At 43.0% G+C, this 71,420-nt stretch overlaps 1 protein-coding gene across 3 annotated transcripts; it reads left to right on the forward strand.

Moving 5' to 3' along the window:
• The first annotated feature begins 28,168 nt into the window (after positions 1–28,168).
• BTBD3 (BTB domain containing 3) lies at positions 28,169–46,563 on the forward strand. Of its 3 annotated transcripts, none has more exons than XM_056488002.1 (5): positions 28,169–28,221; positions 38,676–38,940; positions 39,484–39,574; positions 40,074–40,192; positions 44,048–46,563. In XM_056488002.1, the coding sequence occupies exons 2-5, from the start codon at positions 38,798–38,800 to the stop codon at positions 45,078–45,080; spliced, it is 1,386 nt and encodes a 461-aa protein (XP_056343977.1). In that variant the 5' UTR covers positions 28,169–28,221; positions 38,676–38,797; the 3' UTR covers positions 45,081–46,563. The 3 variants fall into 3 exon arrangements, with proteins under 3 accessions (XP_056343977.1, XP_056343978.1, XP_056343976.1); XM_056488003.1 differs by lacking the exon at positions 28,169–28,221 and adding an exon at positions 28,365–28,541; XM_056488001.1 differs by lacking the exon at positions 28,169–28,221 and having other exon boundaries at positions 34,438–38,940.
• Positions 46,564–71,420: the final 24,857 nt, after the last annotated feature.

Raw genomic sequence — 71,420 nt, forward strand, 5'->3', positions numbered from 1 at the left:
TGGAACCATCATTTCATTGGTTCCATGAAATAATTGTGCAGTGCCCTGGGGCACCCTCTCCTGTGAAAAAGGAGTTGATAAAGCAGCTCTGTGATCTCACTGGGCCAGCAGTGAAAGCCAGGAGGCTGTGGGGCAGGGAGAGGGTGTGGATGGGCTGAAATATTCCTGTGTCTGCATCAATTCACCTAAAAAATAGGAGGGGCTCATACAGGTGAGCTGCCCTGAGTGTTGGTGAAGTCCAGTTCAGGCTGGAAGCCTTCTTGAATGGCTACTAAAAACACCCCAAGCCCCTCAGTTTGGTTGTTTAAATGCAGAGAATTTTCTGGGCAACATGAAATAACAGGTTTATTGTGGTTTTGGATGAATTGAGTGACTAAAGTGCAAAGCAGGTGGTGTAACAAGGTGGAGGATCTCATGCTTATCTACACCTGCTGTGCATTTGGCCCACTGCAGGAATGATGAAAAGGATGAAAGATGCTTTTTCCTGCTTTTCCTGCCCCTGTGGCTTTGGAATGCTTTAGGAGATGTGCAGAGAGCAGCTGCAAAGCAAAGCATGCTTTCACCTGCCAGCCACAGCAGCAAAGTTGTGAACTTGATGTTTTATGAATGTCAAATTACCCCAAGCTGGGACAATCTGCAGGAGATACACAACAGTGTAGAGCAAAAAGAAAAAAACACAAAGCTTGGGGGTGAAAAAAAAAAAACAGTAATAACTTTTGGAGCCAGTCTGAGTCCTTCTCCAGTTTGTTCCTTAAATCTTGGCTTTCCTGGGACTGCCTTTGCCTCTGGTGACAGTGCAATGGGATGTGTGTGGTGGGAAGGCTGCACTTCTGAAGGCTCAGCTGATGAAAAATAAAAGATGAATCTTAACCAGGGGCAAGGAGAAGTCAATGGGAATGATGTGGTTTGTGTGCTGCCCTTCCTGCTGGCTGGAACTCCCACCCAGGGCTCTCCTGTGGTCACTTTACAGCTCTTTACTGTGCTGAGCAGGCTGGTTAAAGCCCTTTCTCTTCAAGGGAGAGCTTGGCAAAGGATTGCCATCACAAAATGGGTGGTTCATCTCTGCTGAGCATGCCTGCTGATGAGAGAAAAGTAATGATGTGAGGGATCAGCAGTCCTGGCAATGTGCCTCCTGCTTCTCCCATGTGATACCCTGTCCCATGCTTGCCCTCTCAGGGGGATGAAAAATGCATCTGATGTTTTCATAAGGAGAGTATAGTTTTTATTTGGGCTTGAAATAGATATTTCTGGATCACATCCTCTTTGACTTCTCAGAAAACTACAAGTATCACTGGCACATCTTCATTTCCTCAGGGTCCCCAGTGGGGATCACAGAGCTCAACTAATTTTAAAGCCTAGTGCTTCCCAAAATGACACTTTTGGACAGCCTTGGGATGGCACAAAGCTGTCAGTGCCATCTCCAGCTCCCAGAAATGAGCAGGGCATATAAATGACCTTTCTTTGCTGGGTCAGGGAGATGAGCTAGCATCTGCTTGGAAAGTTGGAAATGAGATTTCCAGCCTGTTGATATCCCAGCTTGGCCAGCTGCTTTCCAGAAATCACTTGCTGGGATATCTCATTTGTGTGCTTCTGTTCATAACAGTGATTTCTGTTATGAACCTCTCCCAATGTTTCTTTGTGCTGTTTCTCAGACTCTTTTCCTTCATCTTGCTGTTTGTAGCTGAATTTTTAGCTCAGGGTTCAGATTTAGTACCTAATGGGGCAGGTTTGCTTTAGTCTGGTCAAGCATCCAAGTAAATCTTCCTTCCTTCACCCTACCCTAAAATAACAGTCAGGATTCACCAGACCTAAAAAATCATCTTTCAGCTTCCAGACACTCAGCTGAGCTCAGCTTTTGGCAGCATCCTGCTCTGGGGATGCAGATCTGTCCCACTCCCTGAGCCCTGTGCCTCTCAGCCTGGCTGTTTGCTCTGGCAAACATTAAGCTAATAATTAAAAAAAAAAAAAAAAAAAAAAAAATCCTTGCTTCTTTCCAAGCCAAGAAGGTGGCACCTAGATGGAAATTTAATGAGAGGATGTGAGGAGCAAAGCTGACAAAGCAGTGACCTCTCCTGTGAGGTGAGCCAGCCCCAGCCCACCCCGAGGCTCTGGGATTAATGAACACCTTGGTTCCAGCCCAGAGCAAATGGGCATTAGCTCCATCACAGCACAATTGCACAGCACTGAACCCGGGCTCAGGAGAAGCCTTGAGCTGAGCCAGCACAAAGAATCATTGAATTATCTGCAGCTTCTACCACGAGCAGGTCCTGGGGTCAGGGCTGAGTGTGGGGCTGGCCACACCATGTGATTTAGCAAATAAATGATTGAAGAGGCACTAGGGGTTTCTGCACTGGGTTTGGTTGAAAATGAAAAGTAATCTGCATAAATTATCCTGGCTGCATCCAAAGCTGTGAAGGATGGGAGAGATGGAGCTGCTCAGCCTGGAGAAGGATCCAGGGAGAGCTTAGAGCACCTTCCAGCACCTACAGGGGCTATAAGAGCTGGAGAGGGATTTTACAGGGGCATGCAGTGATTGGGCAAGGAGGAATGGCTTTGAACTGACAGAGGAAAGTTTTAAATTAGGTTTTAGGAAGAAATTCTTCACTGTGAGGGTGGTGAGGCTCTGGGACATGTTGCCCAAAGAAGTCTGACCTTGGTCTCTGGTGTTCTTGCCTTCTTCTGGCCATTCAATGGTAGCTGGGATTAACATCCTAAAATAATGAAAGCATTTGAATCTATGAACTTGATGCACATTGAATATTGGCCTTTCAAGCCTACTAACTTTGTTTTAAAAATATTAACATGTAGAGCCTGTTTGTCTGGCACTGACATCTATTCCTGAGACATCCATGCAAGAAAGGAGGTGACCCCTTGTCAAAGACCTGCCTTTTTAGGGTCAGATGTTCTTAGGAGTTTAAAATTAGACTTTATTTACTGCAGACTGCCCAGGCCTTGCTGGGAGATGGCAAGAGATCAGACAAGAGTATCAGAGTGATCCCCTTTGGCCTATTTGTCTTTATGTACAAGCAGTGGTTATCTCCTCTGTAAGCCCCTCCTGGCTTCAGGCAGTGTTTAAAACGAAATAAATCTTCCAAACATCAACATTAATGAGATTAATAATGTATTTAAGCAATAAAATTGCTGGACATGGGGTCAAGTGAGGCAGTGTGGCAGGTCCTGGTGGATGGGGAGGGAAGGAGGGAGGGAGGGAGGCAGTGAGGATGCTCTGACACTCCTGCCCTGGCAATGCCTGGCCACAACAACTGCTCCAGTATTTCTGAAAGGCACTGGAGTGTGTCCTGTACACAGCTCCTGTTCTCAATGCCTAATTAAGCACAAGGTTGTGTGGGGATGATCTACAGGTCTGTGTCTGGGCTGTACCACGTGCCTGTTTCTCTTTTAGTTCCATAAATTAAGTCACTTTAGTTTAATACCTGCTAGGGGAAGTAATTTAGGTGCAGCAGGTCTCTCTGGCAGGAGCCAGGGGATGGTTTTGGGTCTTGCAAAGATTAATCTGCCCTCTTTAAGTGCTAATCCTTTCATCTAAGCTGACATGAGGATCCTGAGCACCTTTCTATTACACCCCATTACCCAGATCCATAAATCTGGTCAGGAAAAGTCGCCTTCCAGCAGTAGGAAGTGATTCATTCTTGGTGTGAGCAGAGTCCATGCAGAGGTTTTAGCAGGGCAGCAGGAATTAAAGGGCACACCTTGAGCTGGTGGGACATTTGGTTATCAGGATGTTTAATGTCACAGGGTAAATAATCTCTCACCACTCCATTCAGTGGGAGGCTTTCAGGGCATGCAGCTCTTGTTAATGAGCAGCTCCCAGTCCTGACTGTCACAGGGTGCTAATTCAAGGTCTGCCAGTGCTTTTTGCAGAACACAACTATTTTCCAGTTAGGTCTGCCCAGGGAAAGGGATGCTGAAGTGCACAATGAACCCTAAGGTAATTGCTCTGGGGTGCTTATTTACCCAACTTGAAGATAAACCTGCTGCTGGGAGGAGGGGATAAATCTTTTTCCAGGTTTAACCAGAAAGGAAGAGGAATGCACAGTGCTAAAGGACAGAAATGATTCCATTATTGACACTGAGTCTAGAAGACCTTGATTTTTGGAAATAGATTGAACTGCTCCTCTAATGACTTAATTTTAGACACTATCAGCATTCACAGTGAGGGTTTTTTTTTTCTGTGGAGGGATTAAATAATTATGCAAAAACAAATTAAACCCAGCAAATATTTGCAGTGCTGTAATTCCTTGGGCAGTGCCAAGACAGAAAGCAGTGCAGCACTGGAAGAAAGCTGATAAATGCCATTTATTTATTTAAACACTGCTCTCCACCTTTCAACAAGTCCAGCTCTTGCTGATGTGTGATTTCAAGGCTGTGAAGGTGACCTCCCCTGGCAGCAGTGCCAGGTGGATGCTCCTGAGCCCTGGGCTCTGCAGGTTTGCATTAGAAACTGCTTACTCCTGAGCCTGGTCCCTGGCTGAGAGGTTTTATTTGGATGTTTGTCAGTTAATTTCTGTGCTCCACGAGTTTTAATTACAGATGATAAAGTAAATATTTTATGATGTTCTAATGTGAAAGCTAAAATCACTCCTTTAGTGCAGAGGCAGCAGCAATTTGCCAGCCCAGTTGCTGAGGTCCATCCTGGGGCTTGTGACAATGTCCTGTGAGGGGTTTTGTTTGCTGCTGGCCCTGCTGGCACAGAGACCCTGTCCTTTGCTGGGACATTTCAAAAAAAAGAGAGGAAGAAGGGCTCAGAGTCCACCTTGGATGAAGGTGCTCCTTCATGGATGCCAAAAGAAAGGGAATTTTCTGGTTTCATCTGCAAAGCCCCAGATTACCAAGGATACAGAACCTACATTTGTCTCCATGAAAAATGTGCTGAGGGTGGTAAGAGGTTGCACTCCTGATTTTTTCCAGCACAGGATGCAGAAATGTCCTTTTGTGCTCTCCATAAACAGCAATAATTGGAGGCTGCAGGAGCATTTGGAAGCAACACAGCTATGTTTGCTCCAGTCTTATTTATTTCCCTGAGGGATCTGCTTTTGGCTTGGATGGAGATTGGTGTTAGGGCTACATGAATGCTCAAGCAGCTTCAGCTCTTACAGCCTTTGGAAAGGATCTGGTTTTGGAAAGGACCTGCCTGTCTGCAGCTATGAGCTCTCCATCCTTCCAGAGCAAACAAAATCCTGCTGCTCAGGGACAGACCTAGTGCCTTGTTTGTTCACCAGTGATGAAACAACTCTGCATGAATTCCCAAATCCCTCTGTAAATAGCTCTTACTGAGGTCCTGCCCTTCAGGCTGTGGCTGTGAAGGGTGTGAGGAAAGCAAGCAGCTCTGAAGGAGATGAGCTGCCCTCCCAGCTGCTGAAGTGTTGGATAAAGCAGCCACACCTCCAAGGTCCCTTCCAACCCAAACCATTCCCTGATTCTTTGACCTGGAAGCAAAGGTGCAGCCTGGCTGGAAAGAGCAAAAGACACCTGAAGCTACTGGGACCTGTTTGTGAAATCACAGTGTGGTGTTTGACAGCAGGCACAGGGATTTGATCAGAGTGCAAGATAGCAACTCCAAGGGAAGGCAGCTGGGATATGGATGTGGATAATCACATCTTATTTCATTGGATCAGCAAGGATCTAAAATACAACACCCACAGCCGTGTCTTACTGATCCCTGCAGTGCAGGGGAGCTGAGCCTCCACTGTGGACCCAACAGGACTTAAAGGGTGGCCTGGATTTTATTCTAAGGATGTGCAGCTCTGCACTGAGCAGGAGGCTGTCAGGACCCATTTCTTGGTGTGTGTTTGCTTGGATCAGACCAGAGGTGCCAGCATTGCGTGCCAGGCAGCAGGTTTCCATCCTGTGCTTAAAGTATATGTGTCAAAACTGGGGGAAAAAAATTATATCTATCTATATCTATATCTATATCTATATCTATATCTATATCTATATCTATATCTATATCTATATCCACACATATCTATCTATACATATCTATATCTATATCTATATCTATATCTATATCTATATCTATATCTATATCTATATCTATATCTATATCTATATCTATATCTATATCTATATCTATATCCATATCTATATCTATATCTACCTAATCTATATCTATATATCTATATATCTATATATCTATATATCTATATATCTATATATCTATATATCCATATATCTATATATCTATCTATATCTATATCTATATCTATATCTATATCTATATCTATATCTATTCTATATCTATATCTATATCTATATCTATATCTATATCTATATCTATATCTATATATCTATATACACACATATCTATCTATACATATCTATATGTATATCTATATGTATATCTATATGTATATCTATATGTATATCTATATCTATATCTACCTAATCTATATCTATATATCTATATATCTATATATCTATATATCTATATATCTATATATCTATATCTATATCTATATCTATATCTATATCTATATCTATATCTATATATACCTATATATCTATCTATATACATCTATATATCTATATCTATATCTATATCTATATCTATATTTATTAATTTTTTTAATTTTTTTTTTATAGCCAGGACAAAGCACTGCTGACCAATTTCTCAGCCTTAGCGATGCTCATCTGGAGTGAACAGACAGTCTAGAATCAATAAAAAGCCTTATTTAGAAAGCTGAGGCCAGATTAGGAAGAGCAAATGCTCTGCAAAAGGCAGGAAGGGGTAGACAGAGCAATTATGAAAGGCAGAAAATTACACTCAACCTTTAGAGACACAAATGGGGTGCTATGTCAGCATTTGAATCACCCCTCCTATTTTCAGCACTGTGTTTGGATTAAAGCCTCCCTCAATAGCATGTCCTGGGCAAATAAAGCTGGGTCAGGGGCATATTTTCCTGCTCAGTGAGTGAGATAAATACAGAAAGATGTTTTTCACCTTTTGAGGAGAGCTTTTCCAAAGGAGGAGGAGTGACAGCTCTGAGCCTGCTCTCAGGTGCTGTCTGCTGTGCACATTTCTCCCTCTGCCTTTTCTCTTTCCCTTTTTATTTTCCCTCCCCAAAGGATTTTTGAGCTTTTCTGTGCCTCCTTTGCTCAGGCTGTGCTGCAGCCCCCAGCTCTGGTGACAGGTTGGATAACTCATGGCAGCTCCCAGGAGGCAAAGGTCATGGGAGGCTCGTGGGCTTCTCAAACCAGCAGTGAAACACTCCTTCCCTCACCCCACAAACCACCCTCAGCTTTCCACCTTGATTGGGAAAAAAAAATAAACAAGGTAAAAAATTTCTGCTGCAGTTGTGCTGTGCATTACAGTCAGGAGATAATTTTTTGAGATAGACAAAAATGGAAGTGGATTTTGTTTAAATTAACACCCCCAAGTGACTTAAACAGTCATTCAAATCAGGATCAGTTTAATATTTTTATTTGAACAGCCATGAAAACTTTTGAGAAATGGGAGTTTAGGAAATGAAGAGCAATTTGTCTTGAATACCTCAAAGTCAAAGTTTCAAAATTAGTTCCATCCAGTTCTTGATAAGCAGCTGCTGAATGCAGTAAAACCACTGGGACCCAAGACTCCAAATAATTGGTTTTTATTTTCTGTTAGTTTCTACTTTTTTCTATTTTCTTTTCTTGTACAACTCCAGATTAGAACCTTAAGAGTTGTGGTTGTCCAAAGTACATTTTGGGTGCTGTCAGTATTTCAAAGTTTTCTTTCGTACAGATAAACTCAGAATTTAAAAATCTAAAATGATTGTCTTTTGACCATGTTTTTCTGGAGCCCTAATTCATTAGCTGTGCAAGAATTCAGTATACAGATGTTCTTCCTGTGCAAGTTTTGGCTGGCTTTTCCCCCATAACAGAGTCCACAGACTTTGTAGCTGCAACTACACATGGTGGTGGCTTTTTGCTGGGGACATGGAGAACAGCAGGAACATGAGCAAAAAACAGTATTCTGGTATTGAGAGCTTTTCAGACCAAGTTTCCCCTCCAGGGTAGGTTGTGTGGGCACCTGAACAGGTCTGAGACTTACAGGTGGAGCCAGGAACCTCTATTTAGGTAGAAAAGGTTAGGCTGGAGTTGGTAGTTTTGGGAAACCTGTTAAAATTCTTAGAACAGCATCTTCAGCTAATTAATTGTAATTACAATGGAACCAGACCCCAGTCTGCTTTTGAAACCAGCAGGAGCTCCCAGGAGTGGCTTTGTGGCTTTTTCCTCCTCCTAGCTTGCAATAAACCACATGTCATTGAAACATCAGCTATGCATCTTCCCAGACTTGGAGAAGAGTTTGGATTTGTCTCAGCTGAAGGAGTGTAGTGTGAGGCTTTCTCTGCTTCAGGATCCTCCCTCTGTCCTGTAACCTCCAGTGAGTCACTCTAGAGAAGGTGAATTGGGCTGATGGACAGAGCAAAGCCTGAGGATGAGACAGGGGCAGCAGGTACAAGTCCATTTTGCTGTCAATGCCTTCCTGTCTGGGAGTTTAATGATGAAAGAAATGAAATATTCAGGAAAACTGGTGTGAGCTGTGAGCACCATCCCACTTTCCTGCTCACACCCTAATGGGAATTGGGAACTGCCTGTGAGAGGCATCATGTGTTTGCTCATGAGCTGCTTTAGTAACAGTACTTTTATTTTCAGATAATGTGTCCTAAATATTCAGTACACACATTCCTGCCACCAAAGACAACAGCAACAAAAAAAAATCTGAACAGCTGTTCCTTTGTTGTTCAGCAAAAAAAAAAAAAAAAAAGAAACCAAACTACAAAGGAGCACTCCAAGGTCATGTTATTCCTTTTCAGAGGGGGAAATGAAGAGGTTTGAAACATTTTAGTGAGCTTGAGAATTTACTGTGGTGAGTTTTGGGATAACTTTGGTGCCTTGAGATGAGAGTCTTGCTGAAGGACATGTAGCTGCAATATTGCTGCCTGAACTTCTGCACAGGAATCCAGGAGATACAACCTGGCCCACCCAAACTGCAGAATGTCTTATAGAGGATCCCAGAGGAAATCCCAGGAAAGGAGGGAACATCATCTATCCCCTCTCTGGATACAAGAATAAGGCTTGTCTTAATATCACTCCTTTAAAAATCATTCCCAGCCTGTTTTTCATACAAAGCAACTGTGCCTCTTTACCTGATCTGTGCTAAGAGGAAAATTCAGCCTCTTGATTATGGTGTGTGCTCATTGAGATATGCTATTCCTCAGACAGATGAGAGGTCCAGAAATGCTTCCCAGGTGTTTTAAAAACCTATCAGCCTTCCAGCTCCAGTTTTGAGAGCTGCTCCAAGCAGTAGATTACCAAGGTGACATGTGCAGCTGTGGATTGAGCCAGCTCATCAGATGTTTCCTTGCAGCAGAGTGGGGAAGATGAAATCTGCTGTTTAACAGGTGACATGCAATCCTTTGCTATCAGTCTGTCAGTCTGCCCATCTTTGGGGAGATGCCCAAGAGGTGCAATGCCCTGGCATATCTCAGTTTGCTTGACCTGTTTCTGGAAGGGAAGGATCCATGTCTGCTGCTGCTTCTGGAGCAAACAAATCTTGCTCTCCCCAGCTGATAATTTCCCTGCCATTCCTGATTATGTGTCCTGTGGCTTTGTTTTTTCATAAAATTAGGGTATCAGGCTGCTTCTCAATCATTTTTGTGCTGTGTGCTTGCTGCCAACACTTGTGGCTCATCAGGAAGCCAGCCCTCCTAATACTCATTAGTGACAGGGAGAAAACCACTGCTGGCTTCTGTAGTCACCACAGCCAGAAAAAAAATGCACTAATTATTTGGTTTGGAGGAATCTGAAATTCCCTTTGGGTAGATGAAAAGTTCAGTAGTTTAAAAAAACCTCAGTGTTTAAAAGAGAAATACTATCAAGTCCTTTAGTCCTGCTGGGGTTTGGATGCTGACCATCCCAGGAGCATTAAGGGCAAGAGATGAGCTGTGGTTCAATGCAGAAGAACCATGAGACAATTTGTCTTCCTTGGGGATTCTGGGCAGAAGAAGAGGGGTCAGAAGAGGAGTATAAATGGGTTTGTAAGAATTTTGGGGTGAAGATTACCTATATATGTATGCTCTCCTGTTTGAGCTTCACTCTCTGTGCTGCCCAAATTGTGACACTTTCACAGAAGTGTGCAGAGATGGGGTCTCATTTCTGAGTCCATTTGGGCAGAGAAGCTCTTGCTGGAGTGGGCTTAATTGTTAAAAAGATCCCCAGGGTTTACATTTGGAACAGTGCCTCGGGAACTGATGGGATCTGCAGAGCTTCACAGGAAAATCTGCCCAGCACCCATCTGCATTTGTCTGCCTTCAGCAAAAGCTATCAAGTTAATGCTAATTTAAATTCTCACTTAGGCATCTGTAGGTATAATTGCATAAAGCACTGTGCATTAAATTACATCCACACATGGATTTGGGTTAGGAGTCTTCAGCAAGACTACATATGTTAGCCTCTTTCCAAAATGCATTGGCCACTGGAGACCCAATGCTGTGTGCACCCCCTTTTTCCTTGGAAGCATAATGATCTAACCTCACCCTGGGTTAATCATACCCTGGCACCAGTTCAATTCCCACAGCTCTCCCATGGCACTGGGAAGCAGCACCCTTGATATTTTATGGACATTTTTAGTGATGCCTCCCAAGCCTGTAGATTGCACAAGTTGGTCAGGGTGGGTAAATAAAAACCACAGATTCAACAGAAGCTTAAATCTCAACCCTTAAAGTGTGCCTTTGAAGAGAAACAATTCCAAACAGCTGGAGCTGCCAGGGAGGACCTGGTGTGAATGTTTCCTCTGGTGGCACCAACAGCATTCCTGTCCCCCCACCAAGGGGTGAGACCTGTCCTGTGGTTGAGTCTCAGGGGGATTTGTGTCTGCTGGGCCAGGTTGCTGCTGTCGTTGGAAACTTCACAACTTTGCCCTTGAAAAATTGCTGATACCTAGTTTTGGGTGTCACATAACTCCAGTGGCCTTCTGCTCAGCCTGTGTGTGCTGCTCTCAGAGCTGAGCTGTCTTAACACTGCATTAATGTTTTCTCCTCTTTGTGCATGGGTAGAATTGAAATCCCTCTTGGGGAGGAAGCTTATTCCAAGTAAATTCCTAAACAATCTGCTGAAAAAAAAAAAAAAAACCCTGAAATGTTCTTTCAGCTGATTTACTGCTTCCTGCCAAATGCATATGTATGCCAGGTCTTGAGCCTGGTACTGGAGCTGAGCCTTGAAGAAGGAATTGTCTATACAAGGCTTCTCCTTCAGTTTGGGGATCCAGTGCTGATTTCAACTGGTGAAAGCAGTGATCAGAAACACACCATGTTTCTGCATGGCTTGTTTTGTGTTTTCTTTCATACCCCAAATCTCTGGAGGTTCTTTTTAAAATTTTTATGTCGATTTTTTCTTGGTTTAAAAAAAAAAAACTTGAAGGACACACACACACAAAAAAAAAAAAAAAAAAAAAAAAAAAGAAGCAGGTGTCCATGGCTCAGCCCTAAATGGTACAGGAAGAGCAACAGGAAGGCTGGTTTGTGGTGCTGGAGAAAGTCTCTGCAAGGTTTAAAGGAGTATCCCATTTCCACAGATGGCTTTTCTATTTTTTTAATGGGTTAAGCTTTTTTTAATGGGAGAATCTGGAAAGAGCTCAAGTCCCTCATCCCAGGTTGGATGCCTTGTTCTTAAAAATGTGTTCTTTCAACTCTTGGAGAGCATAGTCCTAGATCCATCCTCACATTCTCCAGTCTTGGTGGTTCTGTTGTTTTTTAAATTTGCCTCCCTTCCTCCTCCCTTTTCCCTGCCCTCACTCCCCTGATGGCTGCAGGGATGGGATGATGTGCTGTGTGACAAATAAACTTTTTAGCAGCTATCAGCTGCCTCACTGCTAACCCCAAAGACTACATTGTCTCTGTCAGTCTTGCCAAAATAAATCAGGGCATGCTCATTTAAGCTGGCTGTTGGTGATTTGTGGCTTTTTTTTTAATAAAAGCCAAATGCTTTCACTTTATAAATAAATATTCTATGAAGAGGGGTTCAGAGGAAAGATGATTAGTTGCTATCAACTGTTGGTGAATTCATCTGTGGATGGTCCATATACTGCATTTTTAATGTCACTGATACCTGATACAGACCATTCCCAAGATGTTTGATAATTATTTATCAGACATCTGCATCAGCATCACCTGCATGACAGCCCCAAAAGCAGGAAGGAGAGAAAGGGGTTAAGCTGCAGGCAGGAAAGGGAAGGCAGCAAACAATTGGCACCTGGGCTCCATTGAAGACTAAAAGTGGAAAAAAAAATGGCTTAATTGAAAAATCTGCCCATTGTGTGTGACTGCAGCCTCCAAGGGGAAACAAACAAACCCATTCAAAGGAAAAAAAAAAAAAAAAAGCAAAGAATTAAAAAATCCTGTGCTGTTGTGCAGACTTGGGGGGTTTAACTCTTCCCAGCCTGGGGCAGAAATATTTTTATAACCAAACCATCTCCCTTGTTAAGGCATTTAGTTGGATTGAGTAATTTCTCAAGTCCTCCTGTCATCTTGCAGCACAAGCTGGAGCTGTTGGAGACTCCCATGGTAATGTTGGATTTATTGAAAACCTTTGTTGTGGTGGGATGAGTGGAGAGATGATCTCTGATTTCTATTCTTTTTCACAGGTACCATAAAAATATGGATCTCAGTTTTTCCTCTCATTTCAGTGTTGTTTGAGAGATCTCTGTAAGTTTCCTAGATGTGCTTTCAATATATTTCTCCTTTCATTTTAGTAATAACTTTCTCTGGAATTCACTGGCTGCCATAGGTTTCCACTGCACAGTGAGACAACTGAGGCTTTTTTGCTTTTCAAACCCAGGTTTCTTTTTTTTCAGCTCAGCAGTGAGTTGCTGAGAACCCCTGAAAACAGTCTGGGGACCCTCATATATTACTCCTGGACCTGATCCATAATGAGGAGAGCTCACAGCACCAAGCTTGGGGCTCTCTGGTGTGTGGCACACATCCTTTTATTGGATTATCAGTGAGGAATGACCCCTTATTTACACAGGGTTCACCAGAATTGCTGCTTTGATAAATATTGGGTAAGCTGGCCCAGTCCCAGCTTCTCTGGACAAGCAGCTTTGGAGCTTTTGAGCCTATTAGTGCTGGGTGGATGCAAGGTGGCATTTAATGAATTATCATATCCATTTGTATTCTGCAGAGCAGACAGGGGCTTCAACCCTGTTGTCTGCCATCAGAAATGCCACAGGCACTAAAAAGTGCCTCAAACCCATACCTGCACCCCAAAAATACCTTCACAATTCTGTGTTGGTGCTGCTGCTAAATCCTGTTGTTAGCATGAGACCTCTGCTGGTTTGAGCACTCCCCAGAAACTCAGAAGCTCTGGATCTCAGGTCTGATTTATGTTTTGGGCTTTTTAAAAATAATTAAAATTTTTTTAAAAAATTAAATTAAATTTAAAAATTAATTTAAAAATCTGCTGCACCTAATGCATATTTTCCTTTTCTTTCTGGAGTAGCAAACCCTTAATTGTGCCATAAAGAATGGCAAAGCTCAAACAGCAGAGTCTTCTCCTACCCCCAGTGTTCTGCAGCTTGGGGTGGTGAATGGAAGCTGCCCAGGAGGTTTCTGCTGGAGTTTCTCCTGCCCTGGGTGAAGCCCTGATGGCTGGGCTGGGTTGCTGGAGCTTTGTGTCCTCTAAGCAGGCTGCTGAAGATGTCCTGCTTGTTCTCCTGGAGGTGTCCACACTGTTGAGGTGCAGGTGTGGGAGCAGGGAACGAGCACAGAGGAGGTCTGGGGAGAGAAGAAATACTTTCCCACAGTCCTACTCTGAGGAGACTTTTTCTCATCTGCCCTTAGCAGAAGCAGAGGCACCAGAAGTTTGACTGGCTGCACTTCAGAGATGAGTCCCTGCAGGTGATCAGAGTGCCCTTTGCAGCCAGCCCCAGGCCCTGCTCTCACATCAGCATCTTTCATATTGCTAGCAAAAATAACAGTGCCAGAGTGTCAGGAGTTCAGCTGTCTGGCTAAAAGCAGCCTGCAGAGCCCTGGTGTGTTCCTGCCTTTTTACTCTGAGACTTTTGAACCATCAAAGCACAGCCAGCAGAGGTGGCAGGGCAAGGGTGTCATGGAGCTGGTGTCTCCAGAATTGGGGATTTACTGCCTGCTTGTGCCAGGGTGGGCTCAGAATCAGCTCTGTGACTACCTATCTCCATTGTGAAGCTGCTCCATGTCTGAAGAATCCTGAGTGTGGGAGTGCAGGAGGGGCAGGGGCTGCAGTGCTGGGGAGGGGAGGAGGGTTTTGGTGCTCCACTCTGGCTACACCTTCAGTCCTTTTCCAGCCAAGGTTTTACCTGGATCTCCCAGAAAGGCACTCTGCTGGGAGGATGATGGTATTAGAAAAGGCTTTTAGCTAATTATATTTCAGCTTAAAGACTCCATGAGAAAAAGAACTTTATGAATTCTCATCAGCCACAGCTCGCCCCTGGTGCCACACACTGCTCCAGCAGGGAGCAGCCAGCTCCTGAAGGAGTGGAGCAGGAATGAGCTCAGTGTGGAGGCAGCACAGCAGCTGGTTAATATTTCAGAGGACACCAGCCATGAGTCCCATCAGCTCCTCTGATGTTCGCCAATCCTGCTCCTCTCCACACCAAAATAAATGGGGAAATGTATCAGTTTGCTACCACACTTATTTGTATTAAAATAAGGGGCTCTGAGGCAAGGTTGGGCACAGTGTGCACCCTGAGCATGTGCTGTTAACTCCACCTATTTGGTTACAGCTCTAGAAAGCAACATGAAGAGAATTAGGGTTGACCTTATGGGTAAAGCACACCACAGCGATGCTCCAGCCCCAAGAAAACACACTCAGGAGCTTGAATTCAAACCCAAATTAAAGTTACATTTTAAAGAGAAGCCCAAAGCTGTTAAGATGTAGAAATGCAAAAGTAAGCAAGCCACCTTAATTCTTCCCTGAATTAATGTTACAAATGGAAGTGTTAATTTGGGATTTTCTCTTTCATTAGTCAGTCTCTAACCAAATTGACTTACTCATGGCTACTTGTCTAATTAGTGATGAAGGAAGAATTAGGGCTGTTGGTTTCAATCAGGAAATTAGAGTGGTTTCCACCCTCAGATATCTGAGAACCAGCTCTTTCCAGATTGTGAGGCTGGCTCTCTCTTACTCATTCCTCTCCCCAACATTATATCACCCCTGATGCTCTCTTTCTCTCTTATGATACTTTCTGGCATGCTAGTACTTATTAAAGAAAAAAAAAAAAAAAAAAGAAAAGTTCATACACACAGGGTTCTGAGACATAAAATTGTTATGGATACCAGTGCAATGGTTGTCCCTTCCTTTTTTCTGCTTTTGGCACTTTTATAGCCTGCTGAGGTTTACAGAGCTGTTTTGTCTTTAGCTTGTACAATGGACAGGCAGAAGACTGATGCTGCCTGCATTGCTTCCCAGGGCTTTTCAATTTGCTCTGCTGTCCTCTTGGTGTGAAATGAAGGTCTGTTTGCTCTGCAAGGCCACTGTCACAGCAGTGTGACCAGCCTAGCCCTGCCCAGGCACTCTGCCAGAGGGCCAGGCCATGCTGCCTGCAGTGGAATCAGAGCTGAGGGCAAAGATATTCATTTGGTGGGGCTGAACAAGCAGACAGGTCTGCAGTTTCCCATCTGCTGGAGTGAGACAATCAAGCTTCAAAAGGTTTTGCTTCCCATATTCCCATTTTTATATAATTTAGGCTGCTGTGTGAGTAGAAAAGCTTCTTGATAGCCAGAGAGCTGATGCCATTGCTTTTGGAGCAGTCAGAGTCAAATACAAGGTGGATGCTCAAAATCTGCTTGGCACAAGAAAACAGGAGTTTCTTTCTGCCTGGCAGCTCATCCCCATCCCTGGAAGTGCTCAAGGCCAGGTTGGATTGGGATCTGGGCAACCTGGTCCAGCAGAAGGTGCCCCTGCCCACGGCAGCAGGATTGGAACCAGAAGATCTTTCAGGCTCCTTCCAAATCAAGCCAGTTCATGGTTCTGTGCTCCCTGCACTGCAGCCTGTGGGCAGAAATGGAGCTCTCTTCCCTCAAGCCCAAGAGGTTCATAGCCTGTTTCACCTTTCTGTTAGCCCTCATGAGGTTCCCAGGTGCTTGTGCACTTGTGCAAATTGAAGCTGCTCCTGAATTTAGTGATGCCAACCCACGTGTTGGCATCCTTGGGCAGGCAGCTCCTGGCCCTTCCCCCAGCTCAGCTCTTTGTGGGTCCCTTCCCCAAGAGATTCTGAGATCTCTTCTTGCCTCTTTGTTTAATGCAGCTCAAGCTAGGGCCATTTAAAGCCATTTCCTTTATGCTGGAAGAGAGAGTGAGCAACTGCTGTCTTCACCTGCTCTGTGCTGCTCAGGGCTGTGCTCTCCCATTGTGGCTGACAAGGTTTGAGGAGCAGCTCAGAAAAATGCAGGAAAATGGGCAGCTTTGCCTTTGACCTTTCATTGTTCTCCTCAAGGAGCTACAGCTGTGGGAATGAACAAGTTGGGCTGCAGTATTTCGACAGCTGCTGTTGACAGGGCTAATAAATGGGATTTTTAACTGCTTCCTGGGAAAAGCCAAAATGTGTTCCATACAGGAGGTGATGCACAAACTGTGGTTTCCTTGAAAAACCCATGACCATAAGATGGAAGTTAAACTCAACAATGTGATTGTGAGGCAGAAGAGTTTTATTAGTGGTTTAAGTGCAAAGCTTCAATACAGAATTAAGTGGAGCACTATTAGACTAGCTCCCTGCAACTGGTTACTGAAACAAAGATACCCAACAGCAAAAGCAGAAATATATAATTTTTTAGGTATTCAATAAGTTCTGAGCAAGAATATAGTGTTTTAATTCTGAAATAAGGAGACTTGTGTCAGTTCATCCTTCTTAAGGTACAAGCTGCTGGACCTATAGGTTTCATGAAACTCTCAATAGGTTTTGGTGGTTTTTAAGACTTACAAGTTGCAGGATTTGTGGGAAAAAAATTGGAAATGCAACCCAAATGTGTGCTTGGAAGTCTGGAGCATGTCAGAACAAATAAAAGGCAACTCAATTGGTTATTCCCATTTAAGTCACAGCACTTTTGGAGGCTTGTTTTGGCACAATCAATTAGCTCCTCTGTGCTTTTCCACCTTCCACTGAAGCAGTGGGAGCTTTACAAGTACTGTTTTATAATCCTCAAACAACCCACTAACGCTTTCCTTTCCCCATCAATTTGTTGCCAGGCACAAAGGGGTTTAATAACAAAATGATTGATGACTCTGTTTAAGCAGCACATTAGCCTAATGGAAGTGTAGCAGAGCTGTTAGCTTGTGCACAGACCTGCCCCTCAAAGAGGTGCCTGGTCCAGTGTCCAAACCAGTTTGCTGATCTCCAGGCAGGTTCCAACCAATCTGGAACAGGGCAAGCAAGCACTTGCTCCATGCCCATGGTCATTCCCAGCATCTTGGGCACTCCTGGAGGGTGGGTGGCAATGGGATGTCCACTTTAAAGGGGATAAACTGCACCCAGGGCAGCCTGGGTTGCTCCTCCCTTCCATAAGGAGCTGCTCCATCTCACAGCCCATGCACCTTTGAAGTCTTCCTGAACACTGCCATTACCCGAATTATATTGTGATTTTTTTATTTTTTTTTTCCTCAGAACTGGTGAATTTTTATCTTGTCCACTGGTTTTCTTCTAAACCACTTTTCTTCAGTGGAAGCATTTAGGAATCTGGCCAGCACAGTTGTCCAGCAGGTGCAGTGCATGCTGTGTGTGACCCCAGTGTTTTCAGACTGGGATAAACTGGTTTTCTGCAGCTGTGTTCTGCTTAAGCCCTGCTTAGCATCCACTTTACATCTAGGAATCAAATCCTGGGTTATTTGTTTACTCCCAAAGGCTCAAGCTGTAAAACTCATGAAGGGTGAGCAACACATGAAAACAGTGCTGAGATCTAACACCAGCACTACAGCAGCCACAGTGTTTGGCTCTTTTTTTTTTGAAGAGCATGGCTGAGTGCTGTGGCTGTGCTTTGCTTGGCACCATGGACATGTGGCTGTCACAACCACCAGCAGGCAGCAACCTTCAGCATGTATCTTCACCCTCCATGAGGTTTTGCATTTATTTCCTCCTGTCCCAGACCCACAGCTATCACCCAGGGAGCAGCAGCACCTTGGTGCCACCTCTCACCCTTCCCAGAACAGGAGCTGGTTTGATGATCCTTGTGGGTCCCTTCCAGCTCTGGATATTCCTGGATCCTGTGGTAGCTTGCACAGCAGCAAGTTCTTTAAGAAAGGACTTGGCCAACAGGACCATGCCCTTGCTGTGGATATGTAAGGGGCTGCCTCAGGGATATCAGGGTTTGCATGGCATGCTCAGGCTCATATCCAAAGCAGCTGGGATGGCAAAGCTGCTGCTGAGCCCTGTGTCTGCTCTTTAATGGGAGATGTTTCATCAAAGGCTCCAGCTCTAGTGGAGTTAATCTTCCCCTGAACCAGAACTCACCTGACCTTCATCTGAAACCTCTGGTGCTTCTCCATTATCAAACACTTAGAGGAAATCACTTTCCTCAGCCAGTGCATTTATAAAGATTATGCAGTCTACAACACTATTTTAGAAAAGGTTTTCAATGGACATTTATTTGTCTTCATTCCTTCTAATGAGTATTTGGCCAAGGAAAGCTCCAGCTCCCTTTCAAATGCTCCTTGTCCTTGGGTGACCAGCCAGGAAATACTTCCCCAGTTATGTGTCTTCACCCTGAATGCCTCACTGCAGGATGAAAGGGTCCTAGTGCTGATCCCCATGGATCCTGACAGGTCCATCCAGCCTGGGTACCTGATGACAAATGAAGTCTGACTGATATTCCCTTTATACCCAGCAGCACTAACCCTGCTGGAGTTGCTCTGTCACACTGAAGACTGTGGGAAGGACAGTCTGCAAGTCCTTTATACCTAAAACACAGCTGTTTATAGCCTGAATACTGTGCAGGAAGGATGGGAAGTGAATCATTAAAGATTATTTGATTATGTGAATAAAACTCAGTTTCAGGTTTATCCTAACAATGAAAATATTCTTTCCTGGAGATGCACATGTTGTCTATGCCACACTGGCAGCTGCACACAGAAGGGCTTTGCCCTTTTCAGATCTGGCTGAGTTAGGAGAAGAACCTTATCAGTCATCTGGTGGGAGACCTCTAAGCCAAATTTGGCAGGAGGGAGTCACTCTTTACATCATGAATTTTTCTAGCTGATTTCATACCAAACCCGTATATCTGGCTTTAATTAAATAGAATTTTTTACAAAATCACCAGAAACATAAGTTTGGGCATACTGATGCTCTCTGTTATTTTCTGCCTGGATCTCAGTCATCTTTAAGCTTTAAAAATTTTAAGATTCTTCTGACAGAAACAAGGAAAGACAGGTAACTAATTTTCTATGTGTTCCAGGTGGGAAGCACTACATTATGCATATATAGTGGGAAAATAGCTTGAAAGGCAGGCCCTGTCATGCCAGGAAAAACATTTGTGAGGAATTATGTCCATCGTGGTTTCAGCTAGGGCAGAGTTGATTTCTTCTCAGGTAGGTCCAAGATACAAATCAATGGCATTTCTACATATGAGGAAATATTTCTGTTGAATGTAAGTTTGGGGTTTTTTCCCACATTTCTGTGGGACCATGCTCTTTGTTATGCAGGCTGCCAGAGGGTGAGTAGCCCAGTTCCTTGCTTAGAAAAGCTGTTGTGGTGGTAACATTCTTCCACCTGCCTGCATGGGGAAAAAAAATCCATTTTTTGTTACTAGGAGAATTGAAAATCAATGTCAGCTTTTAGTGTCTGGAGCTCAGCTACAGCAAAACCTGGGCCAAAATCTCTGCAGGTGTAAAGCAGTACAGCTGCTCCAGCTGAGCCAGATGGGGCTCATTGCTTATTTGATCAAATTAAAGGATATTTGCATCTCACACGAAATCTGACAAAGAGGTTTGCAAGCAGGAGCATGAAGGATGATAAAAGTTAAGCATACAGCCACTTATTATTGAATAATAAATTAGGCTTGCATTGCCAGCACGGCAGCCTGAGCTGACACCAAGACCTGTCCTGCTCCCAGTGAGATAAACAGAGCTGATATTTGCATGGTGAGCAGTGATCACCCTAAAAACTGAGAAGGGACCCCATTGTTTGAACCCCATCCCCTCCAATGGTTTCCAATCCTGTAAAACCCTGGGAGCACACTGATTATGGGCACTGCAAGGGATGGGAGACTGTCCTGACCAAGGAGGGATGTCCCCTGTGGGTATCAGAGACAGTGGGGATCCTTATTCCCACAGTTTCTCATGCACCTGCAGTAAACTGGCTCAATTTCTTCCACTAAACCCAGATAAGCAAGCTGGACTTTTCATCATATCCTTGAAACACCAAATAAAAATTGCAATATATCTGTCTGCAGGTGATGAGTACAATTATATCCCCCTGCTGGTTCTGTGTTTTGTCCTTTTTTTTTTTTTTTTTCCTCTGCAGGAAAAAGCATCTTTCACTGCAGAAAAGCCTGTCCTTCATTTAGGGAAGCCAGCAGCTGCCAGGAGAGGAGAGCTGAAGATTGACAGAGGAAAGACACAGCAAAAGTGCTCCCAGAACATTGTACAAAAAAGATAATCTTAAGATGTTGACCTCTTACAGAAGTGTGTATAATCAAAGAAAAAAACAGCAATATAATGTCCTGGTTATTCTCTAAATGGAAGAACTGAATGTATCCTATCTGAGAGCCTGCAGTTATATTTTTCTTGTGATTTTTTTCCTTCAGAACAAGGAATCTGGCATGTTTAGAGGTTGGTACCCTTATTTCTGATTCTCCTGCTCTTCTTTTCTCCCATCTCCCTGGCCATAGTCTGGTCTAGTTTTATCAGATTACTTTGGGTTGATAATTTGCAAGGGAGTGGTGCAGTTGTATTTAAATTCTGACCATGAGAAACCACACAGGGTATCATTTTAAACCAAATAAATTAAAATAATAATAATTTGTTCCATCTCATCTCCTTGGGTTCTTACAGTCTTTGAATTTTTCCTCCTTTAATATTCTGCCTATAATCCTGTTTTCTTCCAGACCCTGCTGTTCAGCTGTTACTGAAATTTCGTCTTCAGAAACACCGAGCGGGGAAATGTTGATTTGTTTTGATCTCAGGGGAAATAATGTGACTCAGTGACAAGCCCACCAGCACAGCTCTTAATACACAGCAAGACAGCTCACAGAGAAATCACCTTGCTCTTGGGCTGCATACACATATTTAATTGCATTTAATTCCTGAGTGCTGGCACAACTCAGCTCAGCTCCATAAATAATTGGGAGTTTTGGTTCACTGGCTGAACCAGAGAAGACTGGAGGGGGGAAAAAAATCCCCATAAACCATTTGGTTTCATTTTCAGCTTGGTTAATCCTCTTTGTTGTGTGGGTCTTTAAAACTAATTTTGTGGGTTTTATTATGAAATGGGCAAAAAGGTGGTCAGCCTCCTTCCCCCAGTATCCTGGGGCTGCTAGGGCAGGACCATCACACTCAAAGCATTTCCCATCCAGTGGCTTTCCAAACCTGGAGGAGAGAAGAGAGGAACAGAGAGTGGAGGACAGGTCAGCAGGTTCAGGGACCATGGAGCAGCTTGCTACAAAATGAGAGGAACAGGTACAAGGACACTGAAACAAATAATATTAACACAAGAACTCTGTGGTGCAATAAGATAACCAATACAAGAATTAAAAAACAAACTAGAAGGACATTGAGGATGTGCTAGAGAGTGTTCAGATGTCCTGGTTTGAAGGACAGGTGTCTGCCAATAAAGGCAGAAGCTTCTCTTTGTAATGGAGAATGTAAACCCTTCCCTCCAAATTATTATAATTTTGAAATTAAGGGGCTCTCAGGCAAAGATATGGGAATTAGGAATAACAGTTCTTTACTAGGAAAATTAAAATTGAAATACAGAATTACAAAGAACAATCCCAAAACACTGCCAGAGTCAGAATCCAAGCTGACACCCGTCAGTCAGTCAGGGTGTTGGCACAGTCCCATTCAATGGTGGCTGCATCCTCCTGCAGTGGCAGATGTGGTTCAGCTGGAGCAGTGCTCCTGGAGAAGGTGCAGTTTCCTCTGAAGCTCCAGGGATGATGTGGAAAGGTCTGGTTTTCCTCTGGAATCCAGTGGAAAGAAGGTTCCTTGCTGTCCAAGATCTCAGTTTTTATCTGGGCAGGAAAGGCTTGGCTGCTCCCCTGGCTGGAGCATCTCCCAGTGGGATGATGTAATTTTATCAGTCATGCAGTGGGACTGAATGGGCCAGCAGCAGATGATATCTTCCTGGAGGGAGGATGGGCTGTGGAAAAGATAAAGATGATTGCCCCAGCTGGTTTTAAAAATGGCCCATTAGCAGATAATATTTTCCAGGAGATAAGGAATCACTACCCCACCTGGCTTCAACAGATGGTGATAGAATACACATTTCTGGTCACATCAACTCAACACATCCGAGAAGGGCAACAAAGCTGGTGAAGGGTTTGAAGCACAAATTTTGAGAGGAGGAGCTGAGGGAGTGAGAGTGTTCAGCCCCTGGAGAAAAGGATGCCCAGGGGAGACCTTATCACTCTCTACAGCTGCCTGAAAACAAGCCTGCCTCTTCTGCCAGGTAACAGTGACAGGACAAGAGGAAATGGCCTCAAGCTGTACCAGGGGAGGATAAGATTGGATATTAGGAAACATTTCTTCACAAAAGGGTTGCTATGCATGGAACACGCTTCCCAGGGGAGAGGTAGAGTCACCATCCCTGGAGGGATTTAAAAGACATGTAGATGTGGAGCTTGGGAACACAGGTCAGTGGTGGGCTTGGCCAAATTAGGTTAGTGGCTGGACTTTATGATCATAAAGGTCTTTTCCAACCTAAATGATTCTGTGAATAAAAAATGCCTTGATTTTAATTAACGGGTTTTTTCAAGTCATGCAAAAAATCTTTAAAAACGCATCTTCAATCACCATCTTTTTTTTTTTTTTTTTTTTTTTTTTTAATTAGGAGTTTTTGCTATACTAATCATTGCATTTGTCCATGTCCATCAAATCAAGTCAAACTAATGACAGCCAGATGGTCACAGCTCTCAAGATGCCTCACTCAGGGCAAATCCACCCCTCTTGCACAGAATCAAGGAGCAGAGGGAGCCTGTTCTCTTTCTCCAGGCACCAAAAGGATGGGATTAAAAATACACACTCACTCAGCAGGAGGCAAAGGCAGTGAATATCACTGCTACCAGCCCTGCCCATGGAGCTGAAGTTGGACTAGACACCCCATTAATACAGAAAACCCTCAAAGGGATGGATGGGGAAGGGTGGGTGGATATCTCTGGTGGACAAACAAGGCACATGTGATCTCAGCCACTTTGTAGGAGGTTAAGATTCATCCATTCCCCCTCCCACACACTGTGTGCACCCTCCTGCACACCCTCTGCCTCCTGCTTGGCTCATAACCTGCGTGCACAAAATTGCCAAGGGTGAAATTTCTGTGCAGCTCTCTTGCTCTGCAATAACAGATTTGATCTGTTGTTTCCAGCAGCTCCTGGTAATATAGGAGCATTAATAATTACAGCACTGTACTTAAGAAGAGGTGGGTGGGTCAGACTTGTTGTGATCACTTTGAATGATACTTGAAAATTATTACAGGGTGCACCCACTGTAGGCTGGGATAATTAAGGTGGCTGTTATTAACACTCTGCCCTTCCCTATTGCTGGTTTAATTTCCTCAAACAGTTTTACATCCTAGCCCTCATCCTGCCTTGAGCTTTTGCAGTAAAATTCAATAATCATTTTCCTTTCTGGATTTTCTATTAAGAAAATATTTCTTATTTCATCATCAGAGCTCAGAAGCAAGTTTAGCCTCCGTGGGCTGGACCTGCCAGAAACTGGGGGAACTTGTGCAGCTCTTTCCTCACACCCTGCAAGCAGCTGCTTGCAGAGACCCTCCCAGTGAATAATAACATTTCCAAGGACTTTGAGGCAGACACAGATTTTGGGAGGCGCAACTCATCAAGGACTGGAGCAGATATTTTAATTTTCTGTGCTCCCAAGGAGGGGGGAAAACCACAGATGTGCAGCAGCCCACCCATATCTGGAAAACCTCAGGTTCCCATCTTCCCCTTTTTGATGGACAGCCCTGCTAGAAAGAAAAAAAAAAACCATGACCACAGATTGTGGTTCCTTAATCGTGGCAACAACAAAAAAAAGTGTCTCATCCTTTTATTTAAATTTTTTACTGATGGAAGCGGAAGTTTATTCACCTAGAATTCAGACAAAGGTGTGTCTGCAGTTTAGATGGTTGAGACAAGGTTTCAAGTTAAGGGAAGCTTTCCTCCATGCTTTTTAGTCTCTGGGGACATAAAGACTCCCTCTGAGACAACCATTGACCTCTGTCTCCAAAAGATAACGCTGAAAAGCAGCTTTTTTGGACCCTTTGACTTTCACCAAACACCTTAGCCTGACATGTTTGAGAAGTGCAGATGCTCCTGAAATTCCTACAGGGACTTCAGCTCTTTCTCAAGCTCCTTAGTTTTGGCTAAAAACAGCAGAAATCAATCTCCATGCTGTCTAAAAGCAAGTGTTGCTAGCAAGGCTGTGGTGGGATTTTCTCTGTGGTCAGGCTAAGCTGACCACCTCCATCAGCAGCCAGCACTGGGACAGCTCCCACCAGGATTTTTCCCATGTCTGAAGCTGTTCTACAAGTCACAGTGGCCAACACTTTCACACCCAGACACCAAAAAAAGTGTCACTGCACTCACCAAATTGAGAGGCAGCACCTCTGGCTGCCACAGGTATCACCAACCCTCCTGAGGCAGATGAGAAAAGGTTAAAAAGCACCTGGATTGCTGCACCTGGAGCCTAGGGATGACAAATTCCAGCTATAGAAGCAGCAGGAGAAGCACAGGCTCTTGTATAATGGAGACTAGGAGCTTGATACAGAAACTGTGTCTGATGGAATAGGAAACAGGCAGTGAGAACTGACTGTGCTGCTGAAAGTAAGTGATTTTCTGGGGATGGGGAAAGAGTTGAGTGTATGTGGTGAGAGAGGCTGGACAGTCCTTGATAGATGTCAGCAGTCCCATAGGAGTTAACATCCCTCTGCTAAATAACACTTTCTTCCCTTCTGATGGACACTGGTACCCACTAGTCAATGTATTTTCATTTTGGAAAGGTTAATGACCACTTGGTTAAGCCTGAAAGGGTTTCTGCCCCAGCTCTTGGCAGGAGGGCAGGACCAGGAAAGAAGAGGAAAATCATCTGTGTTAATGCACTAGACTGGAAATGAGCTTCTTCTAGCTGCACTTTCACTGCCTGTGTGACCAGACCTTACAGGTCAAGGAGCAGACAAAATTCAACACCACCTGCTATTAGTTAGTTAATACTTAACCAAAATATTGGGGTCAGCAGCCCCAGTGAGCTACAGAGAGCTGGAGATAACAGATTTGGCTTTGGGAGTCATCCCATGCCTGAACCAACCAGGGGATGTCATAACCCCACTGGGGATATTTGGGATGCACTGAGCTGATCCCCCTGGCTCTGCTTTGTGGCCTTGGGATGCTGATGCATCTCCCTCCTGCTGGTCCCAGTTTGGGTGCCCAGTTTCTAGCCTACATAGCTGCAAAACACCTGGGAGCTTAGATATGTGCTGCAGGGATCCCACCCTGCCTGCCAAAAGCCTCCAGCAGCTGCACAGGCTAATTTTACCAGTCAGGTGTTTGCCTTTGACAGGCAACTCTTCATATCTTTATGACTAGACATTATTATATTGTTCTTTCATTTGATAACTGCTCCAGTAATGGCTTCCATTTGCAGTAAATCTCGTGTGCTGTCTTTTTCCCCACTATTAAACATAAGATGATAACCTTTGTGGCAGGCTGTGCACAGAATTTCAGCAAAGCTTTAAGAGGTTGGGGAGGAGGGGAGATGTGGAGGGGAAACGTGGTCAGTGTTAGCAAAGTGTCTGGTAGGAAGATGCTTTTGGAGGAACTAATTATACCCTGGAGCACTTGGAAGAACCTACCCAGCATGCAAGTTCAACTGGAAAATGAATATTTAAACGGCTCTTCAAGTTAGTAAGTCTTTGGAAAGCAGTGCTCAATACCTGGAAAACAGACCTGTGACACCACCACAGAGCAGAACCCACCCCAGTCAAATGGCTCTGGAAACACCAGCTAAAATCCTTTGGGCAGCTCTCCCAGACATGCAGCTGGGTGAGTTTAACTTCCCTACTAGTGCAGCCCTTAGGCAATGCTGGATCTTGTCCAGAAACCTGGGCTGGGATGAGACAAGACCCCTGTCCTGGGTTGGTGTTTTGACTGGAGCTGAGCTCTGGGGTTGAGCTGAAATTTGTCAGCAAACTAGACACATCCCTGAGAAAGGCAGTGAGGTGTGTTTAACCCAGCCAGGGTGGTGGTGATGGCAATTCTGTGTTGATACTGGTATTAAACCAGGGTCTGGGCTCTGTGGGAGAAGCTAGGTAATCATGGTCTAAACAACTGGGCACAGCCAAAAATAAGTGGGCTGGAAATGCAGGAGGAGCCTAAAAAAAAAATCAAAACAAATGTTATTGAGTGGAGACCCCAATTTGGGCCTCCCTGACTGCTTCTCAATCAGAAGTGCATGTGCAGAAAAATCATAGAACCACAGAAAGGCTTGAGCTGGAAGGGACCTTAAAGATTATATGGTTCCAGAATTTCACCTTTTAACTCCTGGTTATTAAACTTTAACTCCTGGAATTAAAGCCAGAATATATTTTCTTACAATGGGATTGTGAATTCAGGCTGCAGAATAACCTCCTCTAATCTGGAGGAAAAGGCTTCTCCCCACAACTTGCCCAGCTAAATTATCCCCATTCAAAAGGGCCTTTTAGCTCCAGTCTGCAAAAAAAGATGGAAAATTGGTGTACTTTCCTTCAGCATGTTTAAGTTCACTTCAGACAACAATTATTTTGTTGGCTTCCCAAGTCTCCCAATTAAATGATCATTTACACACTGAAATTTAAAGTGTATTCTTTGCTGTTAAAATCCATAACAGCTATAAAATGAGTGTGTGTGTGTGTATGGTCATTATTGTTGCTCTTTGGTTTCTTCTCTATTTTAATAGCTAAAATATTAAAATGGGAAAAGCAAAGTGCTGATTATCCACAGATAAGCCTAATTTCACATTGTGAAGGTATCTGCTAGAATAATGTGTATATAATACAGGCAATGATTGTTCACGGGAGACTGAAGCTGGAACACAGCACCAATTCCAGAAATAATTGTTTCTTCAGAGGGAAAATAATAATAAAAAAAACCAAGAAAAACCCAAACCCAAATTTGCCCTAGAGCTTCAAGCAAAGCCTTTTGCTATGCTTTTAAAAATGAATGCTAGCAATGCATTTTAATTTCCCATGTGGCTACATACACCAGCATTATGAGAAACACCTTATTTATGAAGCTTCTGGATAATCCTGGGTGCTGGTCCTGAATTTTTTTATTTTTTTGCTTGGAGGTTGTGAATAACAGTGGATGAACACATACAAAAATTTCACTACCAATTATCTTTCCTTATAACTTTTAATCTAACAAAACTGCTCTCTAAAGGGGTGAGCCCTCTTCTTCAGAGATATTGGTGCATCTACAGAAAAAACAAATCACTTTTTTTCTTAGAGGGCAAATCCTCAAACAGGTTGTTCGTGATAAGCCGTGAATATGCTTGAACTTTAATGGGATCCCTAATTTAAAGAAAAAAAAAAAAATTCTAATTTAGTTTGTTTTAAGGATGCTTTTAGGTTGTCTCCCAATTTATACGTGCAGCTTGAATATGCTTCACTTCAGGCACTAGGAGAATTTTTAATTTAGAAAGAAAAAAGCGGATTTTCACTTTTTTTTCAAAGATGTAGCTAGGTTGTCTCCCAGTTTAGCTCGGAGGTCAAATCATAAATCTGGGCTCTACGAATATGCTCCACAAATTTCGGGCAGCAACGTGATTTGCAATAGGGAAAAAAAAAAAAAAAAAAAAAAAGAAAAAAGAAAAATAAAGGAAAAAAAGATGTGCCCGAATCCCGGCGGGGCGGCGCGCGCGGCGGAGGGGGCGGGGCCGGGGCCGGGCGGGGGCGGGGCCTCGGCTCGCGCGCGCTCCCCCCGCGGGGCCGGGGCCGGGCGGGGGCGGGGCCGCGCGCGCGCGCCGGCGCGAGGAGGGGCCGCGCGCGCGCCGCCCCGGGAGCGCCCTCAGGTCAGTGCGGGGCGGGGGGCGCGCGAGGGGATTCCGTGAGGGGACACCATGAGGGGACACCATGAGGGGACGCCATCCGTGAGGGGACACCCGTGAGGGGACACCCGTGAGGGGATGAGGCGGCGGATCCCGCCCCCGCCCGGCTGCGGCGGTGCCGGCGGGGAACGGGCTCCCCGCGCCCCGCGGAGGCGCCGCCGTGAGGGGCGGGGCGGGGCGGGGAGGCCGCACCTGAGCGGCGGCAGCGCGGGCGGCCCGTGAGGAGCGGAGCGGAGCGGAGTCCCCCGGGCTCGGCCTTTGCCTGGCCGGATCGCTGTGTGTGTGTGTGTGTGTGTGTGTGTGAGTCCGCAGGCGGCTGTCGCTGTCCCCTCGGCCGCCCTTTGTGCAGCAGCCCCGCAGGGCCGGGGTGACCCTCCGGGAGGAGCCCCCTGACCCGGCTGTGCCCCGGCTGGAGCCTCCACCGCGAGGCGGCCCAAAAGTTGGGCTTTGAGGCTTTTCTCTTGCTTAAACTAAAGCTGCTTTTGTAAAAGGAGCATTTCGACCATTAATTCGGTAGGCTTCCCCAAGGCACAATTAATAGTTGCAGCCGGTTTGGCTTAAATTCCTCCTCCCTTCCCCACGCTTCGCCGAACTTCCTGATGTACCTGAAGTTTCGCTGGTTCCACCTAGACGCCCACACCTTCACAATTCACCATTTCCCTGTTTGTTTATAGAAAGCCACCTGTGAACTTGGAGGTTTATAAATTCACTTGGCTGTGATGCTCCCTGCGTGCTGAAGCATTTTAAAACAGGAGGGAGCAGTGGGTTTGTTGTGAGTTCGAGGAAAAGTTTGAATTGGAGTTAAGTGTTCCTAAACTGTGGTTACTAACATGCCTAATTCAACAGGCTGTCTCATCTGAGAAGTGCTGGTGCAGGTTTTTTGCCTTGTAGTTAGTCCTCACTGTACTTTGTTTTCAGCATGTGATGTTTGTGTTACATTTTAATCTGCTCCGGTTTTGTTTATTTTTATTTTTTTTTTGTAGAGAAATGGTGCTGGTTTATAGGTGTGCAATGCTTTATTTGGCATTGCTTAAACTTTTATGCCAGAGTTAGGCTCAAAATAGCTTTTATAGCTTTTATTTTTTTGGGACAGAATTGGTCTCACCATTTCCTACAGAGTGTATGTGCAGCATGTCACAGTGCACAGTATCTGGGGTTTACTGGGTAATTTTGCAAATCAAATCTCTTGGGTTCTTCATTTGAAGTAAGTTCTGCAAGATTGCCAAAGTTGAATGTCAACTGCAGTACTTTCTTTTTTTTTTTTTTTTTTTTTTTATTCTTTTTAAATCCCCCACAGTAAGAACACTGCAGCTAACTGCACAATAACTTCCCTTGTGTTTCCCTGCCACAATTCTCAGCTCTGCCCCAGAGGAAACACCTTCCAGAAGCAACATGGCCCTTTAAGGCTGGGGGAAAAAAATGCAAGTTGCAACAGAAATTTTTATGTTTTGGCCACTTGCTTGTTAGAACTTGTGAGCAAATATTTTTTCTTCTGAATTTACCAAATAGTTATGATGAAAGCAGCAGTGCTAGGGTAGGCTCACTTAAAACAGAGGCCTGATGATGGTAGGCCATGTGTTATGTTGTCAGAAGAAATTTACATCACCTGTTGTAGAAACTTGTGCAGGTAAGTTTTGCTGCAGAATGTTGTTTATGCCCAGCATTAGCTTTCTTTGATAATTCAGAATTACTCTGCCTTGATACTGTCTCTGGTAACTCCTCAGGCTTGGCTGTTCTGTTTTACAGATGTTCAGGTACCTGAGCTGGTGTGGAACTGTTTTGTGAGGCACTTAAATGAGTGATAAAGCAGCAGTTTCTATCTCAAAGGGCTGCTGGATGAGGCAAAAGAGGGAAGTGAGAGATGGGAATCCTGGAAGGAAAAGATGATAAGCTTTTTGTGGTGGAAGTTGTCATCAGTTGTGTTTTCTGCCATTAAGCTGTATTCCAACACCCTGCCTTGGTTACAGAAGCACCTTTTGTGTGTGTGTGTCAGAAAAGAGGGGAGAAGCTTAAGTAAGATATCACTTCATACAAATTTGCAAACTTCCCATTTTTGGGGCCTGGCTCATCTGTTTTCTGATCCTGCTGCCCTCTCTGAGTTTGGTATCTCAGCAAGCTGCTGTGAAAACCAAGAGTGTCCAGTGTCTGGAAAGTGTTTGCATTTTAAAATACTGGGGAGCTGGTTGGCAGTCTGTGAGTATCTGCTGTCTGTCCTGGCTGTGTGGGGTGAGGACCAGCAACAAACAGATTTGGAAGGTATCTTGAGACATCACCTTATCCAGCCCTGTCACCTGTACCCAAATATTACCTGATATCCTCAATAAATATTTCACTAGAGGATCATGTAGCACTTCAATGCCAGGCTGAATGACTTGTTGATAACATCCTTCTGTCACAGGATATTTATGTACCAGGTTACACTCCGTAACCACCCTAGCTATGCTTTCTCCTCTTCACATCCAAAGCAATTTAAAGAGTAATTTACTTTCAAAACTACATTCTCTGGGGTTACAGAGCTGTCCTGTGCCTCTGCTCAGTTGCAAGGGTTTTCTGAGAGTATGGAAAGAAAGCAGCTCTTCAGGCAGGTGGCACATTTGCTTGGCTGAGAGGTGTGGGGATTCCTCAGAGCTTTTTGCCTTTTGCCTTTACACTTCTATGAGAACAAAGTGATGCTACCCCATGTATACCAAGAAATATAGAAGTTCATAATACATAAAACTAATGGGTGTTTGTGTTATCTTGTACAGTCCCTTAATATTGCTGTTCTGTTTGATTACTTGCCCCTTCCTTAGTTTCTTTCTCTACTGCAGTTCTGATATGTCACAGAGTTACTGTGAAGAGGAATAATTAAGATATCCTAGCACTGATAGACAAATACATCTTAAGGCACAAAAATATATTCTGAAACCAGAATTTGAGCAGTATGTATGTGTTTTTCTTGAAAATTCATGATGGTGCCATAGCTGCCATTCACTTGTAAAGAGGAGGAGAGACTGATGGAAAGACTGCTAAGGAAGGCAAGTGTGACTGAGCTATTTGCAGCAAAGGAAAATAAATCTGATTTTCTAAAGCAGTGGATAGGAGAAAAATGTGCCTCCATGTGGATTCCAGCAGGCTGTGTGTGCTGGGAGAGTCTGGAATCAGTAAAGGCCAAGTAAGCAGATGCACACTTCTAATGTGTGGCAAAGGGAGAATCATTCAGGACAGTGCAGTTTAATGGATGTCATGCCTGGCTCCATTCCTTGAACTGTTTGGATTAGGCTCAGGTTAGCAGCAGTCAGTCTCGCATATCTAGAAGCTGGGGATGGTAGACAATTGTATAATCACTGCAAGAGTTGTTACTCATTGGTTTTAGTTCTCACTTTTGAGAAGCTCAAGTCACTGTGGCTGAGAATGTTACTTCTTCTCAAAGGCTTGGTTTGTCAATGTACTGACCTGTTCCTGTTTCTCTGGCATGATTTTCCTCTTCTGTAATTTAAAATGCAGTGGGAAGAAGCTGTAGCAGGCTTTTCCTGTTTAACACACTGAATGCTGCCAGCTGTGGTGCTCTGCTATAAACACACAGGTTGCTGATCTGCTCTGGGTTTTAAGCTGCATGTTCCCTAACCTTGCCTGGATGTAAAACTACAGATTGGCATGGTGTGGTTTTCCATGACAGACCAATGCATTACAGCACCTAACCAGGCTTTCCAAAGTCCCCAGTGTTTTCCTTACCCTTGTTGAAGGTGCTGTTGCCACGACAGTCCCAAGGGACTGAAGTGTGCAGGCCACAGAGCAGGTGTGGTTGTGCACCACAGCAATGTCCTCTCCCCCTCCTCTGTCCCACTGGGAGCTCCAACACAACAGTGTGACGTGGTGGATGTAGGTTACCTGCACAAGAAGAATGTAGTCCTTGAGTTATACACCAACATAATCAAGATGCAGTTTCCCTGTGGATACTCATGGAGTAGTTACTTCTGGTAACACGAGTGAGAAGCTTCCTCTCTGAGGGAGGCCTGTTTGCATTGGCAGTTTTTCAGACTTACTGTGTGTAGGGGAAAAAAGGCATTTGGGAATTGCTGATGTGAAGGAGCAGGACCAGGCAGCTTACAGCCTGCTCTTCAGAGAGTCCCTGTTAATTTCACTATTCAGTTTGGAAATACTGGTTTGTGAGCCAAGTTAAAATTAGTAAAAGGTTTGTCTACAGAGGCGAGATCTGTCTGCGAGATTGGAAGTTCTGTCTGTAGTCATCTGATCTGACCTCTCCCTTGAAGGAGGCAGCATGTGAGTGCTGATTGTAGTGGTGGTTTTTCTGAAGTGCTCTAAGATCACTAGCTTCTTTCTCACAGGGCACCGAAGGATCATTAAATGCTAATGACTTTTGATTACTGTTGACCTTGGTCAATTTGGAATTAGTGACCTAGAGACGAAAACCACTGTATCTCATTACCAATTTCCTGAGCTATCTGATCTTTCATTTGTAAGTCAGTTTTGGTAAGAGGCAGAGTAGAATTAAAGTTGACCTTTGCCTTAGAAAAAGGGTTGAGTGCTTTCAGGTTTGCAATACCATGTTTATAAATAAATTAATAAATGAATAGCAGCCACTAAGAAAGAACTTATTTTTTGACCCCAAAGGCTGTCAAGAGTAAAGCTCTACGTGAAATGAAATGGATAAGCTCGAGTAGCCACGGTGGAGAACAAATGCATAATTTGTCTCTTTTAAATTAGTAGCAAAACAGTTTATCTCCTGTAACCTTGAACTGAATTACCATTTCTGTGAGGTTTTCTCTTCACAGAGTTCATTTATAATTCTTGGTTTTCCTTTGAACTATCAAGAAACAAGTTAATGCCCATAGAATGCATTGCAAATTTTGCTCTGGGATATTTTCTTCCTGCAGCTACCAAACTATGATATTGGGGTATATGTAAAATCATATATTTTATCTTGTAATGAAATATTTGACATGATTTTGTACCATGTGCCCAGAAGAGAATGTCTGTGAGGTAATTCACTGTAATGGGACCAAGTATATTGTTCACTGCAGGTTGTTTAAATGTTCCTTTGCTACAGTTGTGGTTTATATGGACTGTCATTCCTGCAGCAGGCATGGTCTTCAAAACAGAATGAAAACAAAAGAATATTTTGAACAATTTTTTTTTTTTCACTCTGATACATTAATTGTATTTATTTTGGTCTGACAGGGAACAAAACCTTTAAAAGAAAAGAAAACAGCATAGCAAAGTGTTATGGGCATAAATACTAAATTATTCAGCCTCTCACTGAAGTTAAATTGCAGGCTTTAATCAGCTAAGCAGGAAAAGTAACAGGGAAAAATGAGAAGAGGAGATGTTGCAGTTGAGGTAGGAACAGGTTCATGGAAAGTGACTTGAAATCCACACAAAGAAAGTGCACATTTATTTGCAAATGAATAGGAGTAAATATTAATCTTAAATGTTCTGTTTTGATTGCTTTGTCTCAAAATGGATATTGCTTTAAAAAAAAAAAAAAAGTATTTTACAGTTACAAAAATGACACTATAAAGATTTAATAGAAAGGCTGCTTTGGTAGAGAGATTAAAAACAAATGCCATGTATAGCCTGTATGCTAGCAAATACTACAGGAGTAAAAAATAGTTGTGAATACTCATTCTTTAGGTTTCTATTTTATGTAAGTTGTTTACCTTTTGACTAGGCTTCTCTGGACTTTCTACTTTTGTTTTCTGTATAGCATTAATGGCATTTAGGAAAAAAAAAGTAAAAGCTATCTTAGTGGATAATGTTATGCAAAGTGTTTAAATCCTCATAAACACTGAGCAATTGGGAATATTTGGTAACAAGTAGTGTTGCTAGTGTAGCATGAGTTCTGTAGAAAAACACAATTTAACTATTTTGGACTTGGTTCTGAAGCTTCTAGTATTGGTTTAAGATGCAATTCTACTCTTTTGCAGTTCTTGGTATTCTGGGATATAAATGCTGGTTTTTTAGCATCTATTCTGGCTTCTTTGAGAGGCTTTACAATTTTGCCCATCTTTTTCCTGCTTTTGGTTGTCTTTTCATATATATATATATATATATATATATATTTTTTATTTTTTTTTAAATTTTTTTTCATAGAAGATCTCACTGAGTAAGACTTCATTGTCAGCTTTTCCATGCAACAGACAGAAGCAGATTCCATCTTGGTTTCTTCCAGTGTTGCCAATAAGAAGCTTAGGAAAGCGTAGATGGGAAGTTTTTGTCCGCTGCTATGCATTTTTTTACTTGAGGAAATGAAGGGTAGAGCTTTCAGTTCCCTTTTCAAATTTGTTTTTACATACAGAAAGGTTGGAATGGTGATTGGGAAGGACTCATCCAGATGACTAAATAATTCATGGCTAGGTAAACAGAGCAAGGCACTGCAGCTTGGGTTTATTGAGGTTTTCTGTTTGTTTAGTTACTTGTTGAACATGTGTATCCCATTTTTAAATGAATCCTTTAGGTTAACTCAAATTCAATGAAAGTAGCAGTGGACAGACAGGTAGATTTGTTAAAGAGTAACATTGTATATTTATTTTACTTAATCAAGATGTGTCATCTGAAATTTGTTTCTTTGTAGGGGCAAAATCAGGATTTAAGCAATGTTAATAATGCATAGGCATAGTCACTGCCGAAGAAGACATTTGGCAACTTTACAGAAAAAGAAATGTATGCATTTCCTCATTGCTTACTAAGAATTCTTTCCTTTATTCATGATGTGGATGTAACAATTGGGAATTTTGATGAAAGCCTGTTTTTTATAGAATTGTCTAGCTCATGTTACTGCATGAGGAATAGGCCTGTAAATGAGAGATGTACAAAACATCCTACACCCTTAACTTGCAATATTTCTGGTCTGACTACTTTGCTTGTAAAATAAAAATTAATGTGCCTTTGAAGAACTGTATTTCCTTTTTTCTCGGTTGTATATATCAAGTTTAGTTCTGTTAGTATATAATTAATGAAGAAAAATGAGACTTTGCTGAAGAAAATGAGGAGCACATTGTAATAAGATTTCAGAAATGAATAGATCTATGGGTCAAAGAAGGCAGTTTCCTTGATCATCTTGTTGGGGACAGACTGATCTAAACTGGGGGCTTTGACTGGTCTTTCAACAGGCAGCAGTTCCTGGGTTGTTTTTACTAACTCTCAGTGTACTGATTTCTAAATTCACTAACAGTATTTGTATGGTAAAAACACTGTTATAGGAAAATAAATGGAAGCTGCTGCCAAAACAGAAAGAATAGGGAGTGAGACTAGCACTAATTCTTTGGAGGTTGTTTTTCCTGTTTCACATCCATCTAATGTGTAGTTTATGAGACATAGTTCCTGAGGTGATGAAGTGCAGTGGAAGGTGGTATGAACCTGTAAGAGGTTTGTAGTGTTTCACAGGAATTCTGTGAAAATCTAAATCTATCTGGATTCAGTGCTGTTTTCCAGTTAGAGCAGGCTGAGTTTTAGTGGGTGGGTTAAGAGCAGGCAAGGATGGCAGTTTGGCTCTTTTTTTACTGGGCCAGATTTTTATCCTATCATGCAGATACTTCTCATCTACTGGGATCTGTGACTTCTGAGTTTGGGCAGAACATGCTTCAGCTGCAGCTTCTCTCTCCTTTCCCAGAAAGCACAATGTGCTCTGCATGTGTGGTGGGTTCCAGAACTCAAAGGTTGGTGGATTCCTGTGGATTCACATTTTATGATCTGTCTTTCCCACATGGAGTTAACTGGTCAGTCTGTCCCTCATTCTCTTTATCTCCTGTAGCCTCCCAGTGACCTTGTGTGGTGTGTGTGTGTAGAATCTTTGGATTTGTCCTGGTCATTGGTTTGAATAAATGTGCAGAGACCTTGATTTTTATGCATTTTGGGAGTCTATAAAATGGATTTGTGGAACAATCAAATCTCCCAACCCCTTCTGTCTTTTGCCTTCTGCCAACTGTAATGCTGAGAACCAGATTTTCTGGAGTCTGTGGTTTTCTGTATCTTTAAGAGGTTTTTTTTAAGAGTTCTTCCTTCTGAAATGTTTGTCCTGTGCAGTGGCAAAAGGATTATTTTTGTAACTGGAAGGGCTGGAAATTTACATAAGGAGAAGAAAAAACAAAACTTACACAAACTCAACAAAGTCAAAATCTGTGCTAGGAATACCTGCTGTGCTCCTGTTATAAACTCAGCTGTGAGCAGTTATAAGATCCCATCTGTGGGATGAGTTTCTTCTCCTTTACCCCTTCTTTTCCCTCTCCACAGTTCAATATGGTTTATGTTTTTAGTTTCCCTCTCTAATCAGTCTGTTGCAGATAAAAAAGAAAAAGCGGGGAGGAGAAAGAAAAGGTTGCTAGAAATAATTTCTTTGGGAGTTACATAACCTCCCTTCACTGTATTTAGGAACGTGTCTCTGCCTTTCAGGCATAACCCACCATCTTCCTTTAAAGCAGCAGTCAAAGAGATTTTGCACTGAGGTGCTGGATTGTGAAATGCAGCAGCTGAGGCACGGACACGTCTCCCTCCGTTTGCCCCTTCCATGAGCAGTGCCTGCAGACAGAGAGGACGGATGTGTCTGGGAATGGCATCATCCCCAACCACTGCAGCACAGCTCCAGATGGCCGGGGCGTGCAGTGAGTGCTTCCTGTGGAGCATCTCCCAAGGAGACCTGGTAACCTTTGGAATACCTGCACACTCTCAGGTTAAAGGTGTTCTGAGTGTGTGTTTCACAGCCACAGCTGTGATTCAAGCAGTTGGGATGGAGATGGAATAAACAGCCTGAGTAATATTTCTGTTTGAGTCAGTGGCACATTTCTTCCAGGGGCTTCCACAAGATGTCTTCACCAACCTTTTATCACTTTAATTTCCCTGCTGTACTCTTGTCCAGCAAAACTAATTAAGGCAAAATGTGGCTAAATTAGGTTTGAAAGTAGAGGGGTTTTTTTTCTGTAAAACTGAATGTAATTATGAAATCATATTTTAATTATGCTGCTCCCCAGTATTTTAAGGTGTGATATGTTGACACCTCATACCAAGTGGTTTTGATTTCCCTGCTTTTGTTTTTATATGACTATCTTACTTGGTGGTTTTTCTATATACTTGACCTGCTGTTAAAGAAATCTGATCTAAATTTAAGTTCTGAGTAAACTAATGGCTAAAAATTAGACTTCTTTCCTATTTAAATGGTTTGGTTGCCATAGCTTATATCCTGTTTATTTCAGAAAGTATTTTTTAATAAAATCGGACTGTGTTTGCATCTCAGGGAGTGATTTTTGCCAAGACTCTCTGAATCATTCAGATCTTTTCAGTTTAATGCTTTGAAATATTGATTAAATATATTAATTCTGGATTGCTTTAATATGATTGCACATCTAGAAGTTTTCTTCTGATGTGGTGCACCCATGTCTGGTGTAAGCTGGCTTAATTAGCACTGCTCAGTGATTTGGAACCCCTGTCAAAGGCTGTTATGTTGTCGGGAAGCAGAAGGAGTTAAAGCTGAAGCTGTGACCTCATCCCTGTTCGTGTTACACGGGAGTGGAAGCTGCGCTGAAGGGGATTGTTTGGCTGCATCGCTGTCTGTGCTGCTGCTCGATGGCTTTAATTCGGTTCCGATATCTGTCGCACACTCGCTGAACAACTCTTACAGCAGGGATTTGTGGGAGCGCTAGAGGCGGAGGGAGCTGTGCTAGTATCGAACGCCCGTGGGAGCAGCTCCCACGGCAATAGACTCAGATAGATCTCTCTACCTGATTTTAACTTCTCACTGCCTCGCCTGCGACAATCGAAGCGGCACCGGGAGAGCTCGCACCCGCACACAGCACGCACGGAGGGACACGCACGCAGTCCCGCCAGCCGTGCGCTCCCGCACCGCGTGTGCCGCGTGTTCCCGAATTGCCGCCGGCTGCGTGGGAGCTGCGGGAGCGCTGCGGCGGCTGTAACGTGGGAGCGGCGCAGGCTACAATAGGTGTCACTGTGTGCGAGCCCAATCGCGCTCGGGGGCTGCAGCCATTGGCTCCGGCCGCACGGCTGCCAGTCCCGCTCCGCTCCCGTCCCTTCCCATCCCTTCCCGCACAACTTGGGCTCGCCGGCAGCCTGGCACTGCCACCGTGCGCTCCTCCTGCCCTCTGCCCGCGTGTAGCGCTGCTAGGCGGTTCCTGATCGGGAAAGCTGGGAAGAAAGCAAGCTGGCAGGAATGATGGGGGTGTATTTAACGATTCAAGTACTGGATCAAACTTAAACTCAGTTTCTTACTCGGTGCGCTGGAAAGGTCACCTTGTCTTGCTGGAGAAGGAGCGAACTCTCAGCTCTGCTGCTTTCGGTGTAACAGCTTCCACGTACATTCCTAAATGTTCCTAGCTAGTTAGGCTGCCGGGCTTTACACACGGGCATACTCATGGTAGATGAGAAAGGAAAGAACATGAAATGTCTCACCTTCTTCTTGATGCTTCCAGAGACGGTCAAGAACAGGTCTAAGAAGAGCTCTAAGAAAGGAAATAGCAGCAGCAGTAGCAACAGCAAATTGCCTCCAGTTTGCTATGAAATCATTACCTTGAAGACCAAAAAGAAGAAGAAGATGGCTGCTGATATTTTTCCCCGAAAGAAACCAGCTAACACTAATACAACTGCTGTCCAGCAGTACCATCAGCAAAATCTCAATAACAACAACACTATTCCTGCACCTAATTGGCAAGGACTTTATCCAACCATCAGAGAGAGGTAAGTTCAGGGCAGTTTTTTGGTGTTTGAACTGGAGAGGTGAAAAGTAGCAAAATGTCCAGAATGCATTTATTAGCTGAAGAAAATGCAGTTATATTTTGTTTGGGCTTTTTTCCTCCTTGTATGTGTGTGTGAAATAAGAATTTTGGTAATGGAAAAATATTTTAATATCTCTTTTCCAGTCAGTGCATCTGTTTGAGTTAATAAAAATGTTACTAAAAGCTGCAGCATATCCATAAAGATTTCCTTTTAGACCTCAGTGGGGATTTTCAGTGATGCATGCTCTGGACTTTGATTTCCACTTCTTGGAAAGTTCTCAGAAGTTTAGGGGTTTGTTTTATTGCACGCACACACTTTTTCCTCCTTAATATTTTCTCTGGGATATTTGTGCAGTGATGTGTGTAGTAGCTTGAAGCAGAGTGTGACCTGCTTCTCTTTGCTAACAAGCAACTTGAAGCTGTTAAAAAATCAAATTTCTTGGGTCTGGGGCATGCAGAGAGCGTTCCTGTGTGCCACAAATTAACATGCTACCTCTGTTTGTAGAAATGCAGTGATGTTCAACAATGACTTGATGGCAGATGTTCATTTTGTGGTCGGGCCACCAGGTGGGACCCAGCGGCTGCCAGGACACAAAGTAAGCAACAGCTGCACGCTCTGCTGGGGTGGGGAGAGCTGGGGAGAGCTCCCACGGTTACAGCGGGACAGAGCGTGGGAGGCTCAGCTCTTCTGGGACAGGCAGCAGCCTGTGCTTGGAAAGGCCACATGCACTGGGATAATCTGCCCCTGGCTCTCCTTTGTGTTTTCAGTTAAGCAGCACATCTGTTGGGCTAAGGCAGTAAAGTTAGGAATACTGCTTCATGCTGTTGATTAATACTGCTCTTGAGATTTCCTAGAAATAGTTAACTTCTGTGGTGGAGATGAGCGTTTTCCAGTAGCTAATGCATCTATGCCCAGGAGAGTAAAACACAAGGAAAACGTGTAATTTGTTCTTAACTTGGACCTCATTTCTTACTGAAGTGTGTCTGTAGAGCCTGTCAGTGCAGCCCAGTATGCTCAGAGTGGCTCTCCCACATTGTTTGTGTTGGCAGTGTTTTCAGTTCAAAGCATGAAATAAGATTTCCCTTTCTCAACAGTATGTCCTGGCTGTTGGGAGCTCTGTATTCCACGCGATGTTTTACGGAGAGCTGGCTGAGGACAAAGATGAAATCCGTATACCAGATGTTGAGCCTGCTGCTTTTCTTGCAATGCTGAAGTAAGCATCGTTCATCTGCTGGATATTTGTTCCTGTCTGATGTATACATACACTGCCAATGTCACAGCTGAAGTATTAGACTTGCATATAAACAGAAAGGAAAGCTTGAAGTATTCCTCTTTTTGTGTTTTAAACTTCCACCTCATTTTGCTCTCCCCCCTTACTTCCAGGCACACACGTATTAAACTAATGTAGGCAGTTGTAAATAATGACTTTGACAGGGGATCTTTGGGCACATTGTGTACTGTAATGCCTATCGATCTGATTTGTCACTACACTTTACACAAAGGAGTGGAGTTACTAAAAAGATTTGTCAGCTGTAACAAAAAACCCCAAACCAACTGTTCTACTTTGCAAGCATAGAGAAAAGTTAAATATGCATGCACAAAGCCCCCTGCCAGACCCAGCAAATTGCTGGGTTTGTTGATAGACATTGTTCCAGCTCTTTTATAAACCTGCAGTACGCAGGTTTTGTCTTAGAAAAATGACCCTAAGTTATTTAGTATAGCCTCTGAAAAATAAATTTCTCCTAGTGTATCATATTGATGTGTTTGCAAAGTGATAAAAAGGCTGTTTACATGAATAGGGGGTTTTATCTAACAAGGAAAATGAGTCAGTTTACATGATCATTATTTTTCTTCTTGCAAACTGCATAAAAAATACTCTATTTTCCTAAATGGGCATAATGAAGCAGCTTCCCTGCTGAATTGTCCTTGAATGTATCTATAAACTCTGATTATCAAAGAGACATGCCCTAGTCACAGAAATACTATGGCTTTGAGTTTTTGTTTTTTTGTTTTTTTCCTTCAGCTTAAATAAATGCCATTGCTTTCCTATACAGAAAATACATCAGTATCTGATAGTGATGCCTTTAATATGCTGCAGGTTTTCTTGCATGTAATGATATAATCACTAGCTAGCAATTTATTGTATTTCATATATTGGTTTGATTAGCTTGTGATTGCAGCAAAGTTTCTTTTTCATTTTTAACATTTCACTGGCACCATAGATGAACATTCAAAGTTGCATATAGAGTTTTTATAGGTTATCATCAGCATCAGGAATGTTCTGTGCAAGTATCAGTAACTGCCAGGAGAGCTCCACAGATGTTCTGTAGACTTGGAATATAAAATTAAGATATGACATTATGTAGGGAGGTGTGTTAGGGATTTTTGCTTTGGGTCTTTTTTTATTTTGTGGCAGAGTTCAGATTTACACTTTACTTTTATGCTGAATTTTGCAAATCACAGATAAAAGATACTTGGATTCTTCCAGTCCCCCCTTTCTTTTGAACAGCAAAGTCTATTTAATTGTGGCTAAACATGATGTGTCATATAAAAACTGAATACTTTCTGAATTTATCATTAAGAAATATGTGCAGAAAGCAAGCCTAGAAAACAGAGTATCAATACTGACATCTAGGTCTTGTCATATTATTTAGCCTGTGGCAATTTATGAAACTATCCATGAGAGCATGGCCAGAACTGTGGGAGTCTTCACCCTCTCAGCTTTTATTGAAAAAACCCCAAAGACCAGAGAAAGTTTGTGGTCTGTGTGGCTGTTGAGGTCACCTTGCTCGTGCTGCCTTCCCTGATGCAGCGTGCTGAGGCTGCGGACACCGGGATGGTGCAGGGAAGGCACAGGGATGGTGCTCAGCAGTGCAGCATCCCCTCAGCACTAGGAGCCACATCCCCTTCACTCCTCCCACTCTGGGAAACCATCCCTGTGAGTGCTTCCTGCGACTGCTGTGAGCCATGCATGGATGGCACAAGGCTCTGTTGCTACAGAGGAAAAGACTTAAGCTGTACCAAAGCAGCCTCTCCTTCATATACACTTCTTCTGCACCGTAAACTTTGTCAGAAAATACATTTAGCTTGGGTTTTTTGGTTTTGACATCTTGCTGATTTTGTTTTTTTTCCCTCTGGGCCAATGAATTCTGATGGCATAAATATTTTGTGTTTTATTACACAGTGGGCACTCTGACAACAAACAAGGTATTGCCAGGTGTAACATAGGAAATACCACAACTGGTAGATATTAGTTATTCTCCCAGTAAAACTGCTTTGACTGTTCTGTACAGTTTTAAAAACAGGGTTAAACTCAAGGTCTAGCTGCCAAACTGAATTGGTGCATTAATGTATTATATCTTATCTCAGTCTCGACTGTTCAAGTTAGAACTGTGATCTCATCTCATCCCAGGCTGGATGTGTTACTAAACCATCAAACCCTGTGGTCTGGCAGAATCCTGTGTTTGAGAGCAGGGTAAAACTGGAATATCAGTCCTTGCAGACCAGAGCCGAGGTGCATTGGCAGAGTGAGAGGTGTGGAGTATTGCTGACAGCCGATCTGTGCTGTGTCTGCTGTACATCAGTGATATTAGTTCTTGATTTTCAGGAATATTAAAATAGCAACTTTTGTACTATTTCTATTTAAAACAGATGTCATCATTCTCTGCTGTACTAGCAGGCACAGAGAAGTAACAGAAGGGAGGAAAGAGTTGGAGAGCAGCAAGGAGAATCATAAAAAGAAATTAATTGAAAATGGAATTTTTGGGAGGTAAAGAAGCTAAGCCTGTTACCATTGATATACAGATGGGTTCTTTGGTTTCACAAATAAGCTGAAACCAAGTAGTAAAGACTAAAAATAGCCTTGGCTCTATGTAAGTTTCCTTTTTCTCTGTAAACTCTTAGATTTTATATTGCTGGAGCAGTATCTCCTCTGTGCGTGTTTTCCAAGTGTGGCATGGAGGATACTAACTTACAGCTGCAAAAATACAAATAGTTACTTACAACTATAATCAGATCAGTGTAGGTACTAATTCCTCTTTATAGGCACATCTGTTCTGCAGAAAACTCATTGTGTAGGGAAACCTGCTAACTAGAAAATTTTAATTAGTACAGGGTTGCATACAACTTTAGCTTTTCTAGAGGAAGACACTTTTATCAGCAATAACCATCAAGACTTGCTTATCCCTGTGAAGAGTGAAATTGCATTTGGCATGGTTTTAGCACATTGCATTCACCAGCTGCAAATGGGGCCCTGAAGCATGAGATATTGAAAAGAACAAACTGTACAATGCTTCATTTCTCTGAGCAATGAATCCCAGCAGTTTAGTCACATAAATAGAATTTCACCTTCATCTCTTTCCACCACACTACCATAGCAGTAAAGCTTTTTTCATCCTTCTGCAGTGAGACTGAGTGAAAATGCTGTGCTAGTTGAGTTAGGATGTTGTGAGCACTAAAAACCTGAAAATCTTCCGTTTCCTATATGCTTCATCACCCTTTGGAAAAACCAACCAAAAACACGAGCCCAAACAAAAAGCCACCTCTGGAAAAAACCCAACCCAGTAGTTACAGAAATGGATAGCACCTGATGTAGTTGAATAGCATTTATCTTCTTAGATTACTAGTTACTCCCTACAAACTTGTTACTATTCCTGTGTTTGTGTAAACCTCAGTAAACCACAGTTCACCACCAGAGGACATGCAGTCCTGGGCTCTTGATAACACATCTTCCAGGCTCCTGAGGCAGCCCTGCAGGAGCTCCTGCCTGGGAGCCAGGGCCTGTGTGGAAGGAGCACACAGCCGCAGGGGCCACGGTTTTTAAACCATTGTCTCATGGCATGCACCCCACATGGAAAGTTGAATTCGCCTTAAATTTAAGCCCTTTCTCTTCCCTGATCTTAACATAAGTGCTGAATTTATTTTGTACTTTCTTTCTGGGCTTAATCAATACTCCCCAAAGCACTGCTTGGTTTTCACGTGGAGCCATTTCAATGTTCTTTGTTTATGATTTTGGACGAGCGCGGTGTTGCATTAAGCAGCAGCGTTAGACCCATGTGCTCTGTTTCAGGTACATCTATTGTGATGAGATCGATCTGGCCGCAGACACCGTCCTGGCCACTCTTTACGCTGCCAAGAAGTACATTGTCCCTCACCTGGCCCGCGCCTGCGTCAACTTCCTGGAGACAAGCCTGAGTGCAAAGAATGCCTGCGTGCTGCTCTCCCAGAGCTGCTTGTTCGAGGAGCCTGACCTGACCCAGCGCTGCTGGGAAGTGATCGATGCCCAGGCTGAGCTCGCTTTGAAGTCTGAGGGCTTCTGCGACATTGATTTTCAGACACTTGAAAGCATCCTCCGAAGGGAGACTCTGAATGCCAAAGAAATTGTTGTTTTCGAGGCGGCCCTGAGCTGGGCCGAGGTGGAGTGCCAGCGGCAGGAGCTGACGGCCACCATCGAGAACAAGCGCAAGGTGCTGGGCAAGGCTCTCTACCTGATCCGCATCCCCACCATGGCGCTGGACGACTTCGCCAACGGCGCCGCGCAGTCGGGGATCCTGACCCTCAACGAGACCAACGACATCTTCCTGTGGTACACGGCGGCCAAGAAGCCGGAGCTGCAGTTCGTCAGCAAGCCCCGCAAGGGCCTGGTCCCGCAGCGCTGCCACCGCTTCCAGTCGTGCGCCTACCGCAGCAACCAGTGGCGCTACCGCGGCCGCTGCGACAGCATCCAGTTCGCCGTCGACAAGAGGGTGTTCATCGCCGGCTTCGGGCTCTACGGCTCCAGCTGCGGCTCGGCAGAGTACAGTGCCAAGATTGAACTGAAGAGACAAGGGGTTATCCTGGGCCAGAACTTGAGTAAATACTTCTCGGATGGGTCTAGTAACACTTTCCCCGTGTGGTTTGAGTATCCCGTGCAGATCGAGCCCGACACCTTTTACACAGCCAGCGTGATTCTGGATGGGAACGAACTCAGCTATTTTGGACAAGAAGGAATGACAGAAGTTCAGTGTGGGAAGGTGACTGTGCAGTTTCAGTGCTCCTCGGACAGTACAAATGGCACAGGGGTACAGGGAGGACAAATTCCTGAACTCATATTTTACGCTTGAATGGGAGCTGTGGATACAAAGCGTTTTGCTATGAAGAGCCTGTCTGGTTCAGGCCTACTGACACTGATATGTGATCTGTACAGGGAATATGTGACTGAATGCTGTGGGCGAGCTCCTCGCTTGCTGTACTTGTAGCATCGTTGGTGATTAAGTGTAATATTTAAACTGGAAGCTCTTAGAAACAAGTGAGTTTTAAAGGCTTTGTAAGAGGGGTGCCTGTTTGCTGGTGATGCTGACCCTTTCTTTGATGCACTTGTGAATCACCAGGGGATGTCCCCCTCTTGTGTCTCACTAAACACTGTCTTCATTGATCCATTTTCTCCATTTTCTGCTTTCTGCTTGTATTGGGGAGGTAGGGATAGAAAATGAAGAGCCTTGTTTTATAGCTCTCTCTGTCTGCTCTGCAAACTTTAGAAATTCCAGTAAACCGAGCTGCTTTTGACCATGGGGGCTGAAAGAAGTCAAGCTCAAGTTTAAAGCTTCATCCTGTGAGATTCTCCTGCAGCCAACTGTTTGGGATGGCTCCAGGGGAAGATGGGGAGGAGGAAGCATCTTTCAGGAAGCTCCATGGCATATGGACCATGTCCCCAGTGCATGGATGTGTTCACAGTGAGGAAGGGATGTGGCCTTGGCAAGTTACCCTTGGAGTTCACTTTCTAGGAATCCCACCTTGAGGGCAAGAAATTACTTGCACGTGTTCAGATTGTCTATGCAGCTCTTGAAACTCTACTCCCATGGCCCAGGTTTTGCTCCATTGATCTGCTCTTTAAATGCTATTTCTTTGAACCCTTGCTAAATAATTGGGAATTTATGTCTATCATCTGATGCAGGATAATTTTTTGTTTGTGGGTTTTTTTCTTCTTCCTAAACATGGTAGAGGCAGATTTTAGAGGAACAACAGAGTGTATCAATCTTGACTTGGATTTTTTTCTATAATACAAGATTTTTTTTTTCATTTTATTAGCAGTTGAAATTTAGACAAAGACAGAAGATTCCCAGCTGGGGTCATATTACACTTAGTGTATACCATCAGATAGCAGTGAGGGGGAGGAAGTCTCCTCTAATGGGTTATTGTTGGAGCTCTTGCAACTGCTTATGGCTACACATCAATCAGAGGATTTCCTTGCCTGAGTTTATTCCCCCAAACTTCCTACTGCATGTCTGTATCATTTTTGCAAAAGTATGAGGGATACTCCTTGTATCAGGGAAGGAAACCAGTATAAATAAGAACTACAGGTACTATTGAAATGTGAGAAAATCCTTCATCACTGCACTGGGACAATTGTTCCTCAAAGGCTACATCTCATTCTTGCTTCACCTCCGAAGTGGGTTCTGTTTGTTGCATACCTTTTAACAAAATGAGAGGACCAAATGATTCTTTAGGCTGGCTGAAAATTAATGTTACAGTATATCTACACATTAGTTTAGCATAACCCTAAATTCACTTGTCAGTTCTGTAATAAAAATGTTTTTTCTCATATGATTTCTTACCAGTTTAATACTGTTCCTCCAAGTGTTGCTTGCCGGTTGGAATCCTGGCCCCCAGCCATCAGAAATTGCCAAAATACATCTTTGCAGTGGCCAAAATACCATCTGAAGTAAGGAAAACTGGAGTGTAGTCATCAAACACTTTATGGCCAAAGCCCAGATCTTCTCTCTAGGTAATAAAAGGAGAGCCAGGTAAAAAAGCACCCCACAGGATTTATGCCTTTCATCCATCTTAGCATTTTATGTTTTGTATACATGCATACATGTGTGTGTAAGCAGCACTCTTTCTGAAATGTAAATACCCTCAAAATACATGGAAAAATGTTTTGTTTTTTGTAACAGATGTACATAATCCAGACTGTTCGTGAAATCTAAACAGAATGCTCCATGGAAAACTCCCAGGGAGATATTTAAAAAAACCTGCAGTTATTTATATTTGGATCTGCAGCTGAAAATAGACAAGAGTAGAAATGGAGTGGAGAAAGAGTTGCTGAAGAGATTGTAATGAGGTAACAGTCACTTACTTTTAGACAACATCTGGGCAGCAGTTCCATTTATTTAGATACATTTCAAAGCAAAGAAACATGCTAATCAGCTGATTAAGTTTTTCTACAGCAAGGGGCTGATGCAGATGTAATTACCCCAAGTGATGAGCAGATTGACAGGTTGTGGTAGTGAGCTGCATTCCAATTTGTTTGGTAAAAAAAAAAGGTGCCACAGCTGGTGGGACAAGTCAGAGAGTACTGCATTGGTTTAACTAGTCTTGGGTTCTCACTTTTAATTTATTATTTGTTTTGACTTACCTGCAAATAAAGGTGAGGTATCTGCTACATTCACTGACTGGAAGAGAAGTTCAGAGATCAGAACACTCTGTAGCTGTGTTATGTAGAAAATGAGCTGTTATTTACTTATTGTTCTTATTTGATTCTTTTATGAAGTATTTTTTGACGAAGTGGGATGAAAGCAACCTCTAGCTTAATTCCTCTGAGTCCATTCCAGGTTTTAGGAGCTGGTGCAGGGAATGGTTTCCAGTGTGGGTGATCAAACAAAGGCACCCAAAACACCTTTTGATGCTCACAGCACAACTTGCTTCTGAGCACTTTGTGATGCTAACAAGTACTGGGATGTAAGGAGCTGACCAGTGCCACTCACCTTGGGACCTCAGGGCACTTCAGCAGGTGTCAGAATGTGGATTTGGCTAGTTTAGCAGAAGCACCCAAGCTTGAATGCATTGATTGACATTTTGCAAGCATCAGCCATATCAGCCTGGAATGTAAACATCATGTCGATAGAGATCACCTCGCAGATTCTGTCTAAACTGTTCATGGCTGTCTTTGCTACTTGGATCTTTGATTTGCTCCTGAGAGGAATCTGTGATAAGAGAGTATAATGTAATATACTTTCTGCATATCTAAAATAGTATTTAAGTAAACATTTTAATTTCCACACACTTATTGCACTGAACTGTTTTGGGTTTTTTTTTTTTGTTTTTTTTTTTTGTTTTTTTTTTTTTTTTTTTTGTTGTGATAAACTTGGCCCACTTCAGGTCCCAGCACCCATTTGTGCTGAAGCAGTGTTTGACCTTAGCAGGCTTACAGCATTATTTATAAAGGACAGATATATATATAAATATATGAAGTACCTCATGTTGAATGTTATTGTACTGTATCTTTAATGTCACAGTGCAGATCTTGTTGGACTCATGAATGTGTATAATCACGTTAAACATAAAAATAAAAATGATTCTTAAATGGTTGTTTCCTGCAGTATCTTTGAAGCATGAGCTGTGAAAGCCCTTACTTAGTTATCTCTTTTAACAGTTGCTATTGTTGTACAGTTGTGCAGGGATATTTGTTGAGCTTATGCATTCAGAGATCTTTTGATCCCCAAAGAAGCAAAAGTCTAAGGAAAAAACAAGGAAGAACAATGAAAATGTTAATCAGTTACATTGTAAAAAGGTTGACGATTAAGCTAATGAGCTAGAGTGAATGAATTCATTTATGTGCTTTATGAAAGACCTTGTCTACTAGCATTAATATTTTCATGTTCTATTAATATTATTAAGCATGTGGAGATGAAGGGGGAGGGTCTCTTGTTTATTCTAAAAGACAGTTGGCACAGGAAAGGCCATGCTTTTCAGTCTCAGATGTATCAGAAAGGACATGGTTAGTGCCAAGAGGCTGTTCTCTGCTGAAAAGTTAATTATATAATATTATTCAGAATTCTGAGTATTAACAATTTTCTTCCAGGAGATTTAAGACTTCATTTTAAATGGCTTCACTGACTTTTAAGGTCAGTGAAGCTGAAGCCTCACTTCCATGATGTCCACCTCCAAGACATTTTATATATTACTGCCTAATGATAAAAAAAATACAGTCTGGTAGAGATATGGAAAGTTGAGGAAGTCTACCCCAGAAAAAAATCAGTGCCTGCAGAGTTCATCCAGAATCCTGGTTGAAGCATGTTCACAGGCATCAAATTTGCCTCTTTGGGTAAGTTGTCTTTTTAGAATTCTTACTTCAGTACTTGGCACCACGCTGCTCCATTCTTGATTCAAGTTCTCTTACATGCCCAGCACTTCTCATTTGGAACTGGCTTCAAGCAGGAGCTGTCCTGTGCCTTGTACTGTACTAGTGGCACCAGCTCTTAAATGTGTGGTAGATATCAGTGTGATTTGGACCACACTGGCAGCAGCAGGCTGGTTTGGTGTGGCAGAGGAGGTTGGTGCTGCTGGCAGCCTCAGATGCTTTGGTAAACAGGCAGAACTAGGGGACAAGATGAATAAAGGATGGCTATCTCATCCAAAGGGACATTCTCCTTTGCTTCTGCCTGAAATATGACAGGAGTGCTAGGACACTTGCTTTAGATTTTAGGGAGAGCAGTGTCAGTCCATTGCACCGTGTTTGGTGAGGCAGAGAATCATGTGTGTATTTGTGTCACCAAAAGAAAAAGTTTGAAAAGGAAGGAAAAAGTGCTGGGATGTTTCTGGGCTTGGAGGAATTAGACCCCAAGAGGTGCACTCAGTTATTTGTCTTGCAGTTAATACCCTGCTTGGTGGAGGTTCCCTGCTCCCACATAGTTGGAAACTCCTCGGGAGCACGTGGCTGCTGCTTCTCATGAGACAAGATCCTGTCTAAAGCAGGCTCTGAATACTCAGCTCTCAAGTGGGAACTAGTATTTCCTGACCTAGCAAGAGTAGCTATCCTGCATCCCAGGACAAGCTTAGGGAAGCTGAGAGAGCCTTTGGGACCTCTCAAGCCCAGCAGTTCCCAGTGGAAGCTGAGATCCTGGCCCAGGGTGAGACAGGATGGGCAGTTGAGCCCCTCAGCAGTATTTGGCCACAGTAAAAAGCAGCAGATTTGAAAGCCAGCCTGTCCTTCCATGCTTGCAGGGAATCAGTGGCAGCAGCAGGAGTACCTGCTGATCTCCTGAAGGCAATGAAAAGAGCTGCTTTCTCAGATGGCACTGCGACCATGCTCAAAATAAAATTAAGAAAAGGCTTTTTTGGCATGCTGCTCTGTTTCTACAATTCTGGATTTATTTTTTTCCCCAAGACTCCCTCATAAAATGAGGCCCTGGCCCAATTGAAATCAGTAGGAGTTGCCCTAGTGACCTCAATAAACCCAGGATTTTCATTTGTAGTGTTCATTTTGTATGATTATTCCCAAAACACAACATAAAACTGCCAAAGAAAGCGAAATTAATTTTGAAATCCGACTGTAATCTGATTATCTAAAATAAAGGTAGAAATGTTTCTATTAAATTTTACAGAACTCCTGCTCATCAGATTTCGTTGCCTGCCTCTAAGCTTTTCTGCTGGAATGCTTTATCTTCAGCCATGAATCTATAGACAGAACAGTAAATTTGTACAAGGCTTTATGTATATTTTTACAATCTGTGTATAGAATTCATAGCACATAAGATGCACAGCACAGATAAACTACTTTTAAGATTAGGAAGTGTGTGTAAATTGCCCATAGTCCCTTCACCATGAAGAAAAAACAAAACCAGCTTTTTTGCTTGAAGGCACTGGTATTTTGAAAGAGCTTCTTGAAGTCTGTGTGCTTGTTGATAGCATCAGAAATGCATTTATATTGAGCCTTTAATTGTAGCATTTTAAAATCAGCTTTCTAATTGTTTTCTATAGACAAAGATAACATAGTTGGCCTTCAGGGATCCTTCACCCTGATCCAGTGGGGTTTACACTCAGATAGTAGCAAGTGCAATTTTGTAGATCTCATTTTAAAGCTTCAAAATGATGTTAAATGCTGCTTGGGGAGCGCTGGTGTTTCAAAAACAGCCTTGGCTGTTTTAGCCTGACAACAAGCAGGGGCTTGCATGGAGAGGAATCTGAGTGGGGCTGCTGTGGTGTGTAGAGAGGGAGGGTTTCCATTTCCCTGAGGACAAAACAGCCCCCCAGGAGCTGAGCATGGTGTCAGACACTTCAGCAGCTGTGAGGGGTTGGAAGCATGATGTGCCCTGGGTGAAGGCAGTGGAGGAGGCTCCCAGACACGGGGCTGTGGTGAGCCAGGTGATTTTGTGAGCCAAAGAGCTGGGATCCTGTATCACCACACCCTCAGTGATGGAGGGTTATGGCTGGGCTGATGAATGGCATGTGATTGTGATTTTTCACAGCTGCCCTGGATGTGCTGAATGCTGGCTTGGCATGGCAGGAGAGGCAGGATAAATCTTTTGTGGGTACAGATGTATTTCAGTTTTCTCCAGCCAATTGCTGGTTGTGCTTAAAAGGGAAAATGAAGATGAATTCACTTTTTTGGTAGGGTATAAGTGTTGTGATTCTGGAAATTATTCCTCTGCCTTTCCAGTAGTCCCAGGGTGTTGGGAGACAAGGCTCACATCTACCTGGAGCCATCCCTTTCTTTAATGTCATGTTTGTAGGCAGTTGTGATGCTATAAAATAAATTCACAGAGAGCTGGAGCCTGGCATGTCTGGCTTGTTTTTGTAGTGGCATTTTTATGAATAAAAGAATGGTGGAAATGTATTTAGCTTAGAAATACTAAATCCTGCAGAACTTCCAGAGTAATGGGAGTAGCACAAGATAAAGGCACTTCCAGATGTGAGGTTATGGTCCCTTGGTTGCAGCCTTAGGCTAAGGTGTGACATGTTCTTGCTTTTGTTCTTACCCACAGGGTGTGCTAGCAGTGGTACTCACATCAGACACCACTAGTGCTGAGGGAGAAATGTGCTGAGGGAGAGAAATGAAGGGCAGAGATCTGGAATGCAGAGGGAAAGTATCTAATCAGAAAGAACAGCTCTCATCAGGCACAGACAATAGACAGTAAACTGGCTTCAGGAGAGCTATTCAGGCATCATGGAAGCCAAATCAACAGACAGAAGGTAAGAATAGAGTCATGACAACTATTTAAATGATTTGCAAAAGTTGATTATGCTCAAGACTTCCCTAGACCCTACAAAGGGAGAATTTGTTTTGCTGCCTTAGAATACAGTCCATGCTTATTTTTGCCTTTGTCCTCCGTGCTTCATTCAGTAGTTTCTTTACAATACATGCTACATAAGATGTTTTTCCTCCTCAGTGCCTGGGGATGAGCAGGTTGGTTGACCCTGCTTAGGAAAATAATTTCCAAGTGTGGTGTGTGTCCTATTGAGCACTCTCCTTCACCCCTCTACACAGAGTCTTTGTTGGCTCATGATAAGATGGCAAAGGGCAGGAATCCTGAGACACAGCTGGGAGAAGAAGCCTTCCCTGTGTTTCCAGGATGGCAGCAGCAGGGTGCTGGGCTCACCATGCTGCCTTTGTGGTGAATTAGCTGGGGCACACAGCATGGCCTCTGCAAGCACTGGGATTTCTGTGTCCCCCTTCTGCCAGCTGCAGGGGGATGTTTGATCCCAGATCTGGCACAGCGCCCGCCGAGGGTTTGGACAAATGTGAGCTGACAGAGGGAGTTCAGACCAGGTCAGCACTTCACGGCATTTCTCAGTGGGTATTAGGAGCTCTAAAAACCACTGAAGTGCAACATGAGAGATTTGGAAGTTGGGGTTCCTACCAGCTCATGGCAGTCATTTTTCATCCCACTTTGCAGGCAGAGCTCCCCAGCAGAGCAGTCACGGTGATCATGGGTATGGCTGGCTCTGCAGCCCTGGGAAAAGGCAGAGCTCACAGCTGAAAACTGGAGCTCTAAAAGCAGGTTGTGGAATGGTCAGGAACATCAGCTAGGAGTATTGTGTTGTTCTGATTTTCCAGTAGCACAGTCTGTGCTGGCAGGTTTGTTGTCACTGTTTGAAGGTGTATTATTGTGTAATGAAATACATCTCCTGACATTAGCAGGACTGGAGCAAACACCTACCATTTCCCATCTAGGAAATCTGGCATTCTGCACCCTATGTCTGCCTTTGAAAGAAAAATGAGAGTTTATTTTCAGCGCTGCCAAAAAAGTGATATTAATTGAAATAAAGCTTGGAATGAAATGTGAGTGTGACTTGATCTAGGAGCAGCCTTACAGAATGAGATTTAAAAATATGCAGCACAGGAAGAAACTCATGCATTGAGTCACAGGAGGACTGATGAATTAGTAAGGATGGTCTATCCATAATTTCAATGAACTGGGACAGACAGGAGAGGAAGCAGCACACAGAAAAAGCAATACCAGCGACTCAGGGCTGAGATCAGGAGCCTTCAAAGGAAAAAAATTCAGCCAAGTAAAGAGAAAAGAAATCTCTTACCCTTGGTTTCTGCCATTTGTCATGCATCTCAAGTGATTGTGCAGATGACATGAATTTGCTCAGCTCCTGTTAGGACACCATAGTAAGAGAAATCACTAACACCAGAAGGCCAGAATGAGGTCTTTCAAAGGTCATTATCAGAACCAGTTTCTCATCAATACACTACTTGATTGGAGAAAAAGACTCAAAATTGCAGGGCTTTGATTGCTGGGAGGGAGGCTTTTAACTGCTTCCTGCTGTTCTGTCATTTTATGCTAACCCCAAATGGCCCCATTAAATTGATGTCCTGTTTCCCATTTACTGCCCACAAATCACTCTTCTCCTGTTAATATAGGAAACATTTGCACATGATAGGAATTGGAGTGGCCCAACAGTAAATCTTAAAGCCAGCAAAGAACTCAAAAGTATTTACCCAGTGACCAAAGTATTGATTTCCCCCACCACTTCACAATATTCAGTTGTGAACTTTATTAAAAAATGGAGAAGCTTGTTCTGCCTTAAGAGAATCTCTGCACAAATACCGTGGGTTGTGAGTCAGTGTGACTCCTGTGTGACAGCTAATTTCTTGCAGCTAATCAGAGGCTGGAACAAAGGCTGGGAGTGATGCAGCTGCTCAGGCAGTGGGGTGTCACTGCTGACGCTGATGTGACACCAGGCACTGCCTCTGTGGGCTGGCTCAGCAATGAAATCAGCACCACAGCTCTCTTCTCTCAGGACAGCAGTGAGTGCCTGGGAGCTCTTTGGGCTCAAGAGGAGCTGAGCCCCAGAAAGGTTTTCCTTGACTTTGATGGATATCTGAGCTTACATGGCCTCACAGATTGGCACGTGCATCCACTCTCCCATCCAGAACTGAGCTGTGCCTCAGGTCCTTCCACTGACAGCATTTTACTGAAATCCACTTGTCCTGTCAGGTTAAACTAAAATGCTGACAGTGCACTGGGGTGATACCTGGTCCCTTCTACACCTGCTGTGCTGCAGAGCAGAGGGAAGGGTAGGTAGCTGGATAATGAATCCTAAAACAAGGCTTGATATGGCAGGAATACCCCAAAAATGGTCTCAAAGCACTTTGGCATAACTGGAGAGGACAGAATGAGTGAGCACCTTGTAATCTGTGGTGCTCATTGTGAGCAATCAAAAAAAAATTACCTTTCTTCTGCTGTTCCCTTCACTCTTCCAAATCCCTATTTCCCCCACTGCAGACAGGGGAGGATGAAATCCCACCCCTCAGCTTTGGTGCTTTGGTAGCTGCTGATCAAACCTGCTCCAAAGGCAGCAGGAGCCAAGGATTCCCAATATCCTCAAATGTGAAATGGGGAAAAGTAACACTGCTGAAAATCACTATCAAAAGGGTCTCAGATGTAAATCCTTTCTAGAATCTTTATAATCTTCAACAGCTTTAGCTCCAACAGATCTTCCCATATAATGAGCCACCAGCCAAAAGGTAAATATAAATGCAAAATATTCCCAAAGCAAACATGTTACTGGCTTTTAAAATAAGTCAATTTAAATAATGTGAAAATTTATTAAAGATACAGAATCTATTCTGCTTTATGTTTAAAGATGAATTAATGCAAATATCACAGGTTTATCCTGCATTATTCCCTCGGGAGGAGTCACTGGGGAAGCAATTTGTTTCTTGTTAGCTAAGGCAGGGAGCTTTGAAGTTACTGAGTTGTCTGTCTCTGCAAGCAGCCCATTTAATCTTGAGGAAAAGTGTCAAATTCAAGTTGGAGTCAGTTGTGTGCATTGTTTAAAGCTCTGGCAGGAAGAGGTTTGCAGCGTGCCACCAACCAGCAGTATGAGGGGCACAAAGAATTTCTGGAAGAAAATTTCTATTGGCTGTTAACAATGGAAACAGAGTCCTGGACAGAGAGTGTCAGGAGAGCCTCTATTTGCCTTTTCTTTTTCTTTTTTCTTTTTTTTTTTTTTTTTTTTTTTTCTCTTTACAATTGACTTCTAGTCTAAGGGCTCTCATCATTTGCTTTTTGGTGGTATCAGGTGAGGATGATTTCTGTGAGGGCTAAAGCTGTGCTGGGAAAGCCACCAGAAGCAGGTTTGTGTCCCCAGACAATCCTCAGTTTTAGGGATGTTCACACACTCCTATTCCTTTGACTGTGATTGTGAAATTGTCTCTGGAACCATGCTGTGCCTGGATTAGGTAAATTAGCTAGAAATAATTTCTTTTAAATTCAGCCTGGAATATTGTGCTCTGTTTGTTGTGGGCAGTGGGTTGTGGCTGGTTAGATGGTGGAAGCACACACCTCTGACAGGCTGCTTCCCTGCACAGAAAAAAATTTAGAGCTGTTGTCTGAAACTCCAGAGCCATCTAGTTCATAACAGGCTCCACCTCCATCCCAGAATTGTTTTTCAGAAGTCAGATTTTTTGCTCTTTAATTAGAAATCAGCTATCCATCAGCACAGCTCCAGTGAGCTGGTACCCATGAGCTCCCATATCAACTCTTAGCCTGAAGGTTCCAGCCTTGGGTTATCAGCTGCAAAGAAAATCTCTGCCATGTTAACAGCCTATAAAGCAATTTAGGGAGGTCAGTATGCATCTGAAGACAGCTCAAAACAATAGCCAGAGGGGGAATATAAACTGTTTACTACAACTGGATTGGCACTGGAATCTACTGATGCAGAATTCATAGCCAGCATTAAATAATTTGTTCCTGATCACTTCTTACAAAAACTCTGGCTTCTCCCCACTTCCCCTAATGACTTCTATTTGACAGCTGTGGGTTTGCAAAGCAAGCTGCAGTAGCAGAATAGACATTAATGTTCTGAAACAGCACTAAAATCTGTGAATGGAATTGTCTTTGAAACTTAGAGTGGTTGCCAGCTTACACTGAATCAAGCTTGTCATATTTTTATGGACTATACTTAATCTTTGAGCATCTTTCATCTCCCTATCACCTGTGTGTGAGGGAAGTATCACAGATGAAGAAATGAGGCACAGGACACCTGAGAGAGGCCTGGAAATTGCTCTGCTCTATGGCACAGTCTTACTCACAAGAAGGCACCTTCTCACCCTTTCATGTGAGTTGGATCAGCTGCAAGATCTCAGATTGGCTTTCCTGATATGCCACAGAATCACAGAACCACAGAATGGATTGGGTTGGGAGGGACCTGAAAGATCATCCAGTTCCAATCCCCCAAAGGTGGGCAGGGACATCTTCCCCTATCCCAGGCTGCTCACAGACTCCATCCAGCCTGGCCTTGAACATTCCCAGGGATGGGGCAGCCACAGCTTCTCTGAGCAACCTGTGCCAGTGTCCTCAGCACTGTAACAGAGAAGAATTTCTTCCTAATATCTGATCTGAAGCCTACTTTCTGTCAGTGTGAAGCCATTCCTTCTCTTCTCCTTCTCTTCTCTTCTCTTCTCCTCTCCTCTCCTCTCCTCTCCTCTCCTCTCCTCTCCTCTCCTCTCCTCTCCTCTCCTCTCCTCTCCTCTCCTCTCCTCTCCTCTCCTCTCCTTCTCTCTCTCCTCTCCTCTCCTCTCCTCTCCTCTCCTCTCTCTCTCTCCTCTCCTCTCCTCTCCTCTCCTCTCCTCTCCTCTCCTCTCCTCTCCTCTCCTCTCCTCTCCTCTCCTCTCCTCTCCTCTCCCATGATCCCCATTTTTAGGGAATCTCTTTTAGACTACAGAAATAAACTCTCTTTTCCCACCCTGTCTGCACAGTGCCTGGTGTATCCTATTTATATAACAGCTCTCTAACTATTAAAGGGTAAAACTGCAGCTACAAAATCCATGCTGCACATAGCTCTAAACCTGAATTAGCCTTCTCAATTTGTATTAAATTCCATGATTCAAGGCTTTGCTGACCATTCTCAGCCCTGAACCACACCCATAACTTACTTCACATCTGATTTCTGGAGTGTTGAATTCTGTATGATATAATATAATATATCCTGTCTAATCCTGCTGGCAGGTGATCCCCTTCTGCATTGGCTGACCACAATTAGCCTTAAAGCTGCTCCTGTCCTGCACATGAGCGTGGAATCTCTGAAATTCCCTGGAAAATTATCACCTCTGGCTACCCTGGGACCTTTACAGCAGAGTACATTGGACTAGAACTTCTTACTGCAGAGTTGTCCTTTCAAGGCATTTTCTAGGGCTTTTTTCCTGGGCATTTCCTGGGTTGATATGGGAAGAGATGACAGGACAGCCTGCAGTTTTTGGGAGGGGTGGTTGGCTGCAGCCCTTAACTAGTCATTTCTCAGCTCACCCTCTGTAAGGCAGCTCTGTTCCACGTGGTGAACAGGCTTATTTATTCTTCTCACATCTCATTACTAATGCTGTCTATGTATCCTAAGTAGACAAGCAAGCAGCATCTGTCCTTGGATAGCAGCCCAGCTCTCCTTGACTCCAGCAGCACACACAGACTATCTGAGGAAAGAATTCAGCCCAGTGCAGCATTTACACTGCCTGCTGGTTGTTAAAACAGCCACTGGCTCCTGTTTCATAAGCAAAGATATAAATTCCAGGCCATTACATAAAATGGCTTTACAGAGAGTTTAGTTAGCTCAGACTACAACTTGCAGACCTCTGCTCACCCTTTGGAGGAGGAGCAGGGACAGCCCTGCTCCCCTGTCCTGCAGAGGTGCTGGGCCCCAGAGGGAACAAAGCTGAATTAATTCTGTGGGCAGCAGGTGAGGGGGGATTCTGCCCCACTCAGTGTGACCCCACCTGCAGAGCTGTGTCCAGATCTGGTGTCCCAGCACAGGAAGGACATGGAGCTGTTGGAGTGAGGCCAGAGGAAGCCACCAGGATGATCAGAGGGATGGAGCAGCTCTCCTTGAGGAAAGGCTGAGAGATTTGGGATTGTTCAGCCTAGAGAAGAGAAGAGAAGAGAAGAGAAGAGAAGAGAAGAGAAGAGAAGAGAAGAGAAGAGAAGAGAAGAGAAGAGAAGAGAAGAGAAGAGAAGAGAAGAGAAGAGAAGAGAAGAGAAGAGAAGAGAAGAGAAGAGAAGAAGAGAAGAGAAGAGAAGAGAAGAAGAGAAGAGAGGAGAGAAATGATCTGGGGCCACAGATGGGTGGAAGACCTTGTTAGCCAAAGCAGCATCTTCCCCAAGTAAGGATTTCACAGCAGAATTAAAAATACATCAGGCCTAAGATCTTAATAAGGGGTTTCTAAAGAAGATATGTGGGAAATGGAGCACAACAAAGCAGGCAGATCCTGCTGGCCCAGGTGGCTGCCAGCCAGGAGCAGGGGGAGTGTGGGTCTGTACTTGTGCTGGAGAATTACAAATAAAGGAACAATTGGGAAAGGCAAGGTGTAATTCATGAAGCAGCCAGAATTTGTTTAATGTTTCTAAGGATTTAAAGCTAATCACAAGCTAAGTTTACCCTTCTGATTCCTCCTCCCCCCACACCTCCAGGAGCTTCTAATTTATAGCCTTCTGGATTTCTGCACTTTCCCTGAGTGTGATGTACAGGAATGGATCAGTCTCAAATCTCAGTGGCTGCAGAAGCCTGACATGTTTTCACACTGCTTCTCCCTGCAATAAATCAAAGCATTCAGAACTGAGGGCTGCATTTCCAATACAAGTCCTATGGTAGGGATGGATGGCTGTTCCTGCATTTTTACAGCTGTGAATCCCCTGGATGGCATTCCTGCTGACTGGAGTGCCTTGCAGCAGTTATATAAATGCAAGTCAAAATTTCCCTGGATTGCCAAATTGCTGAACCAGAAGGGTTTGCTTACTAAAGGGCTGGAGGGAAAGAACTGGAAGGGAGACAGAGGCAAGAGGCTGCATAAACTGTTGGGCTGTGATCAGCATTTTGATCAGTTTTAGGAATTTGTCAAAGGGGAGGAGGGAAGTTATGTGGTGAGAGATGGGTGAATAATTAACCACATAATTTAGTCAATGAATTTTGCTGATGGAAGATTATCTACAAATGGATTCCTGTGTATGTCAAATGTTATTCAACAGCTCTTTTCAGTGAATAATTTTTGAGTTGTATCTGTATCCTGAGGAGTTCATTGAGGTATTTGATAATTAAATGATGAGAAATAAGAGAGAGTACTAGCACCCCAAAAACTAATCACTGAAATGGTGCTTGTATAGTCTCATTGAATTCTTAAGGTGTAAGGGAAAGTTTGTTTGATTTCAACTTTCATCACTGCCCAGTCTTTGAAGAGGTCACTTTAAATCTTGTAAGCTGTGAAGTCTGAGGCATTTGGAGTGACTTACCCAGTTTTGAGGATCTCAATACTTATCTGCCTATGCCTGATTGTACTTAGAAAACACTCATCTGCAAATCTTGTACAAACAACTAAGTCTATTTCTTTGACTTACTACTCCCCTTCCTTCTCATCCCTTCATTAAACTGCTGTGCTCTTCCCACAGTGCATTAGAGATTACTGAAATTGGGCAGTGTCCTGTAAAATATTTGCAATAGAGCCCAAACATCATTCTAATATTCAAATACCTCAGTAATGATCTGTAGTATTAATTTCTAAAGAAGATGCTGATATTTAACCTCCACTCCTTGTATAACCTTGGGCAGATCAATTACTTGAGAAGTTTTGTTATCCCCATCTTACAGCTAGAGCTCATTTGGATGATAAAAATCTCTTGCAGCCATAAAGCCAAGATCTGAGAGCTGCATCCCCAAAACTGCAGCAGGAACTAGGGGAATGCTCCAAGGGACCACAAAATCCAGTGTCACAACAAGATACAGAATACAGCAAACTGTAGATGCTGTTGATGAAGTAAAACTGCAAAGTAAAAAACAAAACAAAAACTAAGAGTACACATTGTTTAGTTGTAAGACTTTAAAGGATAAGATGAAGATTTTTAAGCATCAACTTTTGTGGTGCAATAACAGTTATATTTTGACCTGTTTAGTTCAAATGGTGTCCACAAGAAAATTCATGACAGCCCAAAGGAACTCAAGCCAGGGCAAAAATTTCTCCTGAATTCCTAACTAGGGAAATAGTCAGCACATCATTTGGGAAGGCAGTATTTTCAAACAAAATAGAACTTTATAGTCTAATTCTGTACTGCCACATAGTTTTATCCAGCAGAGTCACACTCCAGGCAGCACAACTGTCCTTTCAGAGAGAAGTGCTGTGCTCAGCCTCTGTGCATGTGTTTGCAGCTCACAAGCAGATTGCTAATGTGGGCTTTTCTGTTTGTTTCAGTGCTTTCTCTCTTCTCTGACAGTTTGATTACTTGGAATCTGAGGTGAAAATGCCCAACCAAAGAGATGAGATGAGAGAGAAAAAACAGCAGCACATTAAAATAAGAAAATCAGGATTTTTGTGGAGGGCACAATTGCGTGTTCGTGTGTTGCTGAAACCCAGAGGTACTTCTAATAACCCTTTAAACCTCATCTTTTTCTAATAATCTCCCTAATCCTCACCTAGGATTGCCAGGGAGTAATTTGTGACTGCAGTCTGGATGACAGGGAGAAAAGCAAAGCTGCTTGACAGAACATCAAAGGTTTGTGCCACTGAAGTTTTATGCAGCCGTTGCTAAATCCTTCATGCTTGAAACAATGATGAAAAATGATTGCCAGCTATGAAACCAAAATTATATCAATCTGCTGCAGGGTTGTGGGGCTTCTTTTTCTTCATTTGAAAACATGACCCAGCCCAGCACAGTTCACTTACCAACCAAGAGTGTTCTGTCATTGGAAAAGAATAGAACTGAGTCAAGAGGGGTGAATTTATTTCAAGCTTCACAAATGTATGTGGGGGGGGGAAGGTGGGAAGGAGAAAATGCTGAAAATAAAATCAAGCAGGTCAGTGCCCAAATACCTCATTCTGATTGTCTTTATATAACACGTGTAACAGACAGTCTAGCTGCCCTCTGAATTTCCAAGGGGAATATTCAATGCAGAGTAGCTGAAATAGAAACTTAATATGACTGGAGGCTCTGGTTTCTCAGCAATATCACTGCAGGTAATTTTTCTGGCTGTAACTCAAGTGATCCTTACAGCTGAATGCTGAGAAGCAGAAGTTTGGGAGTGATTTGGCTTGTCATCTCTATCAAAATCTGGTCTTAATGAGGCTCTTTTTAGCTACTTCTACACATTGCTTTCCCCAGAGCAGAGGCCTCCATGAGGCACCAAAACCAGGGGATGAAGTTGAGAGCAGGAGAGGTTTAAAGCATCATTGGCACCAGCTCTGTTGGGAATGCACAGGTGGGAGAGGCTGGTGCTCACAGAGCCTGGAGTGCCTGCCTTCCACGTGTGCCCTGCTGCCCCTGGCACCCCTCCTGGGCTGCTGGAGGAGAGCTGTGCACACCTGTGTGTCTGCAGGGGGAGAAGGCAGCTTGGAGCCAGCCTGGCAGGACTGAAGCACACTGTGCTGCTGAGGCTGTGCAGGAAAGCTGAATCACTCAGCACCCTGCTGCTCTGTGAGGCTACTCACACAAGAAAAAATATATTCCTTTCACCAGTCATGGCAAGGGGATTTTTCTGGAAAATATCCATCCTGCATTGCAGGTAGTTACTTGAGGGTTATTTTTGGAGGGGAACAGGAGAAACACAGCCTGGCTGCTCTGCTCTCAGTCATGAGAGAGAGATCCCATCAGTGTGGTCCCTCTGCAAGGGCTCTGTCCCTTCCCAGGCCAGAATGGGAGTCAGATCCTCCCCTCCAAAGTTTTGTTTTCTTCTCACTGGTGAGTATTTGCTTTGCAAAGTTGTGTTCTAATATCCTGATTATAATTTGGAGCTGATTAGCAAACGTGCACAGAGTCAGCCTTGAACATATGGGAACTTTTCTGAGATTGTTAGTTCTGAAGAGATGCTGCTCAGTGATTAGTCACAAAGACTGAGATATAAATTGATATTTCTCTCTGCCTCTGCTCTTGCTGCATATTCTCTGTACCACCTCTGACAGAGGAGCTGGAGGTCAGACAAAGAATGAAATACAGTTTAGCAAAAATAAAAATATTATAAAGATAAATAGTACCATTCAAATGTGATGTACTTGGAAGTGTGCTGCATGTTGATGAATTGTGTCACCTCACTTGTGTGCAATGCTTCTCATTCTTCTTCCATTGCTTTGCTGTGGAGCCAATCACAAAGATGACACTAAGCCATTTCATCCTGAAAATCCAAATGCTTGATTTAGCCAAGGCTTTTTTCTCTCTTTGGCTAGAGAGGGAAGTGCTGTGCCAGAGCCTTGCAGTTCTTTGAGAAAGAGAGTCAAAAGGATCATTTCAAGCAGTTAGATAGGTGGGTATTTGTCCTCTCAGTATTAACTTACCTATTCCCCACTCCCCCCAAAATATTCTCTGCATTCATCAGTCATGAAACATTTTATTTAATTAACTTGGCTTTACTTGAGAGAGACTTTAAAGTTTTGATCAAAACACTCCCTCATTTTGGAACTTCTTCTGGCCTAATTTCTCAAATCTGATTACTCATGAGCTTCATATTTGACCTTTCAAGCCAGAACATGGCTGGTCCTCGTGGCTTGAACCTCTAATTAGGCAAATGAACTAATAAAATCATCTCTTCTGTAGTGATACTTCTTTTACCTCAATAGCTTTCCTTGTAAAACAACAACTTTAACTAAGGGAGGTTCTAGTTATAAGCTAGGGGTTTTTTTAAGTCTCAGAGGATTTTTTTCTTTAGTAATCCTTTATTGATGATGTGACTCAGATTTTTTTTTTTTCCATTTTCCTTAAGAAAGGCTTATTTTTAGAGATGTCCTATTTCTGTGTCACCAAGGTTGGTGCTTTGGACAGCACAGCCTGCCTGGATTTACTCTTAGTGAGAAATAAGTGTCCCCTGAAAGCACCATCTTGTGCATGTTGCATGTGTGCCCAAAATGAGGTGCCATGTTTCAGTGGGTAACAGGAGTGTGTAATTTAAAATTCCTGTTGATTTATTCTTCACTATTTTTTTTTCCTTCCTTTATGAGTTTTATTTATGGAAAGACTACATTTTAAACGTGCTCAAGATTACATGGAAAATCAAAGTTATTTTAAGGATTTTTTTCCCATTTATTTTCAGCACTATCATGCAAAGAAGTACTCAATTTTTGCCCTAACAAAAATACAAAAGCAGAATAAGAGAGTATGTGCATGGTGCAATATCTGCTAACTATTTATAGGTCATCAGGAGGGTCAGATACTTTTCCATGTTTAAAAGTGTATTTTCTCTGTTACTTTCACAGGAAGAAACTTCCAGCTCTCAGATCTTCTCATTCTCTGGAGAGGACACCATGCCTGAAGTGATTGTGAAGAAGCACCTCAAACAAACTAAAGAACAAGGTAATCTGTCTTCATCACACCTTGTCCACAATGCATTGGTAAATCCTTACATGAAACAAGTTTTCTTTCCATTATACTTCTTTTTATCATTAGTTATTGTAATTAAATGTTGTTTCTTCTATAAAATCAAGTTCTCCTTCAAAACTAGCTGAGTCTTTGGTCACAATTACATTGCAAGATTGAATTCCATTTACAGTTTCTCCCTCCAGGTTTTTCTAAACACCAAAGTTACCTTTCTTTTAAAAAAGGAAAAAATTGGTCTTTTAAAACATCTATTTTCATTTAGGAAAAATGAACTGAAAAATCCATGTTGGCCACTTGCTGTCCTCTCTTTTCAAACAGAATCCCATTCAGGAAAAGCCTTAGTTTGGAAATTGTCATAGAAAAAGATGAAAGCTTTGAGAATCTGTGGGAGTTTTTGATAGAAATTGGTTGCTATACTTAGAAAACCAAACAAAAATAAATTATCAAAGACGGATTTTACTTGTTGGAGACCTCATCATCTAAACTGCAAAGCTGAGGCAGGTAGAAGAAGTTTTGCCCCATCACTGTTGCATCAAATTCAAGGTTAATATTCTGCAAAGGAATTGCAATAACAAGGAAAACTATCTCAAAGCAAGGAAATTAGACAGCAAAGGACACTGAAAGACCTGAAGCTCCATATCCCACAGACCTATGGATTTTATAATGTTGCATCTTCTCTTTTAGCAGAGCCCATTCCAGCCAGGGTCAGGAGATGGATCAAGAAATTTCACAGTAGGGCAATTTATAAAAAATGTGCCAGCCCAGAGTTCCTGGTCCTTGTGCAGCTCTTGCTTTCTGCTGTCCCCCTGTGCTGTTGAATACAAATATGTACAAACCCCTCCAGGTGCTTTGGTTTGCAGTACACTACATTTATATCACACTTGTTTTGGAAGCCAGCTAAACAGCTGACCTGTTTGATGCTTTGTGGTATAAAATCCTCCTGGCAAAAAATTCTCCTTCAGTCATCTCTGAGTCATCCACCCTTCATTTTATTGTGTTCCTTCTAGTCAGCATAGCAGAGGATGACTAGACAGGCTGAAGTGACCTTCTCGAAATTTTCATCTTTTGCTTCATTTTCCAGGCCATATTAAGGAGTCTGTACTCACTCATCTGTTTCTCACTTTAATTTTTTCCATCTTCTCATACTTCAGTAACTGATTGAAATTTTGTTGAGAGTCAGGGAGGGAAGAAAACAGAACTAGTTTAATCATAGCAGGAGGAACAAGTTCATTTTCTCCACCCAGAGAAATGTCTTCAAGCTCACCCCAGTGGAAGGTCCTGTGGTTTTAGCCCTGCAGGTGAGTGATTCTGGGCCAGAATGCTTTCATCTCTCTGACAAAGGTAGTTAAGTGTTTGACAATTTTGTCTAAACTGCCAGATTTTCCCAGAAATAGTATTCCAGGTTTCCATGAGCCTGGAGACATTTTTGTCATTTCAGCATGGTTTAGCTCATTACACCCTGCCAGCCAGGGTCCAGACAAAGTGCAATGGAGGCTGCTGCCTCTGTTACAAACCCACATCCTGCCTATCAACAAACCTTCAGTAACATGGCCATTAGGACAGCCCTAACATTTGATCTGCCTTTGATGATGGGCACGTCCCAATTTGTGGCTGCTAGCCTGCAAAAATGATCTACACAAATGGCAGGTTGCAGGGTATAATTTCCTATCTTGCAGGATGGTGTGGAAGTCCTCCTGCTTCACTTCAATGTGAAGGTCATTCCTCCAAACCTGAAATTACACTTGCTCAAAGTGGCATGGGGAACTACACCACAGGCTTAACTTAGAATAAAAACACGGGATAATAATGTTTCATGTCAATTTGTTTTCTGTGGTTTAACAAAAATGTTAATTTCTCACTGAGCTGGAGAAAAGACTAGTCCCTAAGAGAACTGTGTATCTGAGACTACATTTCTCTGTTGTTCAAATTGGTGGATCAGTCCTCAAATGATTCTTTGGCTTTATTAGGAAATGCTTTTTTTTGAAGCAACAAAGTGCTTACCAACCATTTTTTACAGCTTTGCTTTTCACCAAGCTTTCCTGAGCCTGTAAATATCCAATATTACAAATCCATGCTTGCTAGTATTGATGAATCTGGCTCTTGAAAAGCCTGAGTTGCAATGATTAACTATCTGATTAAACCAAGAAAAAGAGCTGCCTTGAGGGTTTGAAAGATGTGCCCTTCAGAAGATTTAATTTCATGATCTCCCTAATCAGTGTTTTGTAAGTTCAGTGTACATCCTATGCACATCTCTTAAATGGGGGCAGATTGCATATTGGTTTACAGTGTTATCACAAATTAGCAGCACAATATCAGTTTCTCTGATGCAGGGAACTCTGAACAGGAATCGTTTGCATTTCTATGTGAGCATCCTGGAGACAAAGAGAATGAAATGAATAGCCTTTTAATTTAATTGGCTTCCAAGGCAGCCTGAGAATAGAAAGCACAATGCATTGCACAGTTACTGTAGAAACGGTGGGGGTCAAAAGCTCAGCATGCAGGCCCTACATCAGTCACCACTGCTCCTGTGCAGTAATTTTTTTAATTCTCACTGCATCTCCATCAGGCCCCAGGAAGCCAGATAATTCAGTGTTAGTATTCTAAGTGGAAGTGCTGGGTCATTTGTCACTCGCTGGATCATGCTATGGAATTTGTTTTAAAAAAAAAGCTGCCAAAATGAAAAACTACATTCAATCCGTGCCCTTATATATCAGCCACAAGAATTAGATCAGGACAAAAAGAAAGAAAAAGGAGAGGAAAAATCTTTCTTTCTCATAGAAGAATAAAAAAGTCAGAACAAGGAATGAAAAAGTGGTACAAAATGGATAATAGTCTGGCAAGAAACCCTCTTTCAAAATAATCTTTCTATAACAGACAGTTAAGATTTATGTGTTATTTAGAGGAGCCAGCCCTGCTGAATGCAGTGAAAGCAAAAAGGGAGATGATATCATGCTAATATTCAAAACTCCTGCACTCTTTTGATGGTAGAAATAAAGAGCTGTAACTCTTGTAAAACTTGAGCTGGCCCAGGAGCTCATCAATGAGCACAGAAACCCATCCACACAGTGCTAAAAAAAAGGGATTTCTTTACTATTTTTGGACTGGCTAGTGCAAGATCTGTGCTACTACTTCAGCTTGAATTCATTCATCTGTCTGCAGGAAAGTTCAGAACTCCTCCTCTGTGTCTGATCCCACATGCTTGTGCCAGGCACAAAAACCTGACACAAAGCACTTCCACATGTAGCAGACTCAGCTGCACCAAGGGGATCACATTAACCTCCCATCTAATTCTCAGAGTGTTGATTTTTAAAAGCACAAAGGTTCCTTTGAGGAAGTTGTGCATGAACAGTGGTTGGCATTTTTATTATTTCCTATTAGAACACTAAATTACTCTGTGTAGCTGTATTTTTATCTGCTGAAGGAAAAGGAGAAGGTAGTGCTTGCCAACTAAAAATATCCTAGGGGTCAGTGTTCTTTCCACAGAGGACTAGGGTTTTTATACAGTTTTTAGAAGTTTAGCAAATTAGCATATTTGATAAAAATTACCAATTAGAAACATAAGAGGTGAAGTAATTTTCCCCTCTCTAAATCCTCCCCTCTCAGATAGAAACTGAACTTGTTGATGAAAATATGTCCCCAAGAGCTGTTTTTGGCCTTGGTTCCCAGAAAGAACCAAGATAGGACAGGGGCTTTGGAATGTGTTTTGTCTTTCTGCCTGTCAGGGCAGGGAAAAATACTGGGAAAACTAGCTATGGATGCAATAATAGGCTAGAAAGCTACAGATATATGTGTGAAGAATACAGAGAATATATAAAAGTAAAAGAAAAGACAAAAATCATCCTGCATCACTATGATGGGGAGGTGGTCCTGAGCAAACAAGGGATTGCAGGTTTTGTAAGGGTTTGACAGCTAATGCACCCAGAAAAATTGGATTCATCCTGCACACACAGCCCACACAGGATCATAGTAAGTTTGGGTTGCCCTGAATTTAAACCCTTCATTAGTTAAAACTGATTTATTTCAAGTACCCTCATGCAGACAACATGAAAATTAAATGGATTAACCTCCAGTTTAACTCTCCTGAAAATGCTAACTGGGGACAAAATGAAAGGAAAACATGTAAAAGAGGTTTTTAGGTGAAAGCTTCAATGCCTTCATGAAAAAGAAATGTTATCTAAGGTGAATTTGACACTGTGCCTACATGGTAACATTGCTTAGCATCCTTCACCTTTCACATGGTTTTTACATCTGCTATATTCCACCAAGTAAAAAGAAAACCAAAAAGTATATAGCGCTTTAAACATATCATCACTCCTGGTAAAATTGTGTACTCCCCCTCTTTGATAACTGATATTCCTCAGGTAATGTTGGAGCTAGAAACAAAGCTTTTCCTTTTCTCAATATTCAGCTCTAACTGTTGAGAAATTCTCATCTTCTGTTAGGGAGCCAAGCTTCACACAGGATTGTTTTCCTCACCCTAGCTCTTGTTTCTGAACTGTGCCTTCCAGAGGAAATCCTGGTGTAGTGACCTTTGAATATTTATCAAGAAAAGCTCTCTGTAGAAGCACATTTGATAATTATGGAGAAAAGAGGCCTCATTTTCCTGCAGTGTAAAATGATCCACACCTGGCCCATCCTCACTCTAGAGTATGCTAAACAGCACATGCATTTTCTAAAGGATTTTCAAACACTGGTATCAAAAAAATGAAACTCAGAGAGGAGCTCATATAATGCATCAGTGTGGGAAAAAAAAAAAAATAAAATCAGTAGGTATAAATGGAGAAAAAGGCTGTGTCAGCCTTGGTGGAAATAACACATTTTCTTCCTAATCTCCTGATACACAGAGCAGGCAGTTACTGGCTGGGAAATAAAAGGAAGCTGAAAAACAGGAGAGCCTGCTGGCTGTAATCTGCACAATACCTGAGCACCAGGAGCTTGTTCCAAAATGTAAAATGCAGCAGCATGTGAGTGTTGAGGGGGGAAGGTGGTCACAGAGGAGAGGGGAGGTGGCACCAAGCTGGGCTGGCACTACAAAAGGATTAAGAGCAAAGTGGGGCATTTCTGCCAGGAGCTGCTGCAGATTAGTGGGTGATTGGCCCTGGTGCAAATCTCCCTTCACCACCACCTGTGGGATTAAGGGAACCTTCCCCACCCTTTCCTTCACTCATGGTGACTTTGTCTTGTGATTTCAGACACCTAAAGCCAGTCCAAATACCTCTGTGGGAGGAAAAAAATAAAAAGAAAAAGAATGAGCAGAGAAATACCTGTTCTTTAAAAATCAGCTTTAAGCTGAGAGATTGCACAACTACTTGATTATGGAAAAATCTCAAGGCAAGGGGTGGCTTGGCAAGAATTACAGTGGGATCTCTTTCAGAGAGTTTGCTATGTACATCCAAAACCTTTGTTTTGCAAGTCCCTGTTTGTTTTTCTCCTTAGCATTCCCCTTGGTAAGTGCTTTGTTATTTTGGCTTTTCAGAGCATTTTAGAATGCCTACAGAGCTTCATGGGCCATTTCTCCCAGGTAGGAGTGGTTTCTCCAGGGATGCTCTTGTCTCTGCAGGAATTTAATATGGGCAGCCTGGCCCTGTGGGAATTGAGGCAGCAGGAGACAGGAGAAGTAGAGCTGAAGGGTGAGATGTGGAGAAATACCTGCAAACAGGGCCAAGCATTGGTGTCTGTCAAGGGTAGCTCTTGGTAGGAGCTTGGATCAATGGACATGCTCAAAACCCACTATGAATATTTTATAATGTAATTATTTGCTAAAAAGGACAAATTCCACATTCCTGGTTTTGGTATAGTTCCTGGGAACAGCAGCTGCTCTCCACTGAATGAATGCCTGTGTTCAAATTTGCAGAGCATGGAATGTGTGCATTTTCCAGACTTTATCCTGGAGGGGAGGTGAAAAATGTAACAGGTCTAGTCCAGAATATAATCAAAGATTTATAAGTAGCCATGCATTTTTTATGCATATAAAGTAATAAGAGCTGCAGAGTAAAATCAGAAATGTGCCATGGAATGGTTGCTCTTGCCAGTTTTCCACGAGAGAGGATCAAAGCACCATTTCAGCAGCAGGGCTGCAAGACTGCCCTCTCTAATAGGAAGACAATGATTTGATCAGGCTCCAGTTCAGGCCAGGAGCATCCTCTGCTTGAGGCCCTGCTCAGCTTCTTTTGCTTAACATTAAAAGAAGCTCAGCTGGTCAGGCCAAATGGCTGATCAAGGGATGTTTTGTAATGCATCCTTTCATTTCATTCCCATAACCCACCACTTCAAAGCCAGAGTTTAGGATAAATTTAAAAAATAAAGGTGGTTGTGATCAAATTGGAAAGGAAGTGTTAACACAGGATGGATTTGTAACCCTCTGCTTGACACAGAAGAAATTTTCTGCTCTTTCTCTTCCTATATATCTTCCAGTGTAATATTCTCTTTCAGTTTTCTTTTTCCTGAGCATCCCACTTTCTCTTTTTGTAGTTAGATACCAGAGAGATGTATTTTTTCCTACTGACTGTATCAGCATTTCCTAAGGTTATGGGAACTGGTGCTTCTGGGGAATTATTGAATTCAAGTTTTTTGGTGATACTTCTTCCTGTTCCTGCAAGCCCTGCAGGACAGCCAAGGCATATATAATTTCATTTTCTGGAACATTTACATCACTGATTTGCCTGCTAGCCTGGCAGTGTTTTATTTTCACATTGTATATGAACAAGTGTAAAGTTTTGTGAGTATAATAAAGTCAGTGTGAAAAGAGACTAAGGTTCATCACAGGATTTCTTGCAAGTTAATTGTTGGAAGCACTGGCATGCAATCTGGCTTGCTTATCAAATCCATTTAAATGGCCAGAGCCAGAGCAAGTATTGTGTATAACTTGGTCACATTTGTCTTAAGAAAAGTTTGTTTTAGAAATGTTACAAAAAAAAAAAAAAGTAAATGCAAGCAGCTGGTGTCTTGCTGTTTTGTGACCTGCTTTAAATGCTGTGTGGAGAATCCTGTCGATGGCAAAGCTCTGGCATGTGCTGCTTGATGCATCTCTTGTGGTGCCTTCTGTGCCCTGAAGGAAGTTTTGGTTCATCAGTTACAATTTGGGGAACAAATATTGATTATTTGATGCCCCAAACACGCCGAGTGTTTTCTAATTTTTCACTCAATTCTACTGTTCTTTTCTTTGCCTCGGTGTATTTGGTGATACGTGTTTTGGAGTAGCTGCAGTATCAAAATTGTTAATTTTCTGCAACTCAGCACGTGTGCTGCTGTGCCCTCCAGCTTTTCCTCTTTGAAGCCCTGGCATCCTGCTTCCCTCAAGTGTTTCCTGTGAGACGACTGAGCTTGCCTGCCTGGTCCTGGCGTGTTTCTATTTGGCCTGAGAATCTGATCTTCACAATTATTGTCACCAATTCAAGCCCATCCAAGTATCTGGCTTTGAGATTATTTGAAATACTGCTGCCACTGTTTCAGAGACCCAGATGCACTAGCTTGAAACATTTATGCTATTAAAAGGGCTGTGAGAAATTTTGGATGAGGCTCCTGTTGACTTTGCAGCCAAGATTTCACCCTTTAGTTGATCAAACCACAGACTAACAGATTTATCTCCCCCCCCACCACCAAATCTAATTTGCAAATATAATCTTCAACCTGAGACTTAGCTGCAATTGCTACTGATTGGAATAGTGTGAAGGAAATCAGGCTGAGTGAGGCTGTGTAATTCTGTGTAATTTGATATCAGTAATGAAATGCCAGCATTAGTTAAAATATCCACCCAATGCCACAGGTTTACACCTTAAGTGCATTATTCACTCCTTGTTCTCTGGTATTTCCCTGAGGGTGGAAAGGGCTGTAGTTTGAGGAGAAGAAACAATGGTCTGATCAATCACAGACCTCTTGAATTGCAAATAAGGATCA

This window comes from Oenanthe melanoleuca, chromosome 3, assembly GCF_029582105.1.
Source record: "Oenanthe melanoleuca isolate GR-GAL-2019-014 chromosome 3, OMel1.0, whole genome shotgun sequence".
Taxonomy (NCBI): Eukaryota; Metazoa; Chordata; class Aves; order Passeriformes; family Muscicapidae; genus Oenanthe; species Oenanthe melanoleuca.

What these genes read in the sequence shown, in the direction of transcription:
- BTBD3 (XM_056488001.1), top strand. Translation starts at nt 38,618, where the DNA reads ATGGTAGATGAGAAAGGAAAGAACATGAAATGTCTCACCTTCTTCTTG. An exon ending in TATCCAACCATCAGAGAGAG is followed by an intron (nt 38,941 to 39,483) that starts GTAAGTTCAGGG and finishes CTCTGTTTGTAG; the next exon opens with AAATGCAGTGATGTTCAACA. An exon ending in AGCGGCTGCCAGGACACAAA is followed by an intron (nt 39,575 to 40,073) that starts GTAAGCAACAGC and finishes CTTTCTCAACAG; the next exon opens with TATGTCCTGGCTGTTGGGAG.